Here is a 72,089-nt window from a genome sequence, read left to right as displayed (position 1 = left end):
AAACCGGTCATGATTATGGATCGGAAAGACAAGGTTGACACATGATAAATTTATGAAATTATGTGATATGTGACAAATTTTATTTTTGGGTCACATTTAATATAATTATTTAAGCTTGGACAGTTAGAAACTATAGGGAAATTTTTTTAGGGAATTTTAGATAAGCAAAATTACCAAAGGGCCCATGAGTGTCTTAGAAGAAAGGTAAAAATGAGCAAGGGCATAAATGTCTTTTCCAAAGTAGGAGAGAAAAAGTAGTGGGTGGCAAGGCTAGGTCATAGGGTAGGACACATACCCTAGGGGAAGAGTAAGAGTCTTACCCCACTCACAAGTAAAGACCTAATAATTTTCTCTCACAAAATTTATTTTCTCTAAAAAAAATTCTCTCTTCTATTTTTCCTCTCCCAAACATGAAACCCTAAGCTCTACAATCCTCCATTGCTACAACTTTTTCTCCATAAGCCAACTACACTCATCCCTCCATTGAAGAAGGGAGAAGCTCAAGAAAAACCTTGTCTAGTGTAAGTTTTGAAACCTCACTCATCTTCTCTTTCATTTTCCACTTCAAACGCGAAACCCTAAGGGTTTATTATGCATGCCTAGGATCTAAAAGACATGCATGACATTGATCTTGTCTTCTAGGGTTCAAGAGAAGCTTGTACTAGTTGGATCTCAAAGGTTGAGCACTTTGGTGATCAAGTAAAAGCAAGGTAAGAAATCTTTGTAGTGTGCATCCTTGTTCCATGGTGATCAAGTAAAAGAAAAAGTTTAAAAATTAGACTTTACCACTTTAATTTAAATAGTGGAAGTAAATTTTTTGAAATGAAAAGAAATAGTTCCTTGCAAAGATAACTATGGATTTTGAGATTTAACCAATCCCTAAATCAGCTTAAGTTAATTAAAGTTTATTTTTTCCATTTTATAATTTAAGGGTCCAATTGCCCTTCATTTAAAAAATAACATAAAATGAGATCCTAGGTTATGGATAAAAATGGTAACAATATGATTTTGGGTTTTGTAGAATCTTTAAGAGAAATGGGTAACGTTGTCAGATATTAATAGTAAATGGTCAAAAAAATGATATTTTGGTAAATGATACAAAACGGTAAACTTTCGTAAGGGAGCGAAAAGTTGGTATTTTTTCTAAAGATAAGAGTTGTTTAAAACTCTTTTTTTCTAAAAACAAAAATACGAGTTATTCGATAAGAGGGTTCTTTGTTTAAAGAATATTAAAATGCATAGCATAGAGAGCGTGTTGCGATGAGGCCGATTTTTTATGATACCGTAAAGACTAAAACGAAATCCAGCCTTGTACACTGTATAAGAGGCTATAGTATAGAGTCTCTAAGAATTTATTTAATGTAGCTATCGTAGAATATTAGCTATAAGAATATGCCATAGTTTAATCCGAGTACACTGTTTTAATTACAGTAATCTCAAAAGGGAAAAAAAAATAGTGATATTAAAGATCCTGTTGGGAACTAAGGACTCCAAGTAAGTTAGGCTTTCCCTTTCTTGGCTATAACATGAGTATACTAGTCTGTGCTTGTAGTAGTAGATTACCCTAGCTTTTTTTTTTTTTTGAGTCATTAAAACCAGGGTATGTTTGATATCCACGTTTGTAATGCTTTTGCATTCTGCGGATTAATGGTAAGTAGGTGCCGGTTGGAGTCAGAACCTTGGTCTAACACCATTCAGGTTGGAGCCAGAACCTTGGTGTATTTCCGTTCGAGTTGGAGCCAGAACATGGTAAAAATATTGTCTAGGTCGGAGCGTGGACATGGTAAAAATATATAGCCCGGGTTTGAGCCAGGACAACGGTAATATAGTCTGGGTTTGAGTTAGGACATTAATGGTGGATCTGGGTTGAGGCCCATATCCCTTGTTGTTAATCTATTGATTAGTTATGATATGCGTTATATATCTTTAATGTTCTGGGAATTTTCTGAGTGCAGGTTATTGTGATATATGTGAACTTAATTGTTAGAAATAACCAAAGTATTTATTTCGGATATGGTTATATATCTTGAATGTTTATGATTTTCTAAGTGCAGATTATTATGACATGTATGAAAATCGGTGTTGGGTGCAATTAAAGTGCTTTATTTTTCTGTTATTTTTATTAATTACAAAATTGTATGGTAGGGTTGGGACTTATCCCATACCATAGTGATCGGTAGCTATATCTACCTTAGATTGATCCATTATTGGGTTTTTGTATACTTGTGTGTGTAAGGCTATTCTTACTTAGTGTTTACCTAGTTGTTCATGTTGTAGGTAAGTACAAAGGCAAAGTGGATCAGTGAGCGTCGGAGTTTGCTTGTAGATATGTACATGTGGTCCAACCTGGGGAGGTTTTTTATGGAACACCATTTTGAAAAGAAAAAGTTGGAAGCTTGTTATTTATTTTACGACATTTGTTTTGCTATAACTCTGTGGAAGAGTAGTTGTAATTTCGTTTGCTAAACTAAAAGTGTGTGCACATAGTCTTTTCTTAAAAGTTCTTTTTTATATGGATTTTTGGTACAATGATTTAAAGTAAAAGTTTAAATTTCCACATGTTTTGGTCTTGTATTCGTTCGATCATTACAGGTTACTTGTTTTTTTTTTTTTTTTTAATTTCATTGGGTAACCTAGTACCTAAAAGTATATGTTTCACTCTTACTATTTCTTTGCTCAAGTTCTAGGTTACTTTAGTATGTAAAAAAAAATACAAAACATATAAAAATTAATAGCAAAGAAAGTAACCTTGCTAAGAATCCATTTTTTTCTTCCAAATTAGGATACTATTAGGAGTATCTTATTACTTTTTTTAGATAACTACATAAAAGTAACATTATGTCAAAAACTTTAACAAAATCAAGAATAAAAAAAAGTAACTTAGTACCTTGAAATTCATGTTAAAATTAACAACAAAGGCATAGAACAATAACTAAGAGGTCTTTAGACTATAATAAAAAGAAAGTTAAAAAAGTAAGATGGGTCAAACTAAAACTAAATAAATTATACTTTTATAACATTGGAAGAAAATGAGAAAGGCAAAAGGACAAAAGTTTCATGAAAGAAACTAATTCACACTTAAAGGAAAACAATGAGAACACTCGAACTAAGAAATCTCATATGGACATATAAATTCAACGAAAAATTGAAAAACTGTATAAACAATTAAGAAAAAGTATCTTTACTTTGAGATATATTTAATGGTTATGTCAAACACACTTGGAAGCATACAAAGTTGTCTAACACATGCAATACCCATTGCTAAAAGTAACCAAGGAAACCATTATATTAAAAACTCCTCAATCAGCTAAACGAGAGTAATATTCATTTGTATCTCCCTCCCTCAACTCTTCGATTCTCTCTGTCGCCTCCCTCAAATCCAACCACCGCTCAAACTCCGATTATAAACAGCACCGACTCCGGTAAGACTTCGTCACCCTCTTGATAAGATGTCCATCCTTGTTCTTGGCAAGTTTTGGTCCAATGAATCATTTCTTTAGAATTTATTTCTAGATTTAATATATTAGTTTCCTAATTCCATATTTTAATTAATTTTGGAAAAAAAACCATATTAATGTAAAACATTATTAAAAAAAATCCAAATTTATGAAGAAAAAAAAAACATTTAATTATTCCCTATATTTAAAGGTGTGCATTTAGTCTAATGATGTATTCTAAAATTACACACTTTTCTATATACAAGGTGCAAGTAACATGCAATGTTTATTTGTTTAACTTTTGTAAAACGCTCCATAATTCTAATTCTTTATAAAAACGTACTCAACTCACAAGTATTAGAAAAAATATATATTATTTTAAGGAAAAACTCATTGGGGCCTTGATAAAACATGCAATTGAGTCCATTAGTTTTAAAAAAAAAATAACGTGTCTTAATGCAATATTCAGAATTTAAAATAAAATTGTAAGTCTCACTCACGTAATTGAAATAAAATTCCTAACATAAGTGCTTTTATTCTTGGCGCTCAACTTTATCGTTATTCGTTCATAGGACACCCCATGCCATACATACTTAGACATGTATAAAAACCCGACTAATTTAAAGACCTCAGACCTTTAAAAACTACTAAGACATAACTACTATATTTTGGGTATATACATAAAATAATCAACTTTATTAGAAAATCCGAAAATATGGGATCCCATTGTTCATACATAAAATAATAAAGGAAAAAAATCTTTAATTAAAATTCAAAGTACTAAGTGCAAAAACTTTAAAGACATAATTTGAAAGACTCAAAAATAATGTCATCCTCGATCGGTCCTATCGGTTCATTTCTTTAGTTCCTCGTCTGATACACAAGCCAAAGCTGCCTCGGAACCGTTCCGCCCTCCATGTTCATTTTCCTGCACAATCTAAAATAAAAAGGAATGAGCCTAATGCCCAGTAAGAAAAAACTACTAAAACATAAAATAGACTTCAATATTAATGACCATTAACTCATTATCGTAGTATGTGATAAAACCATTATAGTCTTCTTATTTTCACTATTATTTTAGAGGTAGGTTTAGACACAACTATAGTCTGCGATAACAATAAAAATCTCAGGATTTGCTATCTAAGCAACCATATTTCCCAAGCGACTAAAGACATAAAAAAATATATATAAACACATAGCACATAAAATCTAACTTATTTTCCTTACCGAAATCGAGATATTGGAGACAAGTGCGAGATTGGAAACTCCTAAAATCAAACATTAAAAATCATAAGTTTCCTAGAGAAAAGAAGATTAAGATAATATCTAAACCATCAGAATAAAGACTTACCGAAAATCTTAAGTTTCAAAGAAAATGAGTACCTAACCAAAAGCCATTATGACGAGTAGGATTTGGATTAAAAGAAAAGAATAAGAAGAATAGAAATAGACTAAATTTGAGGATTAAGAGTACCTTAGATAGCTAGAGCTTTGATCTATACCACAAAAACCGAAATCACACTATAACTTATTTCCCAAGTGTTTAGAAAAGCATAGAATTGAAAGATTTAACCCCAAAACCCTAGTGTTTCTCTCCAGAACGAAAATGACAGCTTGAAGGATGTGATAAGTGTTTGAAAAATGTTGCAATGACTGAGTGAAGGGTCTTATTTATAGAGTTCAAGGAGTGAAACTAACTCCCATTAAAATGAATAAAAATTGCACTTTTTGCTAAACAAATACCCATAACTTAGTCAAAATTGTTTAAGAACAAGTCCAAACTGTTAAGGGTTGATTCTAGCTTCGGATTCCACGAAAATTAAAAAGTGACACACACAGTCGATATATCGCCCACTAAAGGTGATATATCGCATGTCCTGATTTGTCGAGGCCCCGTGGTTTCGATCATGCAAAGTCGACGTGTTTTTCCTTATTAGCCTAGGCGATATATCGCCCCTATAGTTGCGATAGATCGGCTTATGCTTATGTACTAAACCACGTTTCTACACGTTTTAAGCATAATTAAAGCTGTTTAAACCACTTTGAATGATTAATACGAGATCCTAACATCTGATGGAAGGTTCTAGACTTCCTAGGCTTATCCTTGATTACTTTATTCATCTGAAATCATTAGATCCTTAATAATTATACATGTGATAACTGTCACACTCTTAATTATTCTATTTAAATCTTAAGGTATAATAATAATATTTATGTGACCAACTACAATAATTAAGCCTTATTATAAAATTAATATATCTAAACTATAGGCTAAAATTGTAATGCCCCAAAATCCCGAATGTGGTTTAATGGTTGGATTAGTAGGCCGGGAGGGCCAAAATTGATTTATTATGCCATTACACTATTATATGCATGTTTATGTTAATTATATTATAATATGATGTTAAATGCATGCATGTGGGTCCACATTTCATTTCAGGGGTATTTTGGTAATTTGGCCCGTTGAGGGCGTAATTGTATATTTGTATGCATGTCGGTGATTTATTGTTGAGGCTACATTATAATGTGAATTCATTCGAGCTATTCCTCATGAGACGATCTTTGAGTATAAATTGGTGGTTTAGTCATAACGGGATTAAGTTCGAGGCTCGGGGTGAGTCTCGAGATATTTTGATGATTAAAGTGTTGCCGAGAATTAAAGGGTAACGGGATATGAATTATTGGTATTTGTGTGTATTGAGAATAACGGGAATTGGAGGGTGTTAATTATGATTAACGAAATAGGTGAAAAATGACGGCTTTACCCTTGGGAGTCTTTAGAAACCTTTAAATGACCTAGGGGAAAAATAGTCATTTCACCACTAAGATATATATATATATAAATATATGAATCCTTTAGACTACAGAAGCTTACCAAAACAGAGCTGCTGGTTTTCCTTCTCACACTCATCATCCTCCTCCTTTCTTCTTTTCAATTTTTGAAGCCCAATTTGAAGAACCAAGCTAGGGAATCAAAGTTTCGAGCTTAGAACTTTAGTTCATCCATTGAAGAGGACTCAAATCCAGCTTAAGGTAAGAATTTATCCATGAACTTTAGCTATACTCTGTTTTTTCTTATGGTTTTCAGGCAAGAGAATTTGAAGTGTCTAGTTGGGAATCAATGGAAGTTTTTGAGTAAGGTTGCTTGGGTTTTGATGAGGTTGGGGTATAGATGAAGTTTTGGGATTAAAGGGCATGTTTGGGTGATGTTTGGGGCTGGTTTGAAGGTTTGGTTTTTAGGGGAAATCGCAAGGGAGGAAACCAGAAAAATTCTAGTCCTGCAGGTGGTGCCCCAGCGCCACTCCTGGCGCCCCAGCGCTAGGTCAACTTCAGCAAGTCCTATTTTTAGGGCTCGAGATGACTTTGTGGGCTCGGGGATTGGTTTCTTTACCCCGTTTGGGTAGATTGGGAGTCCCAAGAGTGTGGGATTGATCTTGGAAGTGAGGTGTTAGATTGTGAACCTCTTATTGATTTACTTTATTGATGGATTCCAATTGGTTATGACTAGGTGACCGCTAAGGAACTAAAAGTCAGATTGTTCTCAAGGGTCGTTCTTTTACTATTTCTCGCTCGAACCCGAGGTAAGAAAACTGCACCCTGTGTTTATGACATGCGTGGTTATTATAGAGGCATGTTGATTGTTAAATGTGGACATTGATTGCATATTAAATTCTTAGAAAATCCTACTTACTTGTGTATGGCACTGACTTGTCAAAATCGGCATTGGTCGCGTGTTACTGACCTAAGAGTCAGAAATGGCATAACCGTCATGAACGCAGAGCCGATAAAAGATTAGATCTAATCGACATCAGCATTGAAGGACTCATATGGAGTATTAATGCTGGACTGACCCTAAGTTCAATGAAAATTATAAGTGTGTGTCTAGTCTATGACTAGTTACTCAGAGCCAGGGCCAAAGGCCTAGGTGACTATTTTGTCACATGGCTAAGGGAATCGAATCCCACGTTGGTGACTCTATGGTCACTCGGTAGGTTTATGCTGGTGACTATTTCACTAGATACCTACCTCGTTTAAGCTAGTGAAATGATCACTTATCTGTAAAGGGTACGGAACCCACCTTAGTGACTTTTACAACTGTCACTCCTCTATTTTGGACTAAAGGTCTTGGATGATAATTATGATCATTGTTTGATATTATATTCTTGCAGTATTGAGATCTCTTGCTGGGCTTTGGCTCTTGGGTGCTATGTGGTGCAGGTAAAGGGAAAGAAAAGCTCACCCAACCTTGAGTGGAGAGCTTGGGTGGCGATGTATACATATGCGGCCGCTTGACCACCATGGACAAGGAGTTCTCAGAGGAACTAGGGGGTTTACCCTATTTTGCCACTTAGATTGCCGGGTTGTAAATTTTATACAGTAATGATCATTTTGCATTGTAAATAACTTGTAAACGTTTCTATGGGCCTATGAACAGTTTTATGTTTTAAATAAAATATATCATTTCCTTTTGATTGGTTTTCCACACTACAAGAAAAAATGCTTTTAATAACACTAAAAATGTGTTATCAAAACATACCATAACACTTTTTGATGTGTTAAGACCGACTATGTTATCGTAGATCAGGGTACTTTACATAACACTTTATCATTGTTATACAGATGTGTTATTATACTGTCAACGATAACACACTTTCTGTGTTATTTTAATAAATAGATAAGTGTTTAATTATATTATTTATAGTCGATTATATAACACATTTCAATACTTATAAATTTGTGTTATACTACACTTTAGTATAACACATTTTTTGTGTTATACTACACTTTAGTATAACACATTATTTGTTTTATATAATGAAGTTTACATAAGAAAATTATTTACTTATAAAAAGTGTTATTGTAATATATATTATAACACATTTTTCGTATTATTTTAATATTTAGATAAGTTTAAATTCTCATTATATATTCATTTATATAACACTAATTTATTCTATTATATTTTAATTTTTTTTATACAATTAAAATTAGCTTTCTAATATATACTAGCATCATCAAATGAACTTGATTTTCAAATAACAAATAGTAAAAACATTCAACATTATATTAACAATCCACAAATTAGTTTAAAACATTCAACACTGTCATCAACAACAAAATGTTCTTAAAGTATTCAAGTAGTCTTAAATATTCAACATATTGAAAAGCTAATGAATTCAGCACAAAATATTCTACAGCTGCCCAACACAAAGCCTTCAAAATTAAGTATCATTTTCTATTTCACTTGTCACATCTGCAAAATAAACAAAGAAATATTTTATTGTTATTATCTAGCATCACAAATTACTTCAAGAAAAATGCTATGTAAATTATATCCAAAAGATGACACCACATACAAAATAATGAATTCACAACTACACCAAAGGAAACAAAGAAACCAAAGACTAAATCATAAGACATTGGTTCTTTTTTTAGTATGAAAATGTACCCTTGGAATAACTTTTTTAGAAGGCCATGCAACTGTGGAACCAACTGCTTCTTGTATTGTAAGCATCGCATTATTAGGACGAAATAAGTAAGATTCTGGTACAATATCAGCATCAACCCATACTCGCATAAAGTCTGGTCCAAGAGGCTTTCCATGTACAGTTAACTTTGGATCACTAGAATCCCAACGACCTTCAACAACAATTACATCTGCCCAATCAAGCAAGTAGCAAGCATTCTTCCCTTCTGTAAAGTTATGTCTTTTTTCTAGTGCAATACTCTACCAAATTGATTTTAAAGACAATATATTAGTTTTTGTATTTGTTCTTCTAAAATTAATCATTAAAACAATAATAACTTTGATAATTTACCTTAGGGGACTGAATATTGTTTGACTGCGGTACATTGCGAGACTGTCCTTCACTTGGTGTCGCTTTACTACCAACCTAAATATAAAACCAAGATAAGTTTCATTGGAAGAAAAGAAAACTAAGGTCAATAAGTGCAAGATAGAATTACCACCAAGTGTTCTTTAAGTAGATTCATCATTTCTGTCATTTTGAGCTTCATATTCGGTTGCTCTTCTTCTAACTTGGAGATCTTGCTATTACACATATTAACAACAGTTAGCTTCGACCTTGTCACGCCTCTTCCATGTCTGATTAAACGACCAAATTTTGGGTTACCAAACAATTTTGTCAATGCATCCTCATCAGCGTTGTCTGTAGTTCCAGATTTTGGGTCTTCAAGGAGAATCTCATTCAATGAACCTTGCATATAAATTAGTATAACTAATTTATACATTATGGAAAATAAATATAAAATCACAAAAATTAAATGACTAATACTCACAAAAATATTAGATGCCGTTGGGTTTACAGGTTCACCATTCTTCTTGGTATGGGCTCTCCGAAAAGCATCGATTCTAGATATTTTAACATCCTCATTTTCTTTTTTCTACACAATACAACAATAGAGATTATAAAATAGAGACTACAATAATGGAAGAAAAAATACAAACAATATAAAACTTAATTATTACCATATCATCGATTGTTCGAGCATATCCTCTTCGACTTAAGGTGTGTGGAACAGCTTTCTTTCTTCTCTCCTGGTATTTGGCCCTTATATCCTATTTAATAAATAAGTAAAAGAGGCATAACAATATTTAATTTAACACCAACAGAGATAAAAGAGGCAGCAACATCACTTCTTACATCATATTTCTTACCAAATGTTCTTTACTAATTTTTTTGGCAACAAATGCTCTCCATTCTACATCACTTTTTATGCAATCCGGCTTTAAGGCTAGTCGTTCACTCTCATTTTTTGCATTGATAATATCCTTTACAAGTCTAGATTTCCCAGATCTCCATAGTTCTGCCATCATTTCAAAGCACATCTTTTTTTGCCAATCATCATGTAAGTCATATTATGCCTACAATAGAATATAGAATAATATATTCTATGTTTAAGTGTAGAGCTGAATATATAAAAAAAATACAATCATAAAACTTTTAATTCTACCTGAATAGATGCCCAAAGAACATCTCTCATGAGTGGTGAAACTTTCCTCCAATCTGAGATAATGTAGGGAACAACCTCTCGCACAAGAGCGCCCACAAAAGAAGAAAATTGCACTGAGTTAGTACCATCTGGTTGCCCTTTTTCATTCCAATTTATTATCCTTAAGTCATTGTTCCTCTTGGTAAGATTTTCCAATAGAGTATTTCCCCTTGTCTTCTTGGCTAAGTTCATTACATTCGCATCTACATCTTGAGGTATTTCTTCAATCTCAGCTTGATTTGCCTCATCAGTTGTTTTTTGTAATCTAACAGATTTTCTAAGAGGTTGTTCAAGTTCTATCTCAGCCACTTCTTCACATTCTGCAGCAGCCACTTCCTCATCAGCTATGTCTTCATGTTCCTCCCGCTGCCCGAAATAAATCATATTCAAAACTTGTGTTTGTCGTGCTGCTTTGAACTGGATCTTCCCCATGATAAAACCATGTTTTGTAAGATTGGTCCATGCCCCACAAAACTAAGTGTTCGACAACTTCGTCTGAAAGTTGACGTCTTAGATTGTGACATTTGTTGCATGGACAAAGAATCTTGGCTGGAAATCCGAGATTCGTCATGGCTGTCTTAGCAAACTCCCTAGCTTTTTGCTCATTTCAATAATCAAGCACTGAAACTTAAACTTATACCCAAAATAAACTATATGATTTTGTTTACTAACCTGTTAAGATGGATCAAACTTTTATCCATCTCCATTATTATAAATGTCACCCAACTACCTTTTCATTTACTACGAAATTTAGAAGTTGATTTTAGTTAGATTTCATCCATGTTATTGAACTACTATTACTACAACACTCTACTATATTAATTCATATCTCTTTGACAAAGATATGAGTTCAAAGACTTGCTATATATATGCCACATATTTACGTGAACATAGAAAAATAAACAAACAAGAACATGTATTTTCAATTATTTAATGTTCTTTGACATTAAGTGACCTACATATATAAAATCGATTGGAAATGAAAGCTACCTTAACAAGCATATAGAAAAACAACACACATGTTTTCTTCCTTATCTCGCCACAGCACACAAATTTCTCAGATCCTACTTCACTAAGACACACAAGTTCTCATATCACCGCAGCACACAATAATAATCTCATAACCTACTTCACTATGGATGAATATTTAAGATATTCAAACTCCACTAATATTTCAAAAATATAAAACCAAGGTAAAAGGAATACCTCTTGCAAACAAAAATAAGAGTCTCCCGTAACAAATTACTTGCACACCAAGTATCTTGCCTCTTCTTTTGAAGGCAGCCAACTAGAAAAGTTTCAACTAAAGAGAAAAAAAACTCAGCATTAAATAAAATAAATAGATAAAATTAAATAGGCAAGGACAATATATAGCAAAAATTTATTAGAATAACATCAGATAGAGAAACGAAATAGTCACATGATGAAGATATACACTCATAATTTTTTTTGGGTCTAATTGGCCAAATGTTACCTTTACCATATGTGATTAATGATTTTCATAAGACAAAGAATATATCATGATGATGAGGGTGAGGGGCATTTTCGAAATTATGAATTCTAATCACTCCAAATGTCTACCATCATCATCATTTAAAGAGTAAAAAATTTCACACAAAAGATTAATCACGTGGCTCTAGCTCATTGAATAAATTTATTACCCTCAATAATTAATAATACTGTAAAGAGAGATGTATATGATTTCATTAACTCATTCTCAAATTATGTCTTTTTAAATATATATATATTATCACTACTCACACATGTAAAACAAAAACTCAAATCACAACTAACAACTCAAACTTAAAAAAAATTAAATATATTAATCTCTTTTCCTAATTGCATGACATCCTAGATATTTTAATTGATATTACATATTACTTTTCTGTTAGTCTATGAACAAACAAAATATAGAACCATTAGCTTCTATTTATTACTTGTATGCATATGGATAAGAGGAATCTAATTAACAATGCAAAGATTAACTTTACTCGAATTGAACTATTCATTTACAATGGACAATGTCAAAAAAAATTTCCCATGGCGATCGGAAAAGGAGAATTTCTTTAAGACCCACAAATCATATTGACAGAAAATTTCAATTAGCTTTTAAAGTATTTGATATTTCAATTTTAATTATCCTCAAAATAACAAACTGTAGAATGTTTTTTTAGCCCAGACTTCACTTCCCAGCCAGCAAGGCGAAAAGAGCCAGAGATGCAAACAAATGTGTAGCGATGGTGTAGATAAGGGAGAACTCAGGGTGATGTCCACCAAAACCATAATTTTACCTTGATGAATCCATGTAGTATAAAGAGCATAAATTCGTCCTCCAGTTATTCTGAAATCATAACCTTTTCTCAACTACCTGTCATATAATCGCACAAAAAATAAGCATAATAGACAAAATAAGGGAAAAAATTAGAAACTCTAGAGTAGTACGTTCCCTGTTTTATTTGCGTGATGTGTAAAATAAAAAGTATGAAAATGAAAGCATATAGTAGAACTTTTTCTATGGTTGTCCTTTTATTAGTTTGTTGTGTCAAGGCATGAATCTCAAATAAAACAACACTCAAATCACACTCTAAGGGATTTGAACCAGGAAACTTGCCCACATGGAATTATCTTCAGCATCTACTCACAAAGCTCATTCCACACTATATTTTTACTGGACAAAATATACCACTGATAAAGACCTATCTTACTCTTAAAACACACATACATATACATATATATATATATATATTTACCTGCCTCATGATGATGTTATATTACTAAGCCCACAATATATATTCTTATTAATTAATTAATGGAAATTTAAACCATAAAAGCTGTAATTATTAGCAGAGCAATAAATGTTCAACCCTTTTATATAAATATATATAACAATTTATAACTGGGTTCATTTGTTAATAATACAATCAGATGATGAATGTACCATTTTCTATCTATCTATCTATCTATTGTATAATTGTTCCATTTTTAGATTCTTTGTATGAAAATTGTATAAGGCTATATAAGAAAATTCTTTGCAGTGTATTTATTATTATTTTCTTCTTTAACAAGTGAAATGTATGCTTGATTAATTTGTTTTTATGTCTGCTAACTGTTAAGCAATCCATCCACTCCTCTTACAATAAAAAAATCCAAAAAATAAAATATCTAATGGTTATGTTCAGATCTCAAAATTGTTATACAACCCTATATATATAAATAGGACCACTACTCTAAATCTGATATTCTGAAGTTGCTTTGACCAAAAATACTATACCTTCGAAAGAAAGACAAAGAAACTAAACAGGAAAAGAAATAAAAACAACCCTGACTCAAAAAAATAAGTACAAGATATTATTCTCTGATCTAAAGTGGCATATGTATTATAAAATTGTGAAATCCCACTTCTTATATGTTTGAAGAAAAAATGAAAAAATAAATAAATAAATAAAACCCACTTTCTGTATGTAGTATATGTTAAGTGTTGGTCAAATGCTCAAGGTCAACTTGGCTATTATTGGACATCATAACTGAATTTTGAAAATTCAGTTATGACAGTTGGTGCTCGGGCCTTGGAGGGGATTTCAGTCACTTACATCACATGTATATATAAGGCTCCTATTCTATCATTTAATCCAATTCAGTTTTTACATACATTGTAATATTGAGAGTGAGTTTTAGAGAGCCTAGAGATATCTTGTACTACTGTTATGAGAGAAGCTTGGAGCTAGACTCCATTGTTCAACATATTGAAACTTAGAATCAATAAAGAGATTGTCAAGCCCTTGGGGCTGGTTTTGGCCGTGGAGTAGAGTGGTGTCTAGCCAACACTCATTCGAATCACGCATGTGTTTGTGTTCCTCTTTATGTTTCATTTCTGTTTTCATTTGATTCCTTGATTAAACCAGTTTTGTCCTTAAGATTGATTATTGATCAATTATTTTCTGGTTTATGGTGTATTTTCTGGACTGTATTATTATTATTATTATTATTATTATTATTATTATTATTATTTAATTCATTTTCATTGGTGCATTTTTCAAAATTTGATCTCATTCACTAAACAAACAAAAGAAAACACTTTCTTAAATCTTAATTATAAGGAAGATCAATGATCTGGGTCTTAGAAAGACAACGGAAAATCTTCAGGATTACATTCACTAATACCATTTAAATTATGAAAAGAATAGCTAGGGTGTTCAGTTTTCTTTCCAAAATTTGAGACAGCTCCCAAACTCTTTTCACACCAGAATTTTATCCATGCAAAACTCATTCTACATCAATCAGTTGCTAAAATTCGTTGATCGTACTAATAACTCTAACAATATCCTGAGAATCCTAAAATCCATAATGGAAAACATCACTGTGCTAATTATGGAAAATTAGTTTACCCATTATATGCCATATAAATACCAAGTTTAGTATGAATAAAAAAAATTACACCTTTCCCACAATAGGAAACAAACTTCTTATGTCCAAACCAACCGAGATAGTTTATAAATATACAATCAGAGAAAGGAGTTAAATCTGGTTAGGATTAGCATTCTCAGGTTCAAAATGATACTCATGCATGACCCATTCAGTCCCTTGGCCAGGGAAAGGGCCTTTATAAAATACCAAAATCCTCTTCCCCCCTATGACACCTTTGGTTGATTTGAGTCTTCTGAATGCTCTAAAGCCTGCCTCAACTCTGCCATTCGCTTCCTTCTAGCTCCTCAAACCTAGCCCTGAAGTGAAATTGCAACAAAATGAACATAAAACAAAGGAGGCATTTTGCCAAGAATTTAACCAGATAAAACTCCACTCTAATCATATCTCAGAAAGAAAAAACACATAAAACTCAACCAAAGATTTTAATTTTGAAATATGCAAAATCTGATTTTATAGATTCTATGAGACCGTACCAAAACACATGTCTCAGCAATATGCAAAATCGAAAACACATATGCAAAATCAAAAATTAATTTTGAAAACCACAGATTTTATAGATTCTATGAGATTCAAGCTGATAAATCTAACATCTACAACTAAATACTTACCTGGCTTGCCAAGACCGAAGAGAAGAACAAATTTGAGAAGCCCAATGACTGGAAATCGAAGGTTGACAGAGAGATAGAGAAAGATGAGAGAGAAAGAGTGAGGAGTTCGGAGACCGTACCAAGCCGAAGAAATGGGTCTCTTCTTTGTGTCGATATGTTGAAGGAAATGGGTCTCAGAATGGTTGAAGGAAAGAAAATGGGTCTCAGAAATGTTGAAGGGAAATGGGTCTCAGAAATGTTGAAGGAAAGCTCAGAAATGGGTGTCTCGGGTCTCAGAAATGTGGAAGAGAAAGGAAATGGGTGTCTCGGGATTCTCAGGTCTCAGAAATGAAAAAAAAAATCTAATTGGCGGGATGGTGCAATATATTACCGCCCTTTTTTCATAAAGTTGCCCAATATAATACTCTACCATAATACTTTTCTATTAGTATTATATTCATGTGTTATGGAAATGGGTATTTGGTGTAGTGCCACCTTAACCTATTAATAGCACCTAGAAGCATGTTTTTAACCAAGAACTCTGTTTACCCAAAAAATGGCTGCTGATGACGTGGCAAGGATTTCTCACACGTGGTTGAATTGTTGTTTGAATATCGACCAGAGGCACATCACTTCGCCAGGCTTAACTATTAGATACAACCAGGCTTGTCGTATATTTGATTTATTTACTTCTATGATTGTAATCCTATAATAATTGCATTAAATATTTCCTCTTTATTACCTTGATACACGGTTATTAAGGAAAGTTAAGGCCCATTAGCCCGTGTAACCCTCCTTGAGCCTATAAATATGCATGAAATAGCTCAAGGAAGGGACTTTTGGATCTCTTAATCTTTTTTCTGAATATTGAGAGAGAGATATAGTGCGATTATCCATTGTATCATTGTAATTCTCCCAAGGTTTGTGAAACTCAAGAACCCTAGTTCTTTGATCACGGCTTTGAGATTCAATATTAATAATAGCACTAATTGGACGTAGGTCATTACCATACTTTGGGGTCGAACTACTATAAATTGTTGGTGTCTTCTTCTTTATCATTAGATTAAACTCTTAATTGTCATCTCATTTTCTTTCGTATATTTGACTCTGTGTCGTTGACCAAATCGAGGGTCAACATTCTAGTGCATTCATTGAGAGATTGAGAAAAAATTGTAAGAAAATCTAATGGCGAAAACATCCAAGAAGACTGGACAGGCCGCTGGCGCTGCACCATCCCAACCTCCTACCCCAAATGTGGCTGAGAATGAACCACATTTGGAGTATGAAGAAGAGGAATTAGATTTTGAAATGCTAAGAGTAACACTGGGGGTGTTGCAAGATGATTTGGTGAATCTGAGGACCACTCAGGAGAATGCTGCGGAGACAATGGCGCTGCAGCAAAGAGAAATAGATCACCAGCGCCAGGAGCTGAGTGAGCAGCAGGCGGACATGGATCGTCAGCAAAGGGATGCCATGGCCGCTCTTGAAGCAACCATCCAATTGGCTCAGAGTCAGGCTGCACCAGCCTCTCAGACAGATCAGCCGCCGAGTGCACCACATCAGAGGGCTTCCAATCCTAGTCCTCCCCTCCAACTAGCAAGCCCTCAAAGGCCGGAGCAGCCCCCTGTCACTCAGGATGATGTCCCAGTTAGGGATCCTGAGCAGCAGCCTCCCTCTCAGGCTAGTCGAGAAAATCCCCAGCGCCCGAGGCAGAATAGGGCCGGGCAACCGCCTCGCAGCCCTAGACGCCCAGGGGATGAAGAGCTGAATCTATCGAGCAGAGGACAGGGTCCTTCCACCAACAGAAGGAACATTGAGTCAGGCTCTACGGTCAGGGGCCCCCCACGGCATAGCAATGCACGGGGACCCAACGACCAGCGCAGGCCTCCCCATAACGCTCTGGAGATGCCAGCCCGAGGAGGAAATAGCGTGAACAGTCGGTCACGCCCTAGTCAGCCATAATTTAGAGATGGGCATGACTATAATGAAGCCGACTCCAGCAAAGGAAATGTTGGTCGGAGAAATGAGGAAAGAGGTGGAGGCAGGAGCCCCACACCTAGAGAAAATAGGCCAGCTAGCAACGCTGGGGTGCAACCCAGGCAGTAGAACTTTTTTGATTGGCTAGGAGTTAGCGAGCAGAGACGCAGGGACGATGATTTAAGGGACGTACTTAACGACCGCCGCGAGAGGCATGATGAGTACGCTCCCCCAGCACCGGTTGCCCCAGCAGTCCCCGAAGAGGTTTAGGCTCAGATTGATGCTCTGAATCAGGCAGTGCAGCAACTGGTCAGAGGACGAACATCCCACATTGAGTACGATAGGAGGAGGGGCACTCCATTTGTACAAATAATTGCTGCGGCTGAAACCCCCAGTAAATTCAAGATTCCAACATTGCCGAACTTTGATGGGTACGGAGACCCAGTATCTCACGTTAATTAGTTTGAGATACAAATTGATATACAGAAAGTGTCGGAAGATGCCCGCTGCTGGATCTTCCCAGCAACACTGTCTGACACCGCCCAGGAGTGGTTCTTCAAGTTCCCTCCTGCTAGTATAGTATCTTGGGAGATGTTCGTAAAGGAATTTATGGATAATTCTACGCGGGTTGCGTACACCCCACAGAGGCCAACCAGCTGATCAAGACACACCAGAAGGAGGGAGAGCCCTTAAAAGAATACGTCCAACGCTTCATGCGAGCAACAGCTGGGGCCAAAACAGTGGGCGATGAAGGTAAAATGATGGCTCTAACTACTGGGGTTAGGCGCCATTCACCCCTCTGGAGTAGCCTCAGAAAGAATGGGGTAAGAAGTACCCAGGAGTTTTTGGATCGGGCTGATAGATATATCAAGCTCAAGGACGCGATTGCCAATGAAGGGAAATCGCCAGGGAAGGACAAGGGGCCAAAGGAAGAACCCACCAAGGCTGCCAACGGGTCGGAGAAACCCAATGGCAACGGCAAGGGCAACGGGAATGGCAATGGTAGGCATGGTAGAAAGTGGGCAAACAATGAGCTTTCAGCTTCGGACAATAAGCGCCCCAAAGGCAACCGATACGAGCCGAGATTCATTAACTACACGGCCCTTGTTGAAAGCCGAGTAGAAGTCTACCAGGCGACCAGCTCAAGTGTGCCTTACAAACGACCCACACCTATAAGGAAAGATATCTCCAAGAGAGATACGACGAAGTTCTATCGTTTTCAGAATGACTACGGGCACGACACCAATGAATGTAACCAGTTGAAAGACGAGATTGAGTTCATAATTATGCAGGAACATCTAAGGAGATATGTGCGAGCCGTAGGAGGATCCCAGCGAGAGGCTCAAAGTGTCAGCGAGTAGGCGCCTGCACGCCAACACTCGCCACCCCTACAGCCAGCTCCTGTGGCAGGCACTTTACTCACCATCTATGGAGGCCCACACCTTGCAGGGGACAGTGGGAAGACAAGGGAACGATACGCTCGAACCCTATGCCACGAATAAGACATCGAGATGATGAGTGTGGATGTAACGCCCTACTTCCTTAGAGCCGTTACTAAGTGAGTTTTTAAGAAAAAAACAGTGTGCAATGAACTCGCTAACCGAGGTTTTGAAACAAAAGTGTGACTAATTAAAAGTTAAGGCTGTAATCTTTGAAAATGCATCGTTTCATTAAAACTTCTATTATTAAACATTTGGGATCCCAAAAATAAGGTTTGAAAACTAATTACATCTTGAAATAAGGTTACAGTTGAGAAATCATAAAATCATAGATTATTACAGCCATTTTCGAATAAACCCCCAACCAAAGCAGTCGGGCAGGCCAAACATGTACGCGTCGCTTCACGCTCTCCGTACTCATGGTTGGTTGACTCAGTCATTGCCCTTACCTACAACACAGAGCACCCGTGAGCCGAAGCCCAGCAAGAAAACTCATGCAGAACATAACATATGCAATTTATACAGTTTATCATAACAGATAATCCACATACAAACAAGTCAACCATTAGACTAAGCAAACACGGCCATGCCGCCCCCGAAGCCTTACCGAAGCCTGGGGTCTCGGTCCTCACCGTAGGGATATCACACGTATCCCCTGGGTCCTACCCTCACCATAAGCATCCCATGTGCTAGGTGTTACTTCCGGCTCCGCTGCCGTACCCGGCCTACGCCGCACTCGGCCCTTGCCGTTCATTTCATTATAATCATACAAAGCATAAATCAAACAACATTCATACAATTATCAATACATGTAAGTCTACACCCTAACATGTAATGCAATATAGGGCCATGCCCGGAAATCATCTCATCATGCAATATAGGGTCGTGCCCCGCAATCACACTATGGGCCCACGCCCTATCCTACGGGTGTTATAGTTTTCTTACCTATATTCCGAGCCTCCTGATGCACTCACGCCGCGAGCACGGTCCCCTAGCACGAGCCTCACCAATAACCTAGTCACAACACACAAGAAACATCCCTCAATACTAACCAAATCAAAGACCGCTTCCCGGGACCAATCCCGCACTCCCGGGACCTCTAAAACCTTAAAACAACACCCCGGAGACATCCCCCGAACCCCCGGAGCAAAGGCCTAAAATTGCCTAAAAATGCCATCCTGAAATTAGCCTTGTGCCGCGGCACAACTTTCTTGTGCCGCGGCACCCAGAAACCAGAGGCTCCCCGCCGCAGCAAGCAAAACCCGTGCCGCGGCACGCCCTCGCAGACCCAGAATTCTGGGTTTTTCCCTCGCGTTTTCCCGAGCTTCAACCTCTCCAAATCACCCTAAACCAATATCTAAACCCCAAAATTCAATTCCAAGCTTCATATGAACAACTTAACAACCTATAGGCACTAGATACAAGGCCAAAACATCAACACACTCAAGAATCCACCCCTTGATTCCCATTTTCAGCAACTCAAACACACTAACTCAAGCTCTAGATTTTACAAATCAAAACAGAAATCAAAACTTAAATGTGTATAAAACCCTTACCTCAAATAGAGAACCCACACAAAGTCCTTGATCTCCTCCTAGACTCCCACTTCTCCTTCTCTTCTTCTCTTGCCCTAACTTCTTTCTCCTTCTCTTTCTTCTCTTCAATTTCTATCAAGCCTCAAGTGACATAAATGCCCAAACCGTATACCCCTAAATCCCAGCTGCAAAATGTCTATAACCCTTGCCAAATGACCATTTTACCCTTTCCTACTAATCATCCTTAGCTAAACCTCATAGGGCACTTAAGTCTTTACACTTCATTTCAATTCTATCACTTTTACCTTAAAACTTGTTACCCACAGCAGTAACTAATGGTTACCCAGGTTACTAAATCTCCAATAACCATTACCCGCTAAATCTCAACTTAACCATAAAATTCCCGAGGTACCCCTAGGCTCCTCCCGAGCCGAGTACAGAAATCCCGTTGTGACTCTTGAGTTAACTAGCTCTCTAGGACCGTCTCGGCACGTGCATCACAATAATGAAACCACACTCACGTGGTGCAATTCACAGAATACAATTATCACATATCAATACAGTTATGCCCAATATGGCCAAAATTACAATTACGCCCTTCTAACACGATCCGGGCCTACATGCATACTAGAAAACATAGCCATGCATCTCAGTTAAACAAATAGCCAAATAACATGCTTTAAATCATAACCATGCATTTAACTCACAAAATCACACATAAATCCCAACCTGCCCTCCTGGCACACTAATCAAGGCCCTTAAGCCTTATTAGCGAATTTGGGTCATTACAGTGGAGGATCGAGCACCAAAGAAAGCTTGAAAAGAGGAGGAATTAATAACCTTCTCTAAAGATGATGCCCAACACGTACGATTCCCACACTCCGATCCGCTGGTCGTGGACATGCAAATTGCCAACATGACGGTGAAGAGGGTGTTGGTTGACACAGGAAGCTCGGTCAACATCCTATACAAGTCTTCATTGGAGAGAATGAAGTTGTTTGTCAAGGACCTGGAGCCATGCAACCAAACCATCTATGGTTTTTCCAGCAAAGGGCTCGCCCCAACTGGGTCAATTAGGCTTCCAGTTACAGCAGGTATTATGCCTACTAACAGGACGTTACTCACTACTTTCATAGTAGTTGATTGTCCTTCGGCATACAATGCAGTAATTGAGAGGCCAATCCTGGTCGACCTACGAGTCGTCACGTCAATATGGCACCTTGCCATGAAATTCCCAATAGACGCAGGGGTAAGATGCGTTTTGGGAAATCAGCGGGAAGCGAGGGAGTGCTACAATGCCTCAATAACCAAGGCAAAGAAATGTGTATCAAGAGATGTTCCCAGAAAAGAGTTGCAAATGGCAATCGATGCTCAGGCCCAGTCAGGTGATAATGTCACCAAATAGGGCGTTGCCCAAAGTGAGGATAGAGACTTGGATCCTCGCTTTGGGGATTTTGAGAAGGAGTAGGACCCATCGAGGATCTTGAAGAGGTCCAACTCGATGAAGAAAATCCGACCAGGGTTGTGAAAGTTGGTAAAAACTTAGAGATAACAACAAAACAAGCACTGATGAAATTTTTTAGGAGGAACCGGGGAGTCTTTGCCTGGTCGCACAAAGACATGGTCGGGATAGACCCTGCAGTCATCATCCATGTCCTGAACATCGACAAGATTTATCCACTGATGCAACAGAAAAGAGGGCTGCTTGGCAAGGATAGATCAAAGGCCTTAAGAGAAGAAGTTGAGAAGCTGAAGGAGAATGGGTTCATCAGGGTGGTGTTTTATCCACAATGGGTCTCTAATCCTGTACTAGTTCCCAAGCCAAATGGCAACTGGCAAACATGCATGGATTTCACAGATCTTAATAAAGCCTGCCCCAAATATTGTTTCCCACTCCCAAGAATCGACCAACTGGTCGATGCCACTGCAGGACACGAGATTCTTTCATTTATGGATGCATACTCCAGGTATAATCAGATTAGTATGCATCCTCCTGATGAGGATCACACTAGCTTTCGAACTGATATAGGGCTTTACTGGTACAAATTAATGCCCTTCGGTTTGAAAAACGCTGGTGCGACTTACCAACGATTAGTCAACCACATGTTTAAGGAGCTAATCGGCACAAACATGGAGGTCTATGTCGACGACATGCTGGTAAAGTCAAAGAAGGCAGAAGGACATATAGAGGATTTGAAGAGTATTTCAACGCCTTTAACAAATATCAGATGAAGCTGAATCGCATCAAATGCTCCTTCGAAGTAGGATCAGGGAAGTTCTTGGGATTTATAGTTAACTCGAGAGGAATTGAAGCCAATCCTGAGAAGATAAAAGCCCTGATCAATATGAAATCGCCAGCAAAGATTAAGGATGTTCAAAGTTTGACTGGAAGAATTGCCGCTCTTAGTAGATTTATTTCGAAATCAACAGATAGGTGCATTCCATTTTTAATCTACTTAGAGGCAACAAAAAGTTCGAATGGACTGAGGAATGCGAGCAGGCTTTCCAAGCATTAAAGACTCACATGGCGCAACAACCCATCCTATCCAAGTTAGTCGATGAAGAAACTTTGTTTGTCTATTTGGCGATTACAGAGTACGCTGCTAGTGCTGTTTTAGTAAGAGAAGAATAAGGCGTACAAAAGGTCGTTTACTATGTAAGCAAAAGGCTAATTGGAGCGGAGCTGCGATATCCACCAATTGAAAAGTTAGCCTATTGCTTAATTTTGGCCTTGAGGAAGCTGCGACCTTACTTTCAAGCTCACCCAATCACAGTTTTGACCGACCAACCCCTACGGCAAGTTCTTCAAAAGCCAGAGGTGGCGGGAAGATTGTTGAAATGGGTAGTCGAACTTGGGCGGTTCGATATCTCTTACTTACCGCGAGAAGCGATAAAAGGGAAAGCCCTGGCTGACTTCATTACAAAATTCACTGAAATTACAGCTAGCGAGTAGACCGAATAGCCTGAGTTTCAAAATCAACCTCCCTCATGGAAGTTATTTACAGATAGCTCTTCCAATGAGCATCATGCAGGGGCAGGGGTGATCCTGATTATGCCTGAAGGGCATCGTTTTCATTGTGCAATCAGGTCTGACTTCACTGCTTCCAACAACGAGGTTGAGTATGAAGCATTGCTCGCTGGGTTACGATTAGCCAAGCACATGAATATAAAGATACTTGACATCTACAGTGACTCCCATCTGGTGGTAAATCAGGTCATGGGAGAGTACCAAGCCCGAGGTTTAAAGATGGTTGCCTATTTAAACGAAACAAAGGATCTATTAGCATAGTTTGACAGATACACCCTTCAGGAAGTACCTCGCGACCAGAATTCAAACTCTGATTCTTTGGCCAAGCTAGCAAGCGCAAAATATGTTGATACTCTGAACATAGTGCAAGTTAAACGACTGTCTATACCAAGCATCCAAGCAGAGGAGACCACTCTGGTGATCCAGGTGGTAGATACATGGATGGCACCGTACGTAGAGTATCTGACGCAAGGCATGTTACCAACGGACAGAAACAAAGCTAGGACCCTTCAGTGATAGGCTGCTAAGTACATCCTAGTCCATGGAATCTTGTACCGAAGGGGATACTCAATGCCACTCCTCAGATGTGTTTCAAAAGAGAAGGCCAAAGAATTGATGAAAGAAGTACATGAAGGCTTTTGCGGGGACCACGCTGGGGGCGAAGTTTGTCGAAGAAGATCCTGAGGCAAGGGTATTTCTGGTCAACAATGATTGAAGACTCGATGGAATTCGTACGAAGGTGTGACAAGTGCCAGAGATTCTCCAAAATCCCACGAGCACCCCTTAATGAACTAAAAATGATGCAAAGTCCGTGACCGTTTGCAGTTTGGGGTATCGATTTGATTGGATCCTTGCCCACTGGAAAGGGCGACATCAAGTATGTTGTGGTTGCTATCTACTACTTCACTAAATGGGCTGAAACTGAGCCACTCACAACCATAACAACCAAGAAGGTGCTGGACTTTGTTGTTAAAAACATTGTTTGTCGCTATGGATTGCCAAGGAAAATCATCTCAGACAACGGCACGCAGTTTGATAGTGATTTATTCACGGACTTTTGTGAACGGCATGGGATTATCAAAAGCTTTTCTTCAGTCACTCATCCCCAAGAAAATGGACAAGTCGAAGCAGTCAACAAAACGCTAAAGGATACCCTGAAAAAAAGACTAGAAGAAGCTAAGGGTGCATGGACAGAGCAATTGCCTGAAGTCCTTTGGTCATGCAGAACTTCCCATCGAACAGCAACAGGCCATACTCCATTTTCTTTGGCTTATGGGTATGAGGCTATGTTGCCATTGGAGTTAGATCCGTCCTTAAATCATAGAATAACGTACGATCAAGGCTCTAACAGCCAATTATTAATGGAATCCCTGGACTTGATCGATGAGAAACGTGAACAAGCCCAAGTCCGAGTAGCTGCGTACCAGCAAAAAGTCGCCCGGTACTTCAACTCTAAAGTACGCGAGAGAAAATTCAACGTCGGAGATTTAGTACTTCGAAGGGTTTTCCTCAACACCCGCAATCAGGCTGCTGGGGTACTCGGACATAATTGGGAAGGATCATACTAGATTGAAGAAGTCCTCCATCCAGGCACCTACAAACTTGCTCGCTTAAATGGAAATCTCATTCCTCGCTATTGGAATGGAGAACACCTGCGCAAGTACTATCAATAAACAATTCTTCTTAAAAGAATTGGCTTGTATTAATTTTACTTTTTACAAGTCATGAAAAAGGGTTGGTCATTTTATGTGATTAATCGCTTATAAGTGTAAGATCTTATTGATCACTCGTACAGACACGTTTTGTCCATTTATTATGAGAAATATAAGGGACTGTCTGCAGCCAGTCATTCTTTCCAATTATTGTATTTATTACAAGTATTTGCTCATTACGTGTGTTGTTTTGCTGTATTATCGTTTTAATTATTTTCTCCGAGCAGTAATGTTTGAACAAGTTTTGGTCAAGGCAAGTGACTAAGGACCTAATGCTCCTCAATCACTTGGGGGCATATAAGGCATCTAGTAAGCAAAGTATATCAAAAGGTATGTAAACACATGAGAAAAATAAGTGAAAGCATGCTAGGGTACTTAGAGTATTTTTCAAAATTTTGTATTTTGTTAAATCAAACCAAAGTACTATGCTAGGTTTGGTCATGCGAACAAATGTTATAATAAAAGGAAAATAATATGATATCTTAAGGAAACGTTTTACACCGCGAGGAGCTACTACTCGGTTGTAATTGTTCAATTAAAAGTAAAAGTTGCCCATGCAGCAATAAAATTTTAGCTAAAAAATTAAAGTGTCTTTACATCACGTCCTGTAGGTCGTGTAATTAAATGATTAAAAGATAAAGAAAAATAGCAGACTACGAGGCAGGAGGATCTTGAGGGGTGTCCTGGTCAACGACAATTGTAGCTTCATTGTCCGCCCCTTCCACTCCAGTGGCCAAAGAGATTTCAGGCGAGGTAGGTATCTTTGCTCTCTCTTCTTCTGCCAGGCGAGCAACGCAACGCGCTATCTCAGCATGCCTCGTGCACTCGGGAAGATATCTGAAGTTGGCCTCCTGGTTGTGTTTTCAGAAGTCATAGAAACACTTAACCGTGGCATTCTTGTACCTCTCGAAATTGTTGGTGTTGGCTTTTTCAAGTTCCTCGATTCGGCTTTCTAGCGTTGTTGTCTCCTGTCTGCTCGCAATCAGGTCCTACTCGAGCTTTTTAGCCTCACGATAGTAGATGTAGTTAGACTCCTTGAACTGGTCTCTTGACTCGACGACCTTGTCCAGATCAGCTTGCTTCTCCTTCAACTCCACAGCTAGCTTGTTCTTCTCCTTGAGCAATGCTGCGTTTGTCCTCTGAGCTACCTCAAGCTGTTCAGTATATTTGGCTTCGGCAACTTTGAGTTCTTCAGCGTGCCGTTTCTCGGAAGCCTTGGACTATTCGGTGATGGCTCCCAAGTGGAGACGGCCAGCAGTCACGGTTAGCATTGCCTGCGATCAGCACGAAAGTTAAATTGACTATAATAAATAAGAGGATGTAGTCTCCATAGAAGAAAGACAACTTACACTTGCAAGATCGTTTAGAGCACGGGTTAAGATCTGGTTGACGTCCATCGTCTCTGTCCCAGCCATCGCTTCTCGGCAACGTTCGTGCCTCAAGATTTTAGCCATCCTGTCTTTGGCTGATCTTAGGGCACGGCTCGATATGTCACCCTATGTGGAAGCAGGGGCAGCCTGCTGAGTCTTGTCAGCTGGAGCTAGCGGGGAAGGTGTCGACCCAGCTGGAGCAGGCAGAGTTTGCTGATCGAGGGGAGAAGGAGGTGGTGTTGCATTTGTGGAAGGTACGTCTGTTGGAGGGTCAGCAGTACGGGTTTTCTTGGCCGGAGGCGCTTTACTGCTTTCCCCGTGATGCCACTTGCTTGCTTTCTTCTTGCTCGCAGGAGCTTCAGGAGCCTCGGGAGCATAGTACATATCGAACACATTTTCGGATTCCATGTCTACAAGAAAGCAAATACATGAACAGTGAGATAGTTCAAACGACTGAGTATGTTATGTCAGGAAAAGAAACAAAGAAAATCGTAAGTAAAATACCCGAGCTATCATTACTGGTCACTACATTATATACTCTACTAGTGTTACACTCACTCTCTAGCATGAAGAAGTCTGAATCTAAATTGGGAGCGTACTTAAAATTGTTGTCCTTGTCAAACAAGTGACAGGGAATTGGAAAATTTTCTAAGAGCGAAAGATCAGTACCGTTCTCATCCGAAGATTCATCGAGAGGTTCGGTGTCGGTGGGGCGGGTGGAGCAGCAGCTTGCGGGGTGCTGGAGGGTTCCCTGATTGTTACTCCAGTTGTCCTCCTCCTTTGAGGTTGTGACACGTTTGGGTGCTGCTCGGGAATCTCCTCGCCAGTGGCACTTCCTGCTGTTGACTCCCTCACATCCTTGTGAGGAGCCAAAAGCCCAACCAGCCTAAGGTTAGCCTCTGTGACCAAATGCTTGATGCTCTTCTCTACATCAGTCAAGCTGGCCAAGAGGGCTGATCGGATTTCCATGTCTGGTGTAGGGTCTGGTCACAACCATGGGCCTGAAAGGCGCTAAAAATCTAAGGGAAATGCAGCAAAAAATTAAAGAAAAATAAACGACCAGTGGTACAAAGACTTTACCTCCTTGTGTGAAGGCCAGGTTGTTTGCGACCATGTTAGTAGTCAGAAAGTACTCCAGGTGGTACTTCCCCACGTTCGAGATAAAAGTAGTGTCAGTCAGGAAAGTGCGACCTGTTTCCTGGTGAGAGAAGTGGAAAAACCGTGTGTTTTCTTGGTTGGGGTTGGATTTTAGGTCAAACAGGTAGTTGACCTCATGAGGTGTGGGGACAGGCCATTTCTTATGGCTATAAAGGATATAGAGTGCTGAGAGCATTCTATATCCATTAGGGGTTATTTGAAAAGGAGCGACCCCGAAATAATTGGCCACTCCCTAGAATAAAGGATGAAGAGGCAAGATCGCTCCTGCCTCGATGTGATATCTCGACCAGGCGCTGAAAGCGCCTCCACGCAAATTCCCCCGTTGGTCTTTAGTGGGTTGGACTAGAGTCACCCCAGGAAGTCCATATTTTTTAATGTAAGTGGCAATCATCCTAATCGTAACTCGGCTAGGAGGGGGACTTACCATTCAACATTTGGTTGAATGGAATTTCGAAGTTGAGCGTGAGTTTGGATGCTAGGGTCAGGGATATTTCTTTCTCGACCACTGGTCGAGGGAATTTCAGCCTGAGGAGCAAGCTGATTTGAAGGGTTGGAAGGTTTCTTCTTCTGGACTTTAGACTTAACATGACCCATAATTTGGTGTGGGGATGATGAAATGTTTGGGGTAGCTCAAGAAAAAGGAATTTCTGGTATCAATAGCGACATTTTCTCCTAGTCCTCAAGCAATTGGACTAGCAAGTCGTCTTCGATAGGCCTCTCACTTCCCCACGGATCTTGCATGAAAAGTTGCGAACAGAGAAAGGGGGAGATGAGAACATAAAGCCTAAAAATTTGTGTTGAGAGTTGGAATAATGTTGCTCACATATAGAAGTTAAGCTTTTATACGGCCAGCAACATTCTAGCAAAAACACTACATTTTATACGAGCAGTTTGAGAAATGGGTTAAAAAGCGAAAGTAATAAGTTTTTCAGAAAAAGCTTTTTCGACTCCGAAAGAGCAAGAAAAACTCAGTTTTTCAACTCAATTAAAAATCGAATTCTTACTTCGATTTTATGCCTTAAATCTACAATCTCGACTATCAAACTGACTCCTAACTCCTATAAAATGTTATTTCACTACCCTATCAAGCATCGATCAATATGCTCATTACCCCAAAATAGTTTCAGTCAAGAACACAGATTTGAATACATAAAAAAATAGTTTTGCATGGCATCTCAAACGTCCAAGAGGTTCGTAAAACTTACTTGGATGAAAAGAGGGGTCTGAAACACAAGCTTTGAGCATCTGAACGGAGGAACCTTAGAACAGCGATGGAAGCTCCTCAAATTTTTTGGGCTCTGAAAGTCGAGGTTTTTAGGAGTTCTTGACAAGAAAATGGCGAGTGAAAAGTAAAAAGTAAAAATATGGATTTGGGCTATTATATATAGTGACTGCGACACGATAAAAAAGGTAATCATGAATTACTTTTTTCTGAGTATGGGAAAGTGTATTAACCGTCATACAAGTTTTTGGGAAACCAAAAAGGCTTGATTAGACATGATTGGTTGCTTTTTCCAAGAGGCATGGGCAGCTCTGGCAGGTTTGGTGGAGTAAGCGAAGGGTCAGTTTCCTAAGTTTACTTATTGTTGGTCGCAATAAATAAACTTGGGGGGCAAATGTTTACCCAAAAAATGGCTGCTGATGACGTGGCAAGGATTTCTCACACGTGGTTGACACGTGGCAGAAGTGTTGTTCGACTATCGACCAGAGGCACATCACTTCGCCAGGCTTAACTATTAGATACGACCAGGCTGGCCGTGAAATTTGATTTATTTACTTCTAAGATTGTAATCCTATAATAATTGCATTAAATATTTCCCCTTTATTACCTTGATACGCGCTTATTAAGGAAAGTTAAGGCCCATTAGCCCGTGTAACCCTCCTTGAGCCTATAAATATGCATGAAATAGCTCAAGGAAGGGACTTTTGGATCTCTGAATCTTTTTTCTGAATATTGAGAGAGAGATATAGTGTGATTATCCATCGTATCATTGTAATTCTCCCAAGGTTTGTGAAACTTAAGAACCCTAGTTCTTTGATCACGGCTTTGAGATTCAATATTAGTAATAGAACTAAGTGGACGTAGGTCATTACCATACTTTGGGGCCGAACCACTATAAATCGTTGGTGTCTTCTTCTTTACCATTAGATTAAACTCGTAATTGTCGTCTCATTTTCTGTTGTATATTTGACTCTATGTCGTTGACCAAACTGAGGGTCAACAAACTCGGTTAGCAAGTTAACTCACAGTTCAAAGTTCACCGTAACTGTCTTGGGGTAACCAAGGCGTTACAAAAATTATAAAATTCATAACTAGCTGTATGAGTTTCCAAATAATTCTCGAGTTGAACCAATATCACAAAAATTAAAATACTACAGCATAAGATAATGCTATCTAACTAAGTAAAATTCTGAGGCACTACAATTCTCCCCCACTTAAAAGAATTTCATCCTCAAAATTTACTTACCATACAATTGTGATACCGTGCTTGTATGTCTTCCTTCAATTCCCACGTTGCCTCCCGTTCTGTGCTATTACTTCATATGTGTAGTGTCCCAGAATTTTACTTAGCTAGATAGCAGTAGTAGTTGGTAGTAGTTTGTAGTATGTTAGTTTTCGTGGATTTTGGTTCAAGTCGGGACTTAGTTGGAAACTCATAGCAACAGTTATGGATTTTATAATTTTAACCTATAGTTTAGAAATATTAATTATAACAAAGTTATTATTTATTATAACCTAAGGCTTAGATAGAATTAATGAGAGCATGACACTTGTCATAACCATGTTTATTAAGGATTTAAGTATTATTAATGAATAGATTAATTAAAAGAAAGATCTTATGGTGGGAATTTTGTGACTCACAAGATATTCTCAACACATGAGATCTTGAAATTTTCAGGTCTTAGACAATTTTTAGGGATAGAAAAAAATAATACGATATAATTTTTCTCTGTGAAAAGCTTAGAATTTTCTAGAATCTCCTCTCTGCTTCTTGAAAGTAATTTTCTATCAGATAGATTTATAAAAGAAATAGTAAATTCAAAATTCAAAATTTAATTTATAAACAAATTATTAAATAATTAATTAAGTAAATAAGTAAATAAAAGAAATAACCAAGACTGTTCTTGGACCTAGTCACACGTCTAGCATAGTGATTGACGTGTAGCATATCCCTTTTCAGAGATATGTATCTTAACCACTTTTATTTAATTATTATTTAATAACCATTTTTAAAGAATATATATATAATCTTAAGAATTAATCTTACTAGATTAATTAATTAATAAATTTTAAATTAATTCAAACCAATTTTGAATAATCTGAATTATCTTTTCACATTATTTAAATCAATTCAAAATTAATTATCTTAAATATTTAAATGCCAATTTCGAAAATACCATTTTAATTAAAAAAAATTCAAAAATTACACTAATTAATTTATTAATTTCAAAAATTAATATATTAATTAATTAATTTGTATCATTTACATATTTAATCCCGAAGAACAAATTTCTTCCAAATGTATCATTTTCCTGATTTTTCTCTGTTTCAACTCTTACCTTGAATATTGTTGATAGAGCCACCTCGAAGACCTATGGACCTATAATTTCAAGCTCCAATAAATCTATATTATTAATTAAAAATCTTTAATATAATAACATTAATTTATTATTCTCAATATTATTCCACTAAAAATATGAGACTGTATTCTTTTAATTATAGACATTTACTTATTGAGTACTTTTTAAATATAAAAAGCGTCCATCGAATTAATCATTACATACAATTGAATCCTCTATTAATGGTTCATAATTAAAGTAGTGTTAAGATACCATTTTACCTCTTTAATGATATCGTGTATCCTTAAGTACCATTAACTTTTCTAGTAAAGGTTAATTCATAAACTGATTTATGAACTTGAGCTCAATAAACATTCAATTCCTCTCAAAAGTTATAGACTCCAAATCTGTGTATTATGTCCCCAGCCATTCACATCAGTGAGCCCCCAAAGCAATAATTTTCTGCTTGATCATTTTGATAAACCATATCGAGTGAATCAAAGGATTCAAATGACATAAATAATAGTTCATAATAACTTCAGGATTAAGATCAATTTTTATATGATCATCTTTTTGATATGTTTAATTAATACTTATAAAATAAACAATATTTAGTTAAGTATTAATAACATATCTAGTCCAGTTCATGTATAATCACATTATACAAAGTTCATCCACTAAGATGTCCTACAACATCAGTAATCCGGATCTAGATTACATATATTCATAATACTAGTGAATCGTACTAATAGTATTTAATCCAAAGATTCCATATAACTTTGTTTTAATATGAACTATGTAAATTTGCTCCCTACAATCTTAATCCTCTCGTACCAATACAATATTGTAATCACAATAATGAATTTGGGAATTTTATGATATTCATATAATATTATTCAAATAATAATAATAGTAAACAATCAATATATGCAAAAATTCATTTTAATCATTTATTCCATAAAACATTTTCCAATACATATGATTTCAAGGGCATAATTCCCAACAATACCTCCATATTATGTCTGAGTTGATCTCTAGTAAGTTGCACTTGCATTTTTCAACCCGAATGGCATCATAGCACACTCATTTATCTGAAAAGAAACTAGTGTGCTCTTGATCGGGGATATGCATGGCGATATGGTTGTAACCAAAGAAGGTTAGTAGTTCATGCCTGGAGGTGGTATCTACCAACTGTTCGATGCATGACAGAGAAAAACAATGCTTCAGACATGCTTTGTTGACATCCGTGAAATCTATGCAGGTCCTCCAAGTTCGTTGGGCTTTTTAACTAGGATCGTGTGAGCTACCCATATAGGATATAAAGCCTCACAGAGTACATTATTGGCCAACTTCTTTTGTACCTTAGTCTTTAAGGCATCAGACCAGTCATTATTGATAAACTTTCTTTTTTGCTAGATAGGGGAGGTGTTCTCGTCAATGTTGAGGGCATGATTGATCATGTGTGGACTGATGCCGACCATATCAGCATAGGACTACACGAAGACATCCTCGTTCTCGCGAAAGAAAAAGATAAGGTTCTTGCAAATGTCCTGGGTGGAACCCCTTTCAATTTTGACCACCCTGAGGGATCATTTTCATCTAGTTGTATTTCCTGCAACTACTCCCCTGCTTCCACAGTCGAATGTTCATCCCCTACACAGGGGTCTAGATCCTTATCTTCTCGATGAATATCGAGGACCTGGTTGTCAGGCCTAGGCGTCTCCATTTCAAGTATTTCTGGAATTATCACCATGACTAAGGGAATGGGCTGATTTGGAAGTTGGATTGACACATTATAACATTGTCAAGCCTCATTCTGGTCTCATCGGAACTTCATACACAGATGTCTAATAGAGGTAATGGCTCTGAACTCTACCAGGGTCGGTCGACGTAAGATTACATTGTATGCCTAGGGACAATTGACGACTATGTAGGTGCAATACTTAAAGGCTTGCCTAGCCCAAGGTGACCAACAACTTGGTTTTGCCAGTAGAAACCATTTCTTCTATAAAGAAGCTAAATAATGTAGAAGTACATGGTTGGAAATCCCGGACCTCGAGCCCTATCTTGTCGATAGCCCACTTAAACAATATTTTCACTGAGCTTCCACTATCGACAAGAATTTATGCCATTATCTTCTTGGCTATTTGAGTCTCAATTACCAACGGATCATGGTATTGAAAGTGAACTCTTCGTGCACCTTCCTCAGGAAAGGTGATTGCTTGGTCAATCATCCTCAACATCTGTGTAAGAGATTTTCCAAGGGCATAGATTTCCTCATCATGATTGAGGGCTCAGGCATATCTATTCTACGCGTACCTTGGCTGACCTCCCAAATGCAGTCCTCCTAATATGGTATTTACCCGGCCATTGGATCTCGGAGGGATAGGAGGCAGTTGTCCCTGGTCCCTAGTTGGAAAAGGATTATTGGTTGTAGGGTGCCTAGACGCAACCAGAGGAGATTGAACTAGTTGTATGCCTTCAGCAACCTGTGGTCCTTGGTGGGGACCAGATGAAGCTCTCCTTGTTGCTGCCCGTGAGCATAGTGTCTGTACGTCCTGTATTTTCGGGTACCTTAAAACGACTCTGGTCGGGATTTTTGTTCCCGGGTTAAGAATATTATTTTACATAATATTATATTTGTTTGGAAATTATTCCATGTGTTATTTCTAGCCAAATTGTGAATTTTGTGATTTAAAAGTCAAGATAAGAATTTCGGTCCTGGATCGACACAAAAACCCTAATCGGGTAAAAATCTCATAAAATAAAATGAAAAACTATGGCAAATATATTTTGGGCATAAAATACATTCATAAAAATTAAATTTTGGTCTAAAATAATAAACCTAAGGAAAAATAGAAATTTTAGGGCATTTTGTGTTAAATGCCTAATTTTACCGAAATGGGGAATTTTATTCCATGAATGTATTTTAGGTTAAATTTTATAGTGTGATTAATTAAATTAAATGTGTGAGAGATTTAATTTTATTATTTAATGTTAAGTTTTGTGATTTAAAACTTAATAAGAGTAAAAAAAAATTAGGGATAATGTCAAGTGGGCAAGTGGGTAGTGAAACACTCAAGTGGTTTTGGGATATTTTGAAGAGTTGTGTGAGCCATTCTAACCCCCAAAACCGACCCCCACACTCTCTCAATAACTCTCATCTAATTTTTGAAGACTCTCTCAAGTTTTCTCTCTGTTTTCAACCCTAAGAATACCAAGGAAACTTGGAAGCTAAGTCTTGGTCTAGGAAGGGTTTTCCCTAAGGTAAAGTTTCATTAATCTAGACTTTTGTCAAGTTTTAATCATAGAGCATAAAATAGCTAATTAATTATGTTGTTGGGGGAAGTTGGTTAGGGTTTTTGAAAGGTTTTGAGGGAGCCAAAGCTAGTAGGAAGATCCACACCTTAAGCAAGAACACAAAAGAGGTAAGAAGTTTACTTTTTATGATTTTGTTGTAGGATTTTTAGTTTTAAGCATTATTTTATATATTTAATGCTTAAAGTTTCTTATTGGTGATGTAATAAGTTTATGGTAGTTGTTTTATAATTTTGATGATGCTTGTTGTTATCCCCAAAATTTCAGTTCGATGACGTGGGAATCAGAAGTGACAAGTGGCAATGCATGGTCAGTAAATGGCACATTAATAGTCAATAAATGTATTGGCTCTTTGGAGTTATGATAAAATGATCTGACTGACCTGATAGAATTTATGTCCGATCGGTAAAGATTTTTGACTGGCCAGTTAGGAGTTTGACCGGCCAGTCAGTTGTTTTGACCATCATTTTGGCCGACCAGTCATCTATTTTGGCCGACCAGTCATTTGTTTTGCCCGACCAGTAAAGTGTTTTGCTAGACCAGAGATGTGTCATGCTAGACCAGAGGAGTGCTTTGCCTATGCCGACTAGAGGTGTGCTTAGCCAATGAGAGGTGCTTGCTTATGTCCTCAATAACAGCTTCAACCCGAATCATTCTCAACTGTCGCAGGAATCTCTCAGATATCCCGGAATAATAGCTATATTGTTGTAATTTACATTTATTTATATTTTATTAATTAAAGTCTGTTGGAAGAACCAATGACCTGGTAAAAGGGAATATCTGATGTACGATCCATGAGCCTATAAATAAATGGCTCATGGCATCATTTTGTTCATCTAATCTTTTTAGACTGAGAAAAACTCTCTAATTTTGAGACTTTGGGACTGTGACTTAGGGCATTCTTGGGGCATTTTCTGAGAGAGTTTAGAGAGAGAAACTCTGTATTTTTCTACTTACACTTAAGAAACTTAGTTGACTCAAGTTCATCTAATCTTAAGTGTAGGATATATATATCACAACTCCAAGTGGATTAGGCTATTACCAATAAATTGGGGCTGAACCACTATAAAATTATCGGTGTCGTTTTTTTCTCTTGAAGGTTTACTGTAGTTTTGACGTCTACTCGTCATTGGCCAAAATCGTGGTCAACATTTTAGTGCTTTCATTGAGATCCTGAAGAGAAAAACACACAACGATCATATCAAGATGGCGCCCAAGAATACCAATGTGGCATCCAAAAAGTCAGGCACGTCAAAAGAGCCTGCTAGATCAGAAGGTCCTGGACCGCAGAACCCAGAGACTGAGCCCAGGGTCTTTCTTGAGGAGACCATTCTAGAAGTTGAACAACTCCAGGAAGTAATAGGCACTTTCCAAGAGGAGATGATGCAATTCAATGCTCGACAAGAGTCTTTCCCTGAAGAGATGGACAGGCAGAGAGCTGCGTTAGAGCAGCAAAGGCACGATATGGAAGCCAGAAGCGAAGAGATCAGACAACGACAAGAGGAAGTCGACCGGAGACATCGTGAAGCAGCACTTTCTCTAGAAGCGGCTACCCAATTGGCCCAAGCCAATGCTCAAGCTGCGGCACAAGCAACCACCCAGGGAGCAAGAAATAATAAGGCTGGTCGGAGGACCATTGACTGAGCCAATTCTCGGGGACCAGACAGAAGCAGGAGTAACCCCCCTGGCCGGGAAGGTGATGGGATCCGATCTGGAACTGCCTCGATGCAAAGGGAGAACTCTAGAACCCCCTCCAAGAGCCACCAATCAGAAACTTCTAGATCAGGGAGTCACCAATCGGGCAGTAAAAAGACTCCACCCAGGCAGGATCAGACCAGGACTCCTCGAGATAAGAGGATTTCACAGTTCAAAGATGGGCATGGTCGTGATGAGGCTGATAGTCATCACACCGACCAGTCAAAGGATAAAGAAGACAATAATCCACAAGGAGGAAAAGACCGCCCAGGACGTACCAAAAAGCCTCCACTGCACCCCGGCCAGTAGCGTAGTGGGAGAGAGCAAGTCCCGCGTAGTAGTACGATGTTCGATCGGGCAGGAGAGCATGCCTCCCAGAAAGATCTAAGGGACGTTATCACCAACAAGAGAAGGACCGTCCTGGTCGAAGGGAAAATCTGAACCACCCTGCCAGTCAAGTAGAAATACTTGACAATAGTTCACCAGATGGTAATGCCCGACCAGGCGGTCACGACCGTGGAACTTCGTCAGTTGCACAAGCCATCTAAGCCCGGCTTGACATGCTAACGGTTGCAGTGCAAGGTTTGTCAAAATGACCTTCCGGGATGGATGCGGTAGACCACCGGAGTGGCAGCCCATTTTGTTCTCGGATTAGAGTAGCCCAGCCGCCGGCAAAATATAAAGCACCGGTGCTACCAGTATATACAGAAAAGGCAGATCCCATTACACATATCAGGAAATTTGAGGACCAGATGGAACTGCTCGGGGTGAGTGACGATTATCGGTGTAGAGTTTTCCCGACTACATTGTCAGATACCACCTAGGAGTGGTATTGGAAGTTTAAGCCGAATTCCATCAGCTCTTGGGAAGCATTCAGGAAGGAGTTTTGTAGACAATTCAACACTGCCCGGACTCCACCAGTTTATGCCAACCACTTGGTAGATATCAAACAAGGAAAAGATGAGTCTTTAAATAATTATATATAGAGATTCATGAGAGAATCCAATAAAGCAACTGCTGTAGGAGACAAGAGGAAGATTGTTGCCATATCTGCTGGGATAACTTATCGGAGCCCTTTGTGGGATAGTATACATAAAAATCCAATTTCAACACTTCAACAATTTCTTGACCGAGCAGACAAGTATATGAAGTTGGATGATGCAATCGAGAAAGAGGAGAATGGCATAAACAATCCGGGCGGATCAAATGACCCTCCTAAGAATGGTGGAAAGAAACATGGAAATAGCGGGTCTGACCACCATGACGAAAAGAAAGCATACTTGAGTTCAAACGAAAAGCCAACCAAGTATGATCCTTAGTTCACTAATTACACCACTCTCTCGGCTAGCCGAGCGGAAATATATCTTGCTAGTCATGAAGAGGTTCCCTACAAGAAACCTCCACCCATCAGAAAGAGATGAGGAAGAGAGATATGAATAAGTTTTGTTGTTTCCATGGAGATTATAGTCATGACCCGAATGAATGCAATCACCTCAAGGACGAGATAGAATTTCTTCTCCGGTCGAGCAAGTTGAGAAAGTACCGAGCAGAGACACCCTAAGTAGAAGGAGGCAGCAGCAATCCTGGGTTCAAACGACAAAGATCTCCACCCTTGCAGCCCGGGCCTGTGGAATTTACCTTAGACACTATATGTGGAGGTCCACACTTGGCTGAGGATAGCAACAAAGCAAGGGAGAGGTATGCTAAGACACTTCGACATGAGCGGGAGTGCTAGGATCAGAAACCACTGGAGCGGCAAGCATCGGAGGATATATTATCACTAAATACTACTTTCAGAGTGGTAGTTTTATTTCAAGTTGTTTAACTTGTTATTTAAATTTGGTTTATGAGCTGGTTATTTGCTGACCAGTCAGCTATTTTTGAACAACTTTTGTTGTTTAAGACTTGATATTAGACACGTATTGTCCTTTTTTAATTTACGAGTAATAAAAGAGATTACGCGCAGCGTGGTCGATGCTTGCTACAAATGTGCATGTGTGTTAATTATCCGAACAGTGTTCAACTGGTCGGTTAAATCGGACAGTGTTCAACTAGTTGATACATTCAAGCAGTGTTCAACTGCTCGAATATTTTCCATATATTCTATGTGCTTCACGAGTAATTAACTACTCGAACAGATTCGGCCAAGTAGCAAGTGACTAAGGATCTTTCAACCCTCGATCACTTGGGGGGCACATGGGGTATACTGGTATATAATTTAACACAGGCAATAAGAGTAGGCTGACTTGTAAAATTTTGTAGTCAAAAAAGGCCACTAAGCTAACTTGTTTGACAAAGCTTAAGTAACTTGGAATTTTTCAAAATTTCAAGTTAGAAGTAGATATTCGTGCGACAATAAACATTATGCTCATAAAATGTTAGAGCAATAAGAGTGTGAGAAACCATACTTAGTAGGGACTTGTGAAATGTCTAGAATTTCTAAGTCAGAAAACTAAGTACTCATGCGAAAATATAAGGCATACATCAGAGTGACTTTACTATTCACAAAAAACTTATAATGTTTTAGGTCTAAAAAGACTTAGAATGTTTCAAGTTAGCAAAGAAAAGTAAAGTATAAATGCCAACAGCTCAGCTGTACGAGAAAAATATCAAAGCTGCTAAGCAACAATTGTCTTCACAAGAAAAAAGAGTAAACTACTGGCGAGGTACAAAGTTTAGCTGATCAGGTGCAAAGTTTTCCTGGTCGGGAGAGCAGATATAACTTCCCTGGTCGGCTGAGTATATATCACTGGTCGAGTAGGAAACTCTATTGTTGAGCATGACTAACAACGATGAGTCCCTGGAGTGAATCAAACAAACACGAACAAATGAATGCAAAGTAAATACTACATAGTGAAAAAATGTCTTTGAGAAGAGAAGTCAATTTTTCCACAAGATTGATTGAGAGAAATCAATCTCTCAAAATACTTTGAGAGATTCAAACAAGGTATTTTGATGGTGTTTGGAGGGTGATGGCCGAGCGGATGCCGAGTGTGCCCGAGCACCGCGCGTGAATCTGAAGGCTAGTGTCCGAGCGAATGGTGGATGCATGTCCAAGCAGCTGGGGCTGCGTCCGAGCGGATGGTGGCTGCATGTCCGAGTAGCTGGGGCTGTATCCGAGCGAATGGTGGTTACATGTCCGAGCAGCTGGGGCTGCGTCCAAGCGGATGGTGGCTACGTGTCAGAGCAGCTGGGGCTGCATCCGAGTGGATGTTGGCTGCGTGTCCGAGCAGTTGGGGCTGCATCTGAATGGATGGTGGCATGTTTCTGAGCGGTTGGGGGCATCCGAGGAGCAGCTTGTCCGAAGGCATGGGCGTCCGAATGGCTAGGGTAATGTCCAAGCGGCTGGGGGCATCTGAGGAGCTGCATGCATCCGAGCAGTTGGGTGGTGTCCGAGTATTGGGGTGCATGTCCGAGGAGTTGCTGGCCAAGCATGCTGAGCGGATGGAGCATTCTCAAGGAGCTTGGCACATCCGAGGCTACATGTCCGAGAGGTTGAGCATATATGTGGAGTGGTGTCCGAGGAGCCAGGCAGGCGTCCGAGCAGCAGGAAACAAAGCACCCAAGGGTCAACAGTTAAGAAATTATTTGGATCCTGATGACTAAATAGGCATTTTCAATCAGCTAAGAAAGCACAAGTTTACTCAAAAAACGTGGAGCAAACATGTTTCCTTACTCTTGGAGTACTATAACAAGATCAAAAAATGGAATTTGAAGAATTCAAAAGGAAACGTTTGATCGTGGGTTTACTACAAAAGTGAAAGTTACTGACCGGATGGAAGCTTTTGGATGACCTCAAAAACATTTTGCTAGAGAAAAAGTTTATCATACGAGTAAATCATATAATAAACTTGGGGGGCAAATGTTATCCCCAAAATTTCAGTTCGATGATGTGGCAACCAGAAGTGACAAGTGGCAATGCATGGTCAATAAATGGCACATTAATAGTCAATAAATGTGTTGCCTCTTCGGAATTGTGATAAAATGATCTGACCGACCTAGTAGAATTTATGTCCGACCGGTAAAGATTTTTGACTAACCAGTTAGGAGTTTGGCCGACCAATCAGTCGTTTTGACTGACCAGTCATCTGTTTTGGCCGACCAGTCAGTCGTTTTGGCCGACTAGTCAGTCGTTTTGGCCGACCAGTCATCTATTTTGGCCGACCAGTCATTTGTTTTGCCCGACCAGTATAGTGTTTTGCTAGACCAGAGATGTGTCATGCTAAACCAGAGGAGTGCTAGAGGAGTGCTTTGCCTATACCAACCAGAGGTGTGTTAGAGGTGTGCTTTGCCGAAGAAAGGTGCTTTCTTATGTCCTCGGTAACAGCTTCAACCTGAATCATTCTCAACTGTCACGGGAATCTCTCAGATATCTCGGAATAATAGTTATATTGTTGTAATTTAGATTTATTTATATTTTATTAATTAAAGTCTGTTGGAAGAACCAATGGCCCGGTAAAAGGGAATATCTGATGTACGATCCATGAGCCTATAAATAATTGGCTCATGGCATCATTTTGTTCATCTAATCTTTTTAGACTGAGAAAAACTCTCTAATTTTGAGACTTTGGGACTGTGACTTGGGGCATTTTTTGAGAGAGTTTAGAGAGAGAAACTCTGTATTTTTCTACTTACACTTAAGAAACTTAGTTGACTCAAGTTCATCTAATCTTAAGTGTAGGATATATATATATATATATATCACAACTCCAAGTGGATTAGGCTATTACCAATAAATTGGGGCTGAACCACTATAAAACTATCGGTGTCATTTTTTCTCTTGTAGGTTTACTGTAGTTTTGATGTCTACTCGTCGTTGGCCAAAATCATGGTCAACACTTGTGTATTGATTTTTTAAAATAGGAATCAAAACCCCAAGGTGAAAATAGGAACCAAAACCCCAAGGGTTTTGTAGGAAACCCTAAAATAAAACATGTTTTTAGCTGTGACTTCCAAGGGGTCAAGCAGCCACTGTATATTGATTTTTGTAAAATTAAATTTTATTGTGATGTTTTTGAGATTGAGTGCATAAAATTGATCTTTTGAAACACTAAAAAATGTTTAGAAATGAGTAAGTTATGCTATTTCAAAGTTTAGGTAAAAAACTGGTTTTTTGTAATCTTATTTTCGGAACCAAGTTTGGACAGCCACTGTATAGGGAAAATTAACTCAGTTTTCTCTAAAATTTTGTGGACATATTTTTGGCATAACCTAGTATTCCACTGTAAAATTTGGTAAGAAAATATTGAACGGTTTGAAAGTTATTATCTGTCAAAGTTTGGAAAAAAAAATAATGACTTGAAAATAAGGTCATTTTTACCTCATTGTTGGAAAATGATTTCACCAATCAAAAATGCTCATTTTGACCTAAGATTTTACAAAGACCTAAATGGCATACCAAAAGCGGAATTGGGAAATTTTGGTAACAATTGGGTAAGTAAATTTCAAGTTATGAACTAACGAAGTATGTAGTTAAAAATATGAAAAATAGGCTTTTCATACTTTGTGTAAAAATGAGATTTTGGAACTTAAGGTAAAAAGTAAAATTTTGCTTATTTCAAGATATAAACTTGGTAAGTCTTGAAAACCTATTTTGACCTAAAATACCACTTTGAGTTTAGTGGGAATTATTTTTATTAAAGAAATTTTATTCTTTCTAAAAATAAGAGAATTTATTTATTATTAAGTTAATAAATTAAAAGAGGGTTTAAAATCCTATATTTTGAGAAAATGATTAAGTGAATTATTTTCTAGTAAGTAAACTTGATTAATTGATTTTGGAAAATTAACTAGTAAAGATGGGAAATTTTTAACGGTTTTCCTAATTAAGACAAATTAGGCAATTTTCTTAAAATTGTTTTTAGAGATTAAAACCTTAAGAAAAATAAAAGGGAAATTAAGAGCTTATTTTCTTTAAAATAATTAAGGAATTTATTAGTATTTTCTAGATATAATACCGGCTAAAATCTTACATATTTTAACCGACTTGTCGAAAGTGCGGGTTAATAGCGATACCTTTAAAGAATAAGATTTTTAGTGGATTATGGGAAAATACTAGTGTGATACCCGAGCCTAGGTATCGAGACCATAGGATAGGTCTCCCCAAGACTTATGGTTTAGTCTCAAATATTTTGTATGAATTTCCTTAATAGGTTTAAAACCAAATAAGGATCATAAATCCTTACAAATGATTTTTATTAAAATGACCAAACTGCCCAAAATAATAATAATGAATTATGAGTGCCATAATTAATCCGAGTATACTGTATGGATAACTACAGTATTGGCTAAGCGTAACTGGACTGAATGTTGGAGGGTGAAAACCTACTGAGCGCTAAGGACTCCAAGTAAGTCAACTTATATTGTATGGCTGCAACATTAAACAATTATTGTATTGTATGTTAGTATAGGGATACATGCACATATATACCTTTTCGTAGAAAGTTGCTTAGAGATGTTAGTCTAGTGGGTGCTGAGTTAGAAAATATGAACGGTAGATGTCCGTCATATCCTAGATGGCTGATCCCCATCACACTGCTTGATTTTATTTATGTCTGGTTCATTACTGCAATGAGTGGCCATGAGATGAGGATAAGTTGTTTAAACCTAGGGGCGCCAAAATAAATGGGACCTAGGGGCCATCATGCTTACTTAATTAGTGAATAGTTAGAACCCGAGCAAGTGCTCTGATAAGTTATTCCCGGATAGCAGCCGCAAATATTGGCCATTCAGTGAGAGTGCCTAGAGATACTAGGGGTTGCCAAGATTGAGTGAGGCTGAACACCCTAGGGGCAACTGCTCACCAGCACCACTGATTAACATAGAAGTCTCCGTAAAACTGTGTAAATTGGGTTACACTCTTGGATAAGTAGTGATGCCCTAGGTAACACGATAGTTACCCTTGATGAGGATATTTATTGGCTAGATCTTAGTGTGGAGACTCGATTCTCTTTTACAGATTAGCAATTATGTTGGAGGGCGTGTTACGCCTGAATTGTTGGAAATTGTCGAGCGTTGGTCTCGAATTATATTGTGATATAATATATCTGCTTGTTCTTGGATTTTCTGAGTGTAGGGATATATTTGTTGATAAGATATAGTTGTGATATAATATATATCTGCTTGCTCTGGGATTTTCTGAGTGCAGGGATATAATTGTTGATAAGATATAGTTGTGATATAATATATCTGCTTGTTCTGGGATTTTCTGAGTGCAGGAATTTATCTAGTTATGAATATAATTTATCATTGGTTATCAGGCACGACCATAAGTTTTCCAGGACGCTTTAGCGTTCTTGAAATTGATTGTGTAGGGTCTAGATGGGTCCGGAACCCTAATTCTCTACATGCTTTTGTTTGAAAGTTGATCTTACTAAGCGTTTTCGCTTACCTAGTTGTTTCATGTTGTAGGTAAGAGCAAGGGCAAGGCAGAGCAGTGAGCGCTGGAGTCTACCTTGCAAATGTACATGTGGACCGACCTTTTTGGGAAGCCATTTTATTTTGGAAATATTGTGTAATTTTCCTAAACTAGGCTCACTCTACTCTTTATAAAACATGTTGTAAATAAATGTTAAGTATGGTCGTACGACTTTTTTTTTAAAAAAAATTATACGGGTTTTTGAGACATTTATTAAATGAAAACATTTATATTTCCGCATTATCGAGTCTTGAAAATCCGGGTTGTTACAGTGTTGAAGGTGCCCCAACATGAGGATGTTCTTGATCTCATCTCTGAGTTGTTGACATTCATTGGTTCTATGCTCGATGACATTATGGTATTTGCAAAACTTGGAGCGAACTCTCTTCTCCCAATCTCTCCTAAGTGGATGAGGCTTCTGATATGGGATTTGCCTTTCCGTTGCCACAAAGATGCTCTCGCGGGTCTCCACCAATTCGGTGTATTTAGCGTATTGAGGGGTATATTTGTCTTCTTGATTCTTTTTACCCCTCTTGTTTCCTCATTAGGACTGGTTGATGTTGCCTCTTTTCCCACTCCCTTGGTTATTGCTTTGTATTGTTGGCTAAGTTTCAGCCATTGGCATGGCGCTAAAACTGGCCTAAGAGGTGGAAAAATTATACTGGGAATTGAGGAACCCTTCCAAAACTTGTTGATGGAATTTTTCTATACTGGGGGTCTGTGAAGTACCCTAAGTTGGGAGTTCAGGACCCTAGCATAGTGCTCGATCCTCCCGAAAACTCTAACAGATCATCTTCCTAGTTAATAAATGCTTGGGCTCGTCTGGCGAAATCATGTAGTCGATGACAAGACAACCTTTTCTTTGCAAGTTGTCACATAGAGGAGTTCCAAGGAGGATTCCTACCTATAAGGCCATTAAATTATGTCTTTCATCTACCCATTTTGTTCAAGCAACCTCTTGGTTGAAGTGATTGATGTACTGCTTCAAGGTTTCACTATGTATTTGCTTTATATTGGCCATTGCATTAACTTCGAAGTTGACCTTCCTTGTGGCCACGAATTGTCTTCTGAATTCTGAGCACAGCTAGAACCAAGAGTGTATGGTTCTAGGCTTATACTTTTAAAACTACTCACTTGCTGCTCTGGTGAGGGTAAATGTAAAACACGTGCATCATGTGTCCTCGGACACCTTGTGTACTGTCATTTTCCTGTTGAATCTTGCCAAATAGTCAGTAGGGTCTGTGGTCCCATCGTAGGAGTCCATTACGGGCATCCTGAATCCAAAAGGCATAGGCACCTTGACTAGGTGGCAAGCACAGGGTTCGACTGCATCTTTGTCGGATTCTGAGTCCCGTCCTTGGCGTTTGAATAGCTTATCCATTTGTTGTCACATTCTTGTGAGTTCAGCGACAACGAGATTACCCACCAAGTTCTCGAGCCACTCGGGCTGTTGAGCATTCTTTTGGGCATTTGAGTTGCCTTGTAGATTGAGCTGCTCATGCTTGCCACCTAGGTGATTATTAGGCACGACCTAGCCTCTAGGATCATTCAAACCCTCTCGCATGATGGGCTGCTCGTATCCATTTTGACCAGGCGGTTGAGCTCCTCTTTGACAAGCATTCAATCCTTCTTGGAGGTATGGGTTTTTGGGCGGCACGTATTGTTCTTCCTCATCCAAGTTCTCTCCATACACGAAATCATTGTTAATCATAAATATTAATGTGGTGTGGGGAACTTGTTCATTACTTCGGGCTCCTAGGCCTTGGTTTTCCCGAGGCAACTAAGGACCGCGTGCGGGAGGCATCTAAGCTTCGGGCCACACACTCACCAACCTCTAGGCCCTATGCGGAGGCCTTGATCGTCACTGAGGGTTTCCAGGCTCCTGGACTTGTTCTCGAACACCTTCCTGAGCCCTTTGAGCACCACTCCCTCTGGAAATAGGCCTCGGAGGGACCATCAGGGGCACTTGTTGGGCTTATGGGGCTTTCAGAGCTGGAGGATTCACGGGGAGTCATTACGCGGCTTACGTGGCTTGCATGGCGTTAAGGTTCTCAATGTTGGCCATGTTGGTCTGCTGGGTTTTCAACTTCGCTTGTTGCTTAGCCACCTAGTTTAAAAGTTCAATTACTTTCGAATCTTGAGGACGTGCACTGCTAGAAATGTCGTGCTCTGGGAGGTAATTGTCACCAGCCACGAAATCATCTTCTAGCTTGTTGCCGTCGTATCCGTCATTAGGATAATACTCATCTTCGACTGGTACCTCATTCTCCTCCTCTGTCAGAAGATCTGTGATGGCAGGGAGGTCATCTTGCCTCTCATTTCACGGAGACACGTCAAGATTCACTCGAGACCAGTTTCGTATATCCACCATGGTAGAGGTTCTTCTCAAGCTTTCTACAACTCTCAATGAAAGCATCAAAATGTTGACCCAATTTTTTGTCAACTAATAAAATGAGATGAGAGCTAGTAAAACTAAATGAATCAATACATACAAGTTTTTTACGTGGTTCGGCCATTAACAAGGCCTAGTCCACAAGTCACTTGTATAAAGGTAAGCTTGCTGAAATCGCAAGCTCTTTAGGATTTATAACTTGGGTAGAGGATAGTCTTGCTCCATGGTAAAATGAAAGTCCAAAATCTAGGATTTCAAATCCATACAAATGACCCCCTCATGCTCTATTTATAGGTGGAATGAGGGAAGCTAAAAGGGTTGTAAGCCTTTAATGAAAGACACGTTTACATTTATTTGTTGGTATTAAATGAGAAAAATGATAATACACAACGGAATAGGATTTTTCAAAAAAATATTATTAATACCACCAGGGATCATACATATATAGATATATTAAACAATACATAAAAGGAATAGAGATTACATCCCATAGCCTATCAAGTGTCCTTTAATCTTTTCGTATAAATCAACGATCTTCCTATCCTTTTGGAAAGCTCACACCTTAACCTTCCAAGAAAATACTCAAACACAAAAGGATGTGTGTGGGGACGTAGGATTCAAATGTTGATTTAGACTCTCTAGATGTACTCAACACATGAGAACTAGAGAGAATTGAGAAGAGAGAGGCTATAGAAATTTCTAGAATTTTCAGGTTTAGGAAATTTTATCGTTTCTTTCTTAGAGAGAGTCTGATATCAACACAACTTATTAAACTTATTCTTCAAAAGAATCGCTTCTTTTTCAAGTTTATAAAGATAATTAAATAATTTAATTAATCTTTATTTTATTTTTTACAAAATTGATCAGTTACATCTATTTTAATTATTAAATTTAAATCATATTTAAAAAGAATGATTAAATTTGATTAAATAGAAACTTAATTTGATGCCACTCGCTGGACAATACAATGAGTGATCCAGTGAGTGGCGTGAGCCACTTAGTGATTCTCCCTGATTTTCTCATTTGTTTATTTAATTAATATTTAAGATGATATATTTATATCAAAATAAATATCATTTAATTCAAAATTAATTTTATCTTAAAATATTTGTCTTAATTAATTAAATAAATATCTTATTATAAATATCTTATAATAAGATCATTATTAATCTCTCTTTATATTAATCCAAACCTGATTAATATTTATTTTAATATATAAATTTTCAAAATAAAACTGTATAGTTAAATAATTTATTAATTCACAATTAATAAATTGCTCATAATTATCACATATTTATTTCATTGCCACAAAAATTTTATTCCTTTTCAATTTAGTCCTGATCTATACAAATCTTCCTTATGACATCCTTACCCTTGACAGTGTAGGACAGAGGTGGCCTAAGGACTAAGAACCTATAATACGAAGCTCAAATAAACTAGATTATTAATCAAACTCTTTAATCAAATAATCGTATTTATTAATTCCATGATTACTTCACTATAAATATGGAATTGCATTCTAAGTTTTTATAGAATTATACGTACAGAGTTTTCTTGGTAGTCATTCGATATAATCAATAAATATAGTTGTGCCCTCCAATTCTTGGTTCGTTAATTAGAGCTGGTCAAAATTAGCGTTTTACCAATCTAATTACCTCTTCTTCCTTAAGTAGTACAATTAATTCACTACCGAATAATTAATGTGTGATCAAATTATAGATTTGAGCTCAATAACTATTTAGTTTCAGAATTAGCCCTTAAGGGAACCAATATTCGATGAGTTAGGAAAGTATGGATTCCATTATTGTAAATCATGTCCCCAACCATTCATGATATTGATTCTCCAAAACAAAATTCAATAGCCTTATTATACTAAAAAACCTTAACGAGTGAATCAAAAGATCCAATAAGCACAAACAAGAGTTCATGACTACTCAGGATTTAGACTAAACTACAAATGATAATCTATTATGATAAGAATTAAATCTTTATGGCAAACGAAAAGTTTATAAAGATAGTTAATTCATATCGGTCTTGTCATATATAATCATATTTAATCTCTATTATATATAGTACCTTTACCAAGATGTCTATCTACATTAGTAATTCGAATCTAGATTACTTGCATCATGTATGCTTCATAAACCGTACTAGTACCCATTCATTAAAGATTCCTTAATTTAATATGTTACTGAATATTTTATTCATTGTATACAATCTTAATTCTCTCGTACTAATACAAGATCATATTTATATAAATTATTCAAACAATAATTATAACATTCAAATATAATAAAATTGTATTTTTATTTAAATCAACAAAATGTATTTACATGCTTTTATGGGATAAATTCTAACAATCTCCCACTTGCCCTCAAAGAAGGTAAGGTATCTCCCTTAATCCCATGTTGCGTACATGACCTATAAATGACTTTTCAGGAAGTGTCTTTGTAAATGGGTCTGCCAGGTTCTATTCCGACGCTTTCCTTATAACAGTCACATCACCTCTGTGCACCTTCTCTCTAACCAGATGGTATTTCCTTTCTATATGATTTCTTCTCTTGTGGCTTGATGAACCCAAAACGGGTATGTTTAAATATTTATAAATCGCAAGCGCACGAATCGTATTTATAGAATAGTGATCGTGTAAGCAAGGATGTCGAACCCAAAGGAGTTGTCTAAAATCGAAAATGAAACTATTTTAAACCAAAATTATTAAATTCTAACCTAGTTCCAAAGATTGATATATGGGATTTTTGTAACAATAAAAATAAAATTAAAGATAATAATAAAGAAATTAAAGACAATATATATATATAACATAAATTAATAATAGAAATGAAGATGGTAAAATAAGATTATTAAGGATTAGAATCCACAAAATATAAGTTCAATAATATTTATAAGTACATTGATTCCCAAGTTTAGTAATAGTTAAAATAATTCAAACTATCATTTTCCAAATAGATTTATAATTTTAAGTACAAATTTCTTATAAAATAAAATAGGATTTTTCTTCACTTTTCAAAATTATAATTTCAAAGCATTTAGTGTAAATCAATCTAATGAAATAACAAATAAATCAATGAACATTATTTATAAGGCAAAACATAATATTTTTGTTCTAAGCATGGATGTGTTCAATTTAATGACACATCTTATACAAAGAATATTATGTATTTGCACTAATGAAGAACAAAGTTTAAATATGTGCTAACAATCCAAAATACATGATATTTAAGATGAAAGAAGATATTTGAATAAGAAAATTCCATAAACTTTGTTGCACAAAATGGGAAATCAAGATACAAAATAAATACTATCTAGTTACACATTGTTTCATCATCACCTTAATAATCTTAAAAAAATTAGAAACACATAACTAGAATAACAAATACAAAATAAAAATTACAAACATAAATAGGAAAATTTGGAGGAGAAACCCCCAAAATTTCCTATCTATGTTTGTAATTTTTTTGTTTGTATTTTCTATTCTAGTTATGAGTTTCTAATCTTTTTAAGATTATTAAGGTGATGATGAAACAATTTGTAACTAGATAGTGTTTATTTTGTATGTTGATTTCCCATTTTGTGCAACAAAGTTTATGGAATTTTCTTCTTCAAATATCTTTTTTCATCTTAAATATCATGTATTTTGGATTGTTAGCATATATTTACACTTTGTTCTTCATTAGTGCAAAAACATAATATTCTTTGTGTAAGATGTGTCATTAAATTGTACACATCCATGCTTAGAACAAAAATATTATGTTTTGCCTTATAAATAATGTTCATTGATTTATTTGTTATTTCATTAGATTGATTTACACTAAATGCTTTGAAATTATAATTTTGAAAAGTGAAGAAAAATCATATCTTTTTATAAGAAATTTGTACTTAAAATTATAAATATTTTTGGAAATGATAGTTTAAATTATTTTAACTATCACTAAAACTTGGGAATCAATATACTAATAAATATTATTAAACTTACATTTTGTGGATTCTAGTATCTTAATAATCTTTTCTTTTAACACTTATTTTCAACTCATTATTGCTTTATTTTTATTCTCTTAAATAGCTTTATTTTTCAATCTTTTATTTTATGTTCATAATATTAAAACTCATCAATATTTGGAACTAGGTTAGAATTTATTACTTTTGATTTAAAATAGTTTTTTTTTTTATTTTAGACAACTTCTTTGGGTTCGACCTCGTGCTTGCACGAAAACTATTCTATAAATACGATTCGTGCGCTTGCGAGTATAAATATTTAAACATACCCGTTTTGGGTCCATCAAGTTTTTGGCGCCGTTGCCGGTGAGTTGCAAGAGAAAAGAAACGAAAATTATCTCAAGGTTAGTAAATTCTTCTACTAGTTATTTTAATTTTTGCACTTAAAAAAAAACTAAAAAAAATATATATCTATAAAAACTAAAAAAAAAAGATAAAAAGAAAATTTGGGACGGTTCTACCACCCATAAAAAAAAACTTATATTTCTATATTTATTTTTTTTATTTTAGTTGACGGCACTTGTGCCTCCTATCTATCCTTTTAATTTTTATAGTTGATGGCACTTGTGCCTCCTAATTTTGTTATAATTTTGTTTATTTATCTAGTTGTAATTTTTTATTTTATTTAATTTCCGCAAGTTACTAGTTGATGACAATTTTGCCTCCTAGTATTTTATCTTATGTTTTAGTTGATGGCACTTGTGCCTCCTAATTTTTACCTTATTTTTGTTATGGTTGATGGCATGCTATGCCTCCCTACTCTTGCTTAAATTTTGATAGTCTTATTTAATTTTGCCTTATTTCTCTTTATCCTTTATCATTTTATTGTGAAAAAAAAAATATACTTGAAAAAAATATATATATATTCTTGAAAAGAAAAAAAAAAGAAGAAAAAAAGAACTTAAATCTTGTCCTAGCTCTTGTTTTCATTTCTTAACATTGTTTTTTGTTCTCTTAATTTTTATTTTCTTGTTCTTTTTTTTTTCCCTTAATTGTCATCTTTAAAAAATAAAAATAAAAAAATTAGTTTGTTATTTAGTTTCTTCCATATGGATCATTTTAATCATAGTTGGAATTCTAAGTACAACTATTATGAGCAATTAAATTTAAATTATGGAGAAACTAATAATATGTATGATATGCATGAATCATTTGATATCTCATTTGCCCCCACCTATAATCCAAAATTTTCATTATGTCATACCCAGTTTCCAATAGGGCATGAATTCAACATACATAATCAAAGTCATGCCCAATCCGACCTATCATATCCCATTCAACAAGAAACAAGCTCATCTTTAGAGGATACCCTACAACAGTTTATGCAATCAACCTACCAAATTTTACTAGCCCAATCTCATTCAATCTCAAAAATTGAAACAATAGTAGGACAACTTGCAACTGTTACAGAGTCGGAAAAACAAGTTTATCCCAACCAACCCATTCCCAATCCAAATAGTCAAATTCAAAATGAAAAGGAGAATGAAGTTGTTGAAGGACTTGTAATTTGCATCCAACCCCCTAATGAAACAAAAGAGTTTGATGAAATAATTTTCGAGGCTTATAAGGAAAATGAAAAAGATATAATTATATTTCAAGAGCCCATAATTGAACAAATTTGTATATTTACTCAAAATGAAAAGGAGTCTAATATAAATATGCAATTTTCTTATTTTGTTGATATTCCATTAAAATTGCATATTTCTAACTTTTTTGTAGGTGTGATGTTATCAATTCTTATTTATGGCATTTGCATCAAAGTTATAACTCACCCTACTAATGAAATTCTACACCATCGATTGAGTGTAGGTTAAAAGAAAAAAAATTATAGTCGAGCTAAAGACTATAAACTAAAGCGCTTTGTGGGAGGCAACCCATACTTTAATGTTTCATTTTATATTTCACTTTTTGTTGTGTGTTTTTGTTTCATGTTTGTCAAAAAGCTTGAAGGAAACTTCTTGCCCAAAAAGAAAAGAAGAGAAGAAAACAAAGAGTCAAATCAAGGAAGCATACCTCAAAGGGAGTAATTCTTAATTTTTTCCATTTTATTAAACATTGAGGACAATGTTTCATTTAAGTTTGGGGGTAATGTGTATGTGTTTTTCTTAGTGTTTATGTGTGTTTTCTTTGTGTTTATGCATGCTTTTCATTTGTTGTAAAATTCAAAAAAAAAAAAATATATTTGTTGTTCTTTTTGTTTTTTTTCATTTGTTATATAATGTTAAAAAAAATATGTATTTTCTTTGTTTTGTTTGAAAAAAAGTATTGGTGATTTTCATTTTCTAATTATAAGAATTTTGATTGAAATTGTTCATAGTTCTTAGAAAAATATAAATAATTATTAAGTTTTACTTTTAATTTCTAAGTTAGTTTTGTTTAAATATATATTTTTCATAATATGTCACTTTTCTATTCTATTCGAATTTGTGATATTTGGATATAGTTTATTTAAACATTAAATTTTTTTAAATCTAAAACAATATATATATTTGAAAAATCCTAGAATTTGCTTGATTATCTTTTGAGATTTAATTTATTTTTGTTTGCATAAGCTTGTTTAAATGTTCACATGATGATTTGATGTTTTTGTGTTTATATGTTAAATATCTATTTTGAAAACAATTTTAACTTTTCAAATTAATTACATAAGCTTTACTTTTATTTGTGATTTTCTTTGAACTATTTCCATTATATAATTTTTGACTAAATCATTAGATATCACCAATTAAAAAAAAATGTGTGTTTTTAATTTTTCTTTTGCTCGAGGACTAACAAAATATTAAGTTTGGGGGTGTGATAACTCTACAAAATAGAGTTATTTTACCACTTTTTATGTGCTAATTGTTGCTTAATTCTTGAGTTTTTAATTGATTTATTAAGTTTTTAAGTAATTTTTAAGTTATTAGTCTTATTTTGATTTTATATATTTTTGTGTGTTTTTATAGTTATTTTGTTGTAAAATGTTGTAGTTAATTATTTAAATTATTATTGTTAAGTTAGTGGGAAAAAATGTTGTATTATTGAACTCAAATATAAAATATAAATTAAGTTATAATTAATATTTTCAAAGAATTAAATTGATTTATTTTATAGTTGAAAATATTGTATTATGATTTATTTTATATTTATTTTGTAGGGAATTTTTGCTCTTGAAAAAGCAAGAAAAATAAAGGAAAATTGACATTTTTAAGGAAAAGAAAGAAGGAAAATGGCATTTTTAAATGCCATGGATCAAGTTGCAAAGGCCCACCTGCCCAGGCCCAAATAGGAAGCCCATGCCCATTCCTTCATCAACTTGGCCCACGAAGCACTTCCTTCAATCAACCTTCCTCCTGCCTCACGTTCAAGCTTCCTGATGCACCAGCCAAATGCCAGCATCAACTCTTTCCAGCCGTGCACCTTCAGCAATCAAACCACCAAGGCCCACGAAGCCCACAGCTCCAGCAGCATACCCCAATGCCAGCAAGCCACTTTGCCTAGCACCCCATGCATGCCATTTTGTATCTTGAGCCCATAAATTGTCCAAAAGCACATTTGTCCCCTATGACAAAAATACCACTTTTTACTCCACTTTCTACACATTTTACCCCAAAACATAATTATTATACCCTATAATTTACCCCTATTTACCATATTATAATTAATTTAATCAATTTAATTAATTTAAATTGATTATTTTAATTTACTCATTTTGGCTATAAATAGGGAGTTTTGAAGACCATTTAGGGTGTCCATTTTGATGGGAGAGGTTACCATACCAAAAACTCTACACATTTCAAAACCTCTCCATTCTCTTCATCTTCTTCTTCTTTTTATTTTTTTCTATGTATTTTTAGAGGAACAATTTGGGGTTCATCCTCCAAATTTTCCTATTTATGTTTGTAATTTTTAGTTTGTATTTGTTATTCTAGTTATGTGTTTCTAATCTTTTTAAGATTATTAAGATGATGATGAAACATTATGTAACTAGATAGTATCTATTTTGTATGTTGATTTCCCATTTTGTGCAACAAAGTTTATGGAATTTTCTTCTTCAAATATCTTCTTTCATCTTAAATATCATGTATTTTGGATTGTTAGCACATATTTACACTTTGTTCTTCATTAGTGCTAAAACATAATATTCTTTGTGTAAGATGTGTCATTAAATTGTACACATCCATGCTTAGAACAAAAATATTATGTTTTGCCTTATAAATAATGTTCATTGATTTATTTGTTATTTCATTAGATTGATTTACACTAAATGCTTTGAAATTACAATTTTGAAAAGTGAAGAAAAATCCTATCTTTTTTTGAAATAATTTGCGCTTAAAATTATAAATCTATTTAGAAAATGATAGTATGATTTATTTTAACTATCACTAAAACTTGGGAATCAATATACTTATAAATATTATTGAACTTATATTTTGTGGATTCTAATCCTTAATAATCTTATTTTACCATCTTCATTTCTATTATTAATTTATGTTATATATATTGTCTTTAATTTCTTTATTATTATCTTTCATTTTATTTTTATTATACAAAAATGCCATCAATCTTTGCCAAAATTTCCTCTAAAAATACATAGAAAATAACCAAAAAGAAGAAGAAGAGAATTGAGAGGTTTTGAATGTGTAGAAACTTTGTGTAGAGTAACCTCCCCTCCCAAATGGACACCCTAAATGGTCTTAAAAACTCACTATTTATAGCCAAAAAATGGGAATTAAAATAATCAATTTAAATTAATTAAATTGATTAAATTAATTTAATTGATTATAATATGGTAAATAGGGGTAAATTATAGGGTGTAATTATGATGTTTTTGGTAAAATATGTAGAAAGTGGGGTAAAAAGTGGTATTTTTGTCATAGGGGACAAATGGTACAAAAGCATTTTTGTGGCTCAAAAAGTGGCATGCATGGGTGAGAGGTTTTGGGGCTGCTTGCTTCAGGCTTGGGCAGGCGTGGGACTCTTGGTGCAATGAAGCAGGCGGCTGGGCATAACAAAAAGGGCAGGTGTGATTGTTGGAGGCAAGTGCTGAAGGAGACCTTGGTGCAATGAAGCAGGGTGCCAGGTGCCATGCGTGGAGATGGCTTGGGTGTGCACTGAGAGGTGAAAGCTTCAGTTGAGGAGTTGGGCCCAAAGTGATGGGCTGGGCAATTTTCGTGGGCCTTGCATGGGCCAACTTGGTGAGTTTTTTATAAATGCCAAAATATCCTTATTTCTTTCAGCTTTAACTCTTGAAAATGCCACATTTCCTTCATTTTTCTTTCTTTTCTTGAGCAAAAATACCATAAATTCCCTACAAAATAAATATAAAATAAATCATAATAAAATATTTTCATCTATAAAATAAATCAATTTAATTCTTTGAAAATATTAATTATAACTTAATTTATATTTAACATTTAAATTCAATAATACAATATTTTTTTATATCAAATTCAACAACAATATTCAATTAATTAACTATAATATTTTACAACAAAATAACTATAAAAACACACAAAAGTATATAAAATCATGATAAGACTAATAAATTCAAAATTACTTAAAAACTTAATAAATTACTTAAAAACTCAAGAATTAAGCAACAATTAGCACATAAAAAGTGGTAAAATAACTCTATTTTGTAGAGTTATCATGGCTTCTAGGTTTCTTAGAGTTAGTTACTGCTCCACTTTTGTTACAACACATAATTAGTGGTGTCTCTATATCTGGAATTACTTCCAGATCAGTGTAGAACTTTCTAAGAAAAACCGCTTCCTTAGCTGCTTCACAAGCCATATATATTTGACTTCCATGGTTGAATATGTAATACTAGATTGTTTAATACTTCTCCAAACCACAGCTCCTCCTCCAAGAGTGAACACTGACCCAGACGTCAACTTACGACTGCCTTTTGTTTGATTGGAAATCATAATCAGTGTATCCAGTAGGGCTTAGCTCACCCTCTGAACATACAAGCATATAACCTCTCATTCTCCTAAGATACTTGAGAATATATTTTACTACAATCCAGTGTTCCAAACCAGAAATTGATTGATAATGACTTACAATCCCTATTGTATAACATATGTCGGGCCTCGTACATAACATAACATATATTAGACTCTCAACTGCTGAAGCATAGGGATACTTTCTCATGTCCTCTTCCTCTTGAGGTGTCTTTGGACATCGCTCTTTGGAAAGAGTAATTCCATGTCTGGATGGTAGCTAACATTTCTTGGAATTCTCCATATAGAACCTTTCAAGAAATTTATCTATATAATTAGCTTGAGAAAGTTCCAAGAGCTTGTTCTTCCTATCCCTTAGGATTTGGATTCCCAGCACATAGCTCGTTTCGCCCAAACCTTTCATTTGAAACTTTTCAGCTGACCATGTCTTCACAATTGACAATGTCTCTACATTGTTACCAATGAGGAGAATGATATGTTTATACAGAAATTCTTCGTTGACATTTTGTTCGAAGTCATATGTTTTAATTGTCTCATCAAATGTGATATTCCAATATCTACATGTTTGCTATAATCCATAAATGGATTTGAGCAACTTGTAAACCTTATGGTATTTCTCATTCTTAATGAACCTTTTTGGTTGTATCATATATATACTTTCATTAATATAGCTAAAAAAAATAAATAGTAAGTTATCAAACATATACCCACAATAAACAAAAAAAAAACACAATATTTTAATTTAATAGTGAAATTGCAACAGAATAATTTTGTATGTATTTTTTAAAATTAAAAATAAGTGTAAATATGTAATTTCATTAATATTTATTGTAGAAGTTTTATTTCAATTTTTGAAAGAACACAAATTGGTGGATCGCACTAATTTTTTTTCCACCCATTTTTACATTTTACTCTCTTCTCTCTCCAACTAAACATTTTTTTTCCTTCTCTCCAATTTTCTCTCCTCCCTATTTTATCCAATACCAAACATAGGGTAAAAGTGACTCCGTAGTTATTTTAGGGAGCTCTCTCGGAAAAACCATGTTCCAACCACTCTTTGAATTGACCCTCCAATTTGGAAAGTGGCTAGGAAGCGGGCCAAATGTGGGAAGCTAAAATAATATTGTACAACTACCTTAGCTAAAATAAGATGTTTATAGCGTAAGATTAATTAAAGTGGCTCATAAAATATTTCTTTTAGCTAAAAAAGATTAGGACCCCCTTGTTGTTACTCTTACAAACAATATAGTCGGAAATCAAATAAGAAAAACCTGAAAACTTAGAGGGTGTTTGACACCTTAACTAAAAAAATAGTTTTTTTAAAATAAGTTAAGGTGTTTGGCGTTGTTTTCAAAAAACAAATTTTAAAAACAAAGTTATAAAAAACAGAAATTTTGAGAACATCAAAAAGTTGTTTTTTTGTTCTAAAAAATTTTTTGTCTATTTTTTTTTATCACATCATTTTTTTAATTATTATTATCTAACATCATTTATTGTCACATCATTTTCTCTATCATTAGTTTCTCTATCTTCACTTTCTCTCTCCTCATTTTCTCTCTCATCATTTTTTCTCTCTTCCCATTTCCTCTCTCATCACTTTCTTTCTACTCACTTCTCTCTCTCCACTTTCTTTCTCATCACATTCTCTCTCATTTTTTCTTGGATCAATTTCTATCTTCCCAATTTCTATTTCTTCAAATTTTCTCTCCTTACTTTCTTACCTTATTTTTCATCATTTTTTTCAAATTATTTTATCTCATTATTTATTACAAACTTTTAAAATATTTTTCTCTTTGTAAATATATTTGTTAATTTTTTATTTAAAATTTAAAAAAAAAAAAAAAACTAAAAATTGTTTTTAGAAAACATTAATCAAACACCTCTTGTTTTTTGAAAACTACAAAAATAGATTTTTGTTCTCAATTCTGAGAACACAACTTTAAAAACAAAAAACTGAAAACAATGCCAAACAGACCCAGTTTTCAAAGTTTTGATGGGAACAATTTTTTTTTTAAAGTTTAAAATGCAAACATCTGTAGTTACACAACATCTCTAAAAACTTTTTTTTACAATATAGTCGGAAATCAAATAAGCAAACCCATTTTTTTTAAATGACAGCATACATTGTAGTTACACGACATCTCTAAAACCTTTTCAAGAAATTCTGGATAATTTAAGGTGTCGAAATCAGGAATCAAACAACTTGTTGCATGCATGTATAAAAATAAAAACAGCCATACATGCATCAGACTGTTTGAATCCTGATTTTGGCACTCTAATTTATCTAAGAATATTTTAAAAAATTATGAAAATTCTAGTATAACTACACTATACCCCGCTATATTTTGGGATTGCCAAGTGTCACGGGCCGGCTATTTGGGGATTCCAACTAGACGGAACGTGCGGCACTTGCAGACTCTTCAAGCTAGCAAGTCAGCCTACAACACACACCTACAGGCAAACAAACTCAGCGGTTAGCCACATACACATCTCGGACATGCAACGGGCAATAACGAAGTATGAGCAAGCACAAAGCAAGTCATTCCTAGGAATGTCCACACAACACAAAGCACACAACAAGGCAAGTGGCACACAAAGGCCCAACGAAGGTAACAAACAAGTAACACATAGGCAACAAGGAAGTACACAGGGGCAAGTATGGATAAATGTTATTTCATTAATATATAGCCTTGATAGGGCAAGGGAGTACACAGCTTTGGCCCCTATCTGCTGATGGCCATGGTGCTTCCCTAAGTCACCAGGTCACCTCCCCCTAAGGAGCCTTCTAGGGAAATAAAGTCTTCCCAGGAACATATATGATTTTTGTCTGGGAGACATATGCAATATTACAAAACTGCCACTACCCTATCCCATGAGGTTGCTTGGTGCAAGACTTGACTAATGATCAAGCACCAAGGCATGCTCATTACAAAATGGCCCCATGTGGGTGTGCCAAAGGGGCAGCACGCAGCACGCCACACTCTCCCCCACTCAATCCTTCGGCGCCCTCGACGAAGTAGCTTGTAGATCTTCAATCTTCTGCGTGAGCTTCTTCAAGTCTTCCGCCCTTTCCCAGCTGATCTCGTCGTCAGCGAGCCCCTTCCATTTTACCAGATATTCTTTATGCTTTTTACGGTCAGTGGTGACCGTCCTTTCCGCCAGGATTTCTTCAGGTTGACGCTTGCTCCTTGGCTGAACGATGACTCCTCCTCTGGTTGACTGGTTGCGCGCTGGATTTGCTGGATCTTCGTGATACGACTTTAAGTTGCTGACATGAAGGACCGGGTGTATCTTCATCCAGGCTGGTAGTTCGACTTTGTATGATGTTAGGCCAACTTTTGAGATGATTGAGACCGGACCCTCGTACTTGCGGACGAGTCTGATGTCTTTGTCCCCTCGGAATCTCAATTGTTCGGGCCTCAGCTTGATTAACACTAAGTCACCTGCTTTGAACTCCAGTGGTCTGCGCTTCTAATCAGCCCACTTCTTCATTCTTTTCGATGCTTTTTCTAAGTAAGCTCGGGCAATCTCTATCGTTTTCTTCCAGTCTTTTGTGAAGTGAAAGGCTCGCGGGTTTCGACCGCGATATTCATCCACTGTGTGGGGTAACAGTGGCTGCTGTCCATTAACAACTTCAAAAGGGCTCTTATTCGACGAAGAACTCTTTTGAGAGTTGAAACAAAATTGAGCTACATCGAGTAGTTGCGGCCAATTCTTCTGATTGGCATTGACAAAGTGGCGCAAGTACTCCTCCAACATCCCGTTGAATCTTTCTGTCTGCCCATCTGTCTGCGGATGGTAGCTCGAGGAAATGTTCAGTTGTGACCCCAAGAGATTGAACAGTTCGGACCAAAAGGTCCCAGTGAATCTTCCATCTCGGTCACTAACAATATTCTGGGGCACTCCCCAATATTTGACAATGTGTTTGAAAAATTGTCTAGCTGTCTCTTCTGCCGAACAGTACTTCGACACTGGGATGAAAGTTGCATACTTCGAGAATCTATCCACGACCACCAAGATCGCACTTAAATCTCCTGTCTTCGGAAGACTGGTGATAAAGTCAAGCGACACACTCTCCCATGGTCGGCTTGGGACTCACAAGGGCTCCAACAACCCAGGTGTCTTGTTCCTATCAACCTTGTCTTGCTGGCAGACGAGACAGGTCTTGGTGTACTCCACTACATCGTCTCGCATTTGTGGCCAGTAGTATCCCTGCTTCAAGAGGGCATGGGTTCTCTGCCACCCTGGATGACCTGCCCACAGAGTGTCATGACACTCGCTTAGTAATGTCCTTCGCAAATCTCCAGCTTTCGGAACATACAAGCGCCCCCCTTTAGCCCACAGAAGATCATCCTCCACCCAGAACTGGCGAGTCTTGCCTTCTTTTACGAGCTTCAGGATGGTCCTGACAACTGGGTCTTTCTCCAGGTTTTCTTTAATGCGTTCCTTGAGTGGAGTGTTCACCACGCTAGCCGATAAACTAGCCATGATCTTTAGAGTCGCCAACTCCGCTTTACGACTCAAGGCGTCAGCTGCCTGGTTCAAGCGTCCTGCCCTGTGCTCAAAACGGAAGTCGAATTCCGCCACAAACTCCTGCCATCGAGCCTGCTTAGGGGTCAGCTTCGGCTGAGTAAGGAAATGACTCACAGCTGCATTATCCGTCTTCACCACGAACTTTGACCCCAGCAAGTAATGCCTCCACACTCGCAAGCAATGTATAACTGCGAGGAGCTCCTTCTCCTGGGCAGTATACCTCCTCTCAGCTTCAGACAGCTTGCGACTTTCGTATGCGACCGGGTGGTCCTCTTGTACTAGTACCCCTCCCAGAGCATAATCTGATGCATCCGTCTGTACTTCGAAGGGCTTGCTAATAGTTGGCAAGGCAAGAACAGGATCCTTCATCATGGCTTCTTTCAAACTCCTGAACGCTTCAGCACACTTGTCAGTCCACGCCAAAATCACACCCTTTTTCAGAAGCTCGGTCAAGGGTGTCGCCCTTCTTGAGTAGCCGTCCACAAATCGTCTATAGTAGTTGGCTAGACCCAAGAAGGAGCGGAGTTCTTTCACGTTTGTGGGGGCTTTCCATTCCTGGATTGCCCTCACCTTCTCCAGATCCATACGAATACGGCCACGTTCCACCACGTGGCCTAAGAACTTGATGCTCTCCTGTGCGAACGAGCACTTCTCTCGCTTCACATATAGCTGGTTCTCTCTCAACTTCTGAAAACACTTGAGCCAAGTGTTCTTGATGCTCTTCAATCGAGGCGCTATAAACCACGATGTCATCCAAGTACACCACCACGAACTTATCTAGATACTCGTGGAATACTTGGTTCATTAGTGTACAGAAGGTAGCAGGTGCATTTGTCAACCCAAACGGCATTACTCGAAACTCAAATGCTCCGTATCGAGTAACACACGTAGTCTTTGGTTCATCCCCATCTGCAATCCGCACCTGATAATAGCCCGATCTCAAGTCCAACTTTGTGAAGTATTTGGCTCCACTTAGCTGGTCGAACAAATCAGCGATTAGAGGAATGGGGTATGTGTTGCGAACTATCACCTTATTGAGAGCCCTATAGTCGATGCACAGTCTCAAGCTCCCATCGTGCTTCTTATGGAATAGCACCGGTGCGCCATATGGCGCCTTCGACGGTCTGATGAAGCCTGCCTCCAATAGCTCTTTTAATTGCTTCCTCAATTCTTCTAGCTCAGGGGGTACCATTCTGTATGGCGCTTTTGTTGGAGGTTTCGCTCCAGGCACCAGCTCTATCTGGTGATCAATCCCCCTCTTTGGTGGCAAGGCTTTGGGGAGTTTATCTGGCATCACATCCCCATACACCTTCAAGACCCTCGTAATTTCTAGTGGAACAATTTCTTCCACTACTTCTTCGAACACGGTGGGTACAGCTACATAAGTCGGCTCCTGCTTCCTCACACCCTTCTTGAACTGTAAAGCTGATAGAAGCTTCACAGCAGGGGGTGGCTTCACCTTTGCAGGTACCATTGAAGGAGTCTCTCCCATTATGAGTAAGCTTCCAGTGGCAGGAATTGGAATGGCACCTTTCTCGGTTAGAAAGTCCATTCCCAAAACTACATCGAAGTCGTCCATATGGACGACCACCAAATCAGTCTGCCCTTCCCACGTGTCGATCTTCACTTTTACCCCTCTAGCCACGCCAGATGTGGCCAAGGCTTTGGAGTTGACCGCCTTCATGCGGCCTGCATCTTTCTCCAGCTTTAGTCCCAGTCGCTTTGCTTCGAGTTCAGAGATGAAGTTGTGGGTGGCGCCAGTATCAATCATCACGCTTTTGGCAGGCTTGCCATTGATAGCGGCATCCACGAACATTAGCCCTTTCCCCAGGGTCTTCTTCCCTTTCTCGCCATGCTTCTTGAGAGCGTTCAACAGGCGGACAGCGCCCATGTGCGCGTACTCTTCTTCTTCCTCTTCTCCTTCACCCTGTTGTTCTTGGCCAATGAGGGCATTTATCTTGCCCCGGAATTGGCAAACTGCTGACTTGTGTGGGCCTTTGCAAATCCAACAAGCTAGCGGCTTCTTCCCTACAGCAGCATCTGTCCCACTGGAAGAATTGGACTCAGCTGTCCTCTTCTCTCCCCCACTCTTACCCTGCCAGGACTTCCCAGACTTCTTACTCCCGGCGCTACTTGAGCTGGCTGGAGGGGTAGCCCTTTTCGGCAGGCTACTCTCCGGAGTGTAGTCTGTTAAGCGTTCGGCAGCAGCTTGAGCGGTAGCTAGATCAGTCACCCGCTGTCTTTGAAGTTCTTGCTTGGCCCATGGTTTCAATCCCTCGAGGAAGCAGAAGAGCCTGTCCACTTTGGACATGTCTTTAATATCGAGCATCAGTCCCGAAAATCTCTTTACATACTCTCGGACTGTCCCGACTTGTTTAAGCTCTCGTAACTGGCGACGAGCTATGTAAGCTACATTTTCTGGCAGAAACTGCGTCTTTAATTCCCTCTTCAGGTCCGCCCAAGATGTGATGGTACACCTGCCATTCTCTATATCATCATACTTGGTCCTCCACCACACCTTGGCATCCCCCGACAAATACATGGTAGCCATGGCGACCTTTCCATCTTCCGAATCGGCCCGCACGACTCTAAAGTAATGTTCCATGTCAAAGAGGAAATTCTCCAAATCCTTTGCGTCTCTGGCCCCATTATAGGGCCTCGGCTCGGGTACTTTGGCTCGGCCATATTCCATACCTATCGGCCCTGTTGCAGGGGCATTCCCAACCGCTCGCATGGTCAGGTTTACCTTAGCAGATAGCTCAGCCATTTCTTCTCTGAGCACACCGACTGCCTCCCTACAATCTTCCGTTGTGTCATTTATTGAAACTTCTTGTTCCTTTAGCATGCGCTCCACTGCCGCGATGCGCTCTTCCCACCGCGGGGAAACAGAAGTACTTGTTGGAGTGTTTCTTTTCTCCAACGCAATAATTCTGGATAGAAGAACATCATTCTCCTTCTCCAACGCAGCTATGCGATTGTTTGCATCAGACGGTCCCGAGTCCTGACTTGCAAAGGAAAGATCCCTGACCCTCTCGTCCAGGCCATCTAGTTCCCCTACTCGCTTCTCAAGAGCTTCGATCCTCTGAGTGTTGCTCACCATAGTGTGTTTTTGCCAAGCGCTTTCTAACTTGGCTCTGATACCAACTGTCACGGGCCGGCTATTTGGGGATTCCAACTAGACGGAACGTGCGGCACTTGCAGACTCTTCAAGCTAGCAAGTCAGCCTACAACACACACCTACAGGCAAACAAACTCAGCGGTTAGCCACATACACATCTCAGACATGCAACGGGCAATAACGAAGTATGAGCAAGCACAAAGCAAGTCATTCCTAGGAACGTCCACACAACACAAAGCACACAACAAGGCAAGTGGCACACAAAGGCCCAACGAAGGTAACAAACAAGTAACACATAGGCAACAAGGAAGTACATAGGGGCAAGTATGGATAAATGTTATTTCATTAATATATAGCCTTGATAGGGCAAGGGAGTACACAGCTTTGGCCCCTATCTGTTGATGGCCATGGTGCTTCCCTAAGTCACCAGGTCACCTCCCCCAAAAGAGCCTTCTAGGGAAATAAAGTCTTCCCAGGAACATATATGATTTTTGTCTGGGAGACATATGCAATATTACAAAACTGCCACTACCCTATCCCATGAGGTTGCTTGGTGCAAGACTTGACTAATGATCAAGCACCAAGGCATGCTCATTACAAAATGGCCCCATGTGGGTGTGCCAAAGGGGCAGCACGCAGCACGCCACACCAAGCACCTACTCCATCATTCCCTATATATATTAATATATATAATTTAAGTGCCTCAAAATTATTAATTGGTGGGGAGAGAGTAGGAGAATGAGTAGGAGAATGAGGGTGGTATTGGCGCAATGGCCAGAACTATATATACACCCGACTACATTAGGTAATAACACCAACCTGATAGGGTTAGCAAAACGCATGTACATGTGGATAAAATTTAAATATTTGATTTTTATTTATTTAATTATTCTTTAAATAAGTTTGCTGCTCTTAAATGTTTATGTTTTTTATAATCTGTGTTTTGTCTTATTACTTGTTTTGACAAATTATTTTTTAGATCATGTGTTTTCTAAAATAGTTCAAATAGACCCCTAAACCCGATTTTGATCAAAGTTTTTTTTAACTAAAATCACAAATAATTCATCAAACTAATAACTCAAAACAAAAATACAGTCATTTTGCCCAATAATTGTATTGTTATATTCAATTTTTTGTTCATCAAAATCAGATTTAAGGGCCTATTTGAACAATTTTATAAAATACAGAGTCTAAAAAATAATTTATCAAAACACAAAGTCTAAACAAGTAATGAGGCAAAACACAGGGTCTAAAAATGTATAATCCCGCTCTTAAATGGTGATACATAAAAATAGAGACAAAATAAGAATTGAAGCTTTTTTTTTATTTAATTATAGCTTTGAATCTGCATAATATTGGTACAAGTCTTGGAATCAACTTAAACTCATTAAATATTCGTGTATTTAAAAAAAAAAAAAATAAAAGAGCTCTGAATCTTTATTTTTTATGTTTAAGTAAAAGTAAAATATGCTTTCATTTTTTTTTTCTGGAGTGTTCTACTTACCATGGGACCCATTTCAACAATATGTTTCTCGTGACCTATTCCCAGGCATACAGAAGATTTTACGAAGGGCTTCTTGTGAACAGAGTAGACAAAGGAAAGATAACTTGCAAGGGGAGTGGGGACCAAAGCAAAAGGCCAAATAAATGGCTATAAATAGAGTAAGTGTCTCGTGTTTTAACCACTCCAAATCATCTTAATGAGTTAGTATTAACCAGTTGGATCATACTTACAAAAACTCTCAGCCATATCTAATATGTTTAACTCTTTCGTTTCTAATGTGCACCAGCACATTGAGGGCGAGATCATGAGTGTCTTCACCATGTCTGATAAGACAATCAAAGAGCTCATCTTCGCCACTCATGTCCATTCTGATCAAAAATCCTTCGATGAAGATTCTCTTTTCTTGATCGTCGAGAACGTTGTTATGCGTTCTTCCCAAATTATTGACGAAATTATACAGGTACACAACGAGTCTATGATTTGGGCAACGTTATATATATATATATATATATATATATATGATCATACATTTAGTGGCTGCATAGCTCAAGAATACCAGCTAGAAAGGTAATTAACAAGTGGTAGTGACTAATTACAGGGAGTTGCATTTCATGTCGACAATATTGAAGAGTTCACCGAAGCTAAACTCAGTGTTCCCTTGTGCACGCTCAAGGCCATTAACAGCGAGGTATATATGCCAACCTACTAGTAATCTCTATCCTGTATGGATTAATTATGCTGAGACTGACTTTTGTTTAATTAAAGGCTTTTTATTTTTGGATTACTTGACCATTTCGGGGGAAAAAAAAAAAAGAACGATTTGTTAGCCTTGGATAGCTATTCAATTAGTGAGAAAGATCAAACTGTTCAGAAAGTAGAAACTAGATATCTTTGTGAGAGAATTTAATTTCTGTAATTTAGAGAGTAGAAATGTGTTGTGAGGTTAGCGGATTGAGTTTCTGGGATAGCTAAAACTCGATGTAGGTCATCTTGGCCTAAACAGATATACAAAAAATTTGTATGTTCTTGGTGTTTTCCCTTGTTGAATGCTTTCTAATCTTTACTACTATTTATTGCGTACTTGATCTGTTTGAGTTTGGGGTTGTACTAAAGGATTTAACATCTTCTTTGAGAAAGAAAAATTGTCTTAACAAAATCAATTACAGCTTTCATTTAAAGCTCCGAATGAGGAAACTGCACACAAAACAACAATGGCGATTCTCAACAAGTTGACAAACTATTCGTGGGAAGCAAAAGCTGTTTTGGCACTTGCGGCTTTCGCCTTTGAGTTTGGGGACTTCTGGCTCATGGCTCAGCTTTACCATTCGGACCCTTTGGCCAAAGATTTGGCTGTCCTGAATCGAGTACCTGCCCTTATGAAGACTATTTCCGAGCTCCAAAAACGCCGGCAAGCGGTTTTTGAGCTCAGCAGCCTCATCATGGTCACCATGCGAGTCATTGCAATCTTCGACGAGTTTGAGAGGCTCTCTGCTTGTTATGATTTTAAAAGCAATCCTGGACTATCCACTGCCTTGGACCATATGCCAGTCGACGTCTATTGGGCTATTCTAACAATTGCAGCTTGTGCTACTAAGCTCAGTATTCTCATCAGTGATGAGTAAGTAGATGTTCTTTATTGCTATAGACATATTGCATAAACAAATTTTTTAGACTATTGTGAGTAATTTAAATCGTTGTATACCAGGCCGGATCGAGATCATGATTTGTCCCCTTATGCTCAAAAAATCAGCTACATTCTCAACCGCCTCACTATGCAGCTGAATGTTATCAGAAGACAACTGGGTAAACGGGTGCTTCTTTAGTCACTCACAAGTGGCAACCTTTTTTTGTTTTTACGCATATGCATCTGAGGCCTAGTCTTACAAGAGACCTAGTAAGCGCTTCTATGCTCGAACTCACATCAATGTAGTACGATCTATAACTATTTTTATGTTTTATGAGCTATATATATGAATTTCCTCTGGAATAAACTTTTGTGGTTTGAATATTAATGTGAACTGAACTTTGAATGTTGTCTGTGATAAACATATGATCATTGTGTTTGAAGTTGTTATGATTTATAATTGAGTGAAACTTCGAATATGTGCTAGCTGTGAAAAACAATATATAATTTATATGATTTGGTTTTCATGTAAAACCGAGTTAAAAATACTGCACTGCTTCTTTTCGTGTCCAAATATTTGCTCTTTCGTTAATTTAATTGCTTTTTAGGTGATGCTATTTGGGAGTTTTTATGCTTCTTCTGTGTGCTTCTTTACTCTGTTGCAGGACTCATAATTAGTCAAATAAAATATTAACCTTAATATATAATATTATAATACAAACACATTGTGTGAGTATAATAATCCGTTTTAAATCACTAAAAATTAATAACAAGTTTTGGTAAGTAGTTTGAATAGTGGAATGTTGTTGAGGACTTTGAATGAAGGAAGCCATTTGAATCGAAGCTCACTCGCTCTGTCCGCCCTTGCTGTCGTTATTATGTCCTTTTACCGTGCCGGAATAAGGCCCCGAACAACATAAAATGTCCAGAATACCCCTGCATTATTAAGAGAAAAATTTATCTTTTCTATGTACTATAAAGCAGGTCTATTTAAGAGAATACCACTTTTGACCACTCATCATCGTGGCAGTGCTTTATTCATAATTTTAATAAAGTAAATTGGCATATGGATTTATGTAACGATGTAACTTTTTTAAATAACGGAAAAATTTATTAGAGTTTCACTTTAACCTTTGGTGATTGAGTGTATTGGAGTGATAGTAGGCAATGTAGTTTTAGCAATTTTACAAACTACATTTCGTACTAAATAGACCTTAAACTGCACAAACTATACCACAAAATTGCGATGCCGTGTGTTACGGGCTAACATTTTGACAACGGAAAATGCATGTGCAACACCTTGACTCCTCTAAGCCAATGTTAGCCTTCCAACCATTCGGATAACAATGAACACGTTTTTCTCGCGACCGTGTGCCTCTGCATACTTTTGCTTGTCAAACAACACTCAACGAGTCACACTCTCAAAGATCTATGAGTGCATCCGTGCCTCAAGGCTCTCTAGCAAAGATACTCACGGTCCAAGGACTTCCATACGTCCATGGTCCAATCCTCAAGGCACCATTCCTTTACTCATGTTAGACGAGTAGCACACATTGGATCTCTGTCCTTCTCAAGCATTGTGCACCATCCAATGCATGTATGCTAACAAGTCTCACGAATGACTTCTTGTGCCATCTCGTGTCAAGACTAGTGGTCATAGTGCACCAAGACAGCTCTCGGAGGTTTGGGCCACGTTCCATGCAAGCGACCTACCGACAAGCGAAGGGAACTATACCCATAAACCTCTGACAACACACTTCAACGCACTACCGGGGCGGCCCGGTAATTTCTATGAGTACTCCTACTCATGGAGACATATGAGTCCCCTCGTGGTCCTCATATGCCCCAGCCTACTAACCCTGCTAACTATTAGTAGCTCACTTGATGCACCTACGCCAAAGGATGGTGGAGAGCTGACACCAGGTGCTCCTCCCCTACGAAGAGCCTTATGAGTTTTTAGCCTTTTATTATGAACATATATGATTTTTGCTTGGGGGACATATTTGGCTCTTAGCCTGCCAATTCTCTGAATCTCCCAGATCCAATCGCATCATTGCATTCATTGTCCCTTCAATATGGGAACTACCAAGTCCCATTCATTTCTGAACAATATTGAAGATATTTACGAAAATGTCACTGCCGTACAAACTAGGTATCAACATGCTCACTAGCTTGCACCCTCGCGTACGCATCTGACCGAGCATCAACCTAGCTTGTAACATGCCCTCATGGCCGACATGTTACACCGTGAAGTGTGGACAGTTTATACCTATCGCTAAATAATTTAACAATTAAATATTATAATAAATAAATTAGCTCATAACTAAAGGGTGTTAAAAAACAATAAAATTACAACAAAAAAAAATCTTTTAGCAAAACTATAAAAATACAACAACTAATAACCAAAAACACAACTGATATAGAAGTAAATGTTTTGATTAATGAATAATATCTTTAGCTGAAGTATAACATATGTTAGCATCCTATTAAAAACAATAATTTTGTAAGATATTGTGTCTATTATGTTGGGAGAAAGTGAGATTACACCACCACAATAAAAATAATCTACATACAATAACACTTGACAGAGTCTAAGAAATGAATGAGATAGAGTTATGCAAACCCTAATTGTAGAACAAAACTTCTTGTTCTTCTTGTACGTTTCAAACCCTTGTTAGAACACCACATGAAATGTATTGTAACACCCCAATTTCTTGAAATGTTAACTGAAAATTACCATAATTGATTTTGAAATAAACATACTCTTTTATTTATATAAAAAAAAAATCAAACGTTTAAAAGAATGAAACTCCAGAGTTTCGTAGTTATCGTAAATAAGGTAAAATAAACAACTTCAAATCGAGTCAATAAAACTAAAACATGAGTCTAACAATACTAAATAAATTCTCAATGTACGCCCGATCCCTTATGGTCGTTAAATCCTTGACATGTACGCCCTCCGCTAAAGCTCTCCAACTTATTGCGTAGTAACCACATCTTTGCCTTTACCTACAGCACAAAGTACCCATGAGCCAAAGCCCTGCAAGAAGAGTTGTGTATGACACAACCCAACAATAATAAAGACAAAGATAACATAAATCATGAAATAATGTAGCCCCAGTTGAGTTGGACAAGTGTCGTATGATGTAAGCATGCAATTTCAACATATCATAAGCATGTAGTTTCGTAACGTAAATATGCATTTTAAAACGTAAGCATGTCACGCAGTTATCACATATACGCATACAACACATAAACCACAATTACATGTACGCTAATAAACATAATCATACACTAGCATAATAATACAATAGCATAAACATATCATATAAAACAATTGCTACTGTGAAGTACGTCAAGCGTACACCCTGTGTGCAGGTGTCCACTCTTCTTACCTCAAAAGCAACAGTGATCCGCACACCCTAACGCGTCTCTTCAAGTATCCTCAGTGAGCCTAATCATAACATATAACGACAAAGTTTTAAAAACCTCAACCGAAAAAAACCATAATAAAACCCACTAATATTCTTTTTAAGACTAATTCATCCCCATATTATCCTTAAGAATGTCTTAAAACTCCACTGCATAAAGTTCCAAAAATTACAAACTTATATCTAAAAGGTACATAAAAATCCCCAAATGTCATGTTTCTTGGCAACTGGCATGGTTGTGCTCACAAAGCGCCAAGGCTATTCAACCAGGTAGCACGGTCGCTTTAGACCCTTCTTCTGGATATCACAAATGTGAATTTTTAAACCTAGGAATTGATCTCAATCGCAAAACATCAACCCCAAAACCTAAAATCAGCTATCCTAACATGTTTCCAGCCCTTGGAATCCATATATTATCAATCATACAAAAACGGGTGTTCCCGAAAGTTTTTAACTGTCGCTATTGAGCAACGACAACAGTCGACTAACTGTCATATTTGCCTATGCTGGCGTAGGGGTAGCTACGTCGACAGTTAATATGTGTCGCCGTTGCTAGCAACGCCGACAACTCATACGTGTTGCCGTTGCTAGCAACGCCGACAGTTTTTAGGTGTCGTCGTTGCTGACAACGCCGACAAATATTAGGTGTTTTCATTGGCTCTCTATGGTGATAGTTTTTAACTATCGCAAAGTTTCCACACCAAAGGACATTGTAAATATGTTGTCAATGTCCCCTGGTTTCAAAATCAACGCAACAATTGTAGTAAAAGAATGCACATCAAAAATTAAATTAGATTAACATTGGTAACATTAAATTTATATTTGATTATTTCTAACACTTTCTAATAAAAGAAATAAACTTATTATTAAGGTCAAGTTGAAAGGTCAAATGCAAAATCTGAGCAACAATAACCAAATCCAAATTATTATTAAAAGTAATCCTTTATTTTTTTCTGATACAATTCTATATGTGGGCAGGCCTTGGTAAACGTTCAGCTTCAATATCATACTTTAGGCCTTGGCTATGATCTATGTATGATCTAATTTCTGGTGCAGAGATATGGTATAGTAAGACACAAGGTTCACTTATGACATATCTTGAATGGTGGTATGGAAACCAAAGCAATTACTCAAATTAAGATAAATAAAGAAAAATGATGGTCTTAGTATTACTGTCCAGTTATTCAATTTACTATTTCTTTTGAAATATGAGCTCAGCACTTGATTTAGATGATTTTTTCTGCAATATTATAGGCTAGTCTGTAGAACTCTTTAGTAAAAGCTATCGAAAACATGTGTCACTACTTGGTTTACGCCTCTGTAGTCTAACAAAACTATTGTACTAACCAGCCTATACAAGTATAACATAAAAATGATAATCATGGAGCCAAGGTTACAAAGTTCACACAATTTTCAAGCATTGAATGAATTTTCACAAATTGTACGAAACAGAACAAAAGTTTTCAGGTATTGATTGAATTCATGGCATTCATATATATTAAGCCATTTGAACGGCTTGAACAACTCCAATAGATTAAAACATTCAAGTCGTTCTTCCAAAAATAATTTCTCTCAGACATTAGTCCAGGCTTCAAATTTTCATTAAATACTGCAAAAATATATGCCTTGGTCACAATAATAGCTTCATCACCATAAACTTCTATCAATTCTATTTCAATAAAATTAATTATCGAATTGGAAATTCCATGAATGTTTTACTTGAGAGGCAACTTAAGTCACAGAAGTTTCTCAAGAAAAAACTCAAATTAAAAAAGATCACATGGAGATCCCATCCCCATTCTCTCAGCTCTTGTTCACAATATGCAGAAAATAGATGAAACAAAATAAAAGTTCC

General features: G+C 37.1%; 2 protein-coding genes across 2 annotated transcripts; one reads left to right on the top strand and one right to left on the bottom strand.

The window, feature by feature from the left end:
* Positions 1–26,650: 26,650 nt before the first annotated feature.
* LOC133815266 (uncharacterized) lies at positions 26,651–61,623 on the bottom strand (the record flags this gene model as incomplete). The annotated part of the gene is made up of 3 exons (XM_062248121.1): positions 26,651–26,934; positions 56,421–56,581; positions 61,085–61,623. Coding segments are annotated over 3 exons (984 nt in total), but the record flags the coding sequence as incomplete, so codon positions are not given.
* Positions 61,624–65,350: 3,727 nt separating this feature from the next.
* LOC133819060 (protein SIEVE ELEMENT OCCLUSION B-like) lies at positions 65,351–67,212 on the top strand. The gene is made up of 4 exons (XM_062252215.1): positions 65,351–65,639; positions 65,778–65,867; positions 66,346–66,797; positions 66,885–67,212. The coding sequence occupies exons 1-4, from the start codon at positions 65,433–65,435 to the stop codon at positions 67,000–67,002; spliced, it is 867 nt and encodes a 288-aa protein (XP_062108199.1). The 5' UTR covers positions 65,351–65,432; the 3' UTR covers positions 67,003–67,212.
* Positions 67,213–72,089: the final 4,877 nt, after the last annotated feature.

Source organism: Humulus lupulus, chromosome 2 (assembly GCF_963169125.1).
Source record: "Humulus lupulus chromosome 2, drHumLupu1.1, whole genome shotgun sequence".
Classification (NCBI taxonomy): domain Eukaryota; kingdom Viridiplantae; phylum Streptophyta; class Magnoliopsida; order Rosales; family Cannabaceae; genus Humulus; species Humulus lupulus.
Note: the sequence above shows the minus strand (reverse complement) of the source record. Positions and strands in the feature narration are given on the sequence as shown.

Bases quoted from the DNA above. Each gene is read 5' to 3' on its own strand.
- LOC133819060 (XM_062252215.1), top strand. From the start codon at position 65,433: ATGTTTAACTCTTTCGTTTCTAATGTGCACCAGCACATTGAGGGCGAG. The intron at 65,640-65,777 runs GTACACAACGAG...GACTAATTACAG, and splicing joins TTATTGACGAAATTATACAG to GGAGTTGCATTTCATGTCGA. The intron at 66,798-66,884 runs GTAAGTAGATGT...GTTGTATACCAG, and splicing joins AGTATTCTCATCAGTGATGA to GCCGGATCGAGATCATGATT.